Below are 72,089 nucleotides of genomic sequence, written 5' to 3'. Positions count from 1 at the left end.
GGAATATGGGTGGTCCAGGCCATGTGCATTAGCAGCTTGTGTCAGAACAAGGAAACGGGCAGCTGAGCACTTTCAGACACTCACACTTGGAGCAAAGCTGTCAAGGCTGTCTCATGTAGACATCAGAAAAAGTTCAAGACATTTTAAAAAAAATATGGAGAGTATGCGAATAAAACTGGTGACTAAAACTGCTTCTCTAACTCATGGAGGCATTTCCACTGAGTCTGCTTTTATAAGACAGATTTTGGTCCTAAAAATGCTGATGTTTTCTTCTCTGTAATAGAAGCTTAAAAATCTTACATTTACTGTAAATACCTTTACAATGATCTCTAAAATTACATGTGATATTTTCTATGCATTCATGAACACATTCATCGTACTCATAATTTAAAACACTATTTAAAATTTAACACACTATTTATCCCCCTATTCCAGGGATTTTAGAGGAGTAAAATATGAGGGAAAACAATGGGGGATAGGAGGCTAGCTAGAAAAAAAAAAGGTGGTTTCTTTGCTCTGTCATTGTGTTGTTGCTTTTTTGTTCCAAGGAAATGTTGTCATTAAGTTGCAACTATTTTCATTTCTTATATTCTTTTAATTTCTTCGAAACTTTAAGAAACTGATTTCTGTTACTTCAGGAATGACAAAAACAGAACAAATGTCTTTCCCACTATTGAAAAAAGTTATTGAGACTTAAAAAAATCTGTGTTTTAAAAAATAAAATGAATAAAGAAGGAAATATTACCTGAAATGTAAAGGGATGAATGCTAAAATAATGAAGTTAAAAAAATATATATTTAAAATGAAGATGAATTACTTCCTTTATTCTAGCTCATTTTCAGAAGTTTCCCTGGATATGTTCTCTCTATGTAAGATGCAGAACTTTTTACACAATATCAGAATCTGAACATATGCAATGATTACTTTTATTCAACTTCCAATTTTTAAGTTGAGGAGATAAGGATAATAAACTTCTTCAAACCCAAAAGAGACCTTTAATGTATTTTTTTATTAGTACTATATCTTTTAATTACTGTCTGTCTATAAGGTACTGTTTTGTCGGTTTTGGTTTTTTTTTTAATTAACAATCTCTTGTCAGGGACAAGTCTAAAGAGTCAATACATTTCATCCAAATGCAACAAGTTCTCTGATTGAAAGACAGGTCACAAAAGGAACACTGGGTTTCAGAGTAACCACAGAAGAGGAAGGCACCAACAGTGGGGGGAAAAAACTTCCATTTTGCTTAAGTCAGTCATACTTGAGACACAAATCTGTAAAAAATATGGCTCTGCTATATCTTTTCTCCCCTATCCTTCCCTTAGGTATCCTTACGGAAATAAATTCTGCTCTGCTTTGATGAGCAGAATGGTTCTGCTGTCATTTGAAAAACCAGAAAGTAAAATTGTCTTGTGTAGTACAAATCTAAATTGCACATTCTAAACAGCAAGACAGCAAAAGCAAGAGAGATCTACTGCACAGCCTGCAGGGAAGCATATAAGCCTCACAAGTTTTCTCTATCAGCACAGCGTACGGGTGTTGATTACTGCACATAAAACATTGTGCCCTCAGTTGCTTTTTAAAGCAATACTTACCAAGTCTAAATTGAAAGAGATCTTAGTATGACTTCCTCTGTATGCTAATAAAATGCATAATGTCAGGTCAAAGCATACAAACAGTAGCCTGTTACAGAGCAGACTGCAAGTTTTCCTTTTATTAATTAATGTTTTAATACTCGAAAATGTATCTAATATCCATGCATGAATGCTAATGCTTCAATACAGCAAACAGCAAAAATCTTAACAGTTTTTTTGCTGGTGTTAGCACTCAGATAGAAATGACAAAAATTAAAAATGGTCAATTTTTGGGTTAATTTTATCTGTCTTGTGGGAAAGAGAAAACTGAAAGCCTTAGCAGTGCAGTGTAAGCAAAAGAGCTTGGCTTGTTGCCGAGGTCACGGGTTGTGCTATGTGAAAACTAGAGTAAGAAGCAACACAGCATTTTAAAAGACTAGCTGTGGCAGGCAAGGAGAAGAAAACATTTATATTGAAACATTGTGAGACTATAATTCAAGGCAGCATAATTTTCATTCAGATATAATTTTATGATATTTTAAATGAACGCATTAAGGGAAGTCTTGGATTTCCCAACCCTCTTTATTTAGCTTAATTTTCTTTTTTATAGTCAGACCTCCATAAAAGATACAGGCATTTTAATTTTTTTTTCACATTTTGATTACTTTTGCACAAACTCTTGTGTTAGAGCCAAATAATGAGGTTTTTGGTCAGAATTTTGTTTGGACAGTGACTGAGTGAAGAGTCTCTAGGGTAAATTTTTTTCACAAGGATTCTCTCAGATTTCTGTGTTCACTGTTTGAGAGAGTTTGTCACAAAAGCAAACGAAGCAGCAGAACTGGCTCTGAACCCTGTGCACAAGCAGGACCTACCTGCACTTCTAATGTGGAGTCCTGCAATGTTTAACCTGGCTCCCCAACATGCTTTTTTTTGCTTTCCAGTTTTAGCAACTCGACACATTGAAGACACCTTATTAGCAATTCTTTCACTAACAATTGTTTTCTAGACCACAGTGGAGAGGCACAATACGACTACAACTTTGGTGTTTCAATACAGTTCATATCTCTGGTATGTTTAACATTACTGTATACATAGCTTTTCAATGCATTCCCAGTATTTCTTTTGTGCTCCCTGATGAATAAAAAATTAATCCCAGAAATTATGCAGGACAGAATCATACTTTGGCTTGTACAATTTGTTGCAGCACAAAGAATCACTGCAAATCCCAAAGTCTCAGCACTACTAATAAACCGATGACCTGAACAGAGCCTCATTGTGTGACCACAAGCTACAGAAGAAGTTAGAATTCATAAAGAGTTAATTACTCTGCAACAATTCAGCCACTGTGGTAGTTTTGGTGTTATTTCACAGTGCAGTTGTTTTTCATTCTAGATGACAGACAAATTTAAGAAATGTAACTTCAGAATAACCAACTCGCATGAAGTCTATAAGGATGGCAGGTCCTGGCAATACTGAATTAAAAAAATTTAAAAATACTTATTCTGTAACCGGAGGTGAGTGAGAGACCAGCTTTGGTGGGTACCTGGCCCCCAGGGTCAACCCACCACGCAAGTTTAGATGTGTTAAAATCTATAACTTTGTTAATGCTGAAACTTTTAAAAGTGTCTGCAAAAGCAATAAAGTAAGTACAGAGTACTACAACAGCTTTACAACTGCTTAAAAATTTTGTTAGGGTAATTCAGGAATTCTTTAGCACTAGAGGCAGTAGACACGTGCAAACACACTCACAGCCCATGATCTGGCTGACAGACTGGAAACCCAGCCTTCTAAATGTTAAACCAGAATACACAGGCAGCTGTCCCACCTGCCCAGCTGAACTACCAACATGATACCACGGTATTATTCCAGCTCTTCTCGACGCTTCTACAGGCAATATTATCAGATTTTTATACAGCCTCAACAGGCACAAAAAGTACTTTAGTTACACGTTAAAGCAGAATCCCTAAAACTTCTCAAGGTCAGAAACTTTAGGACAAACAGCAATTCTAAATTCTTTGTTTATAGGTCTGTTGATTTTGAAATGTTTGTAGGCTTTGCCTCTCTCTCCCTATGCCATAAAACAGGGAATAAATGCGCAGCTTTGGAACTTCTTTCATTTTTCTTTGTTTCTACTGATACGTGACACACCTGAAGTGGAAAACAAGCCTTCATATAAAATATATCCTTCCCCTATACCATAAATAACAATGTTTTCTTCGTAATTGTAAAAAAAATTGGCAGTTTTATTTATATCTTAGTATTAGACAGTTATAAAGTATTATTTCAATATTCAGAAAATTAAATAATGTCCAAGTTTCAATATAATTGTTACACTGGAATTGTCTTTGATTATCATATTCGTCTTCTTCATAGCCACATTCCAGCACTGAAATATGCTGTGGCTATGAAGTCATACTAAATCTACAGTTAGTTTTTTTGCTTGAATTGGAGTAATAATAAATAGATTTTTGAAAACATGATACAGGACCAAAAAACTACTTGCATAAAATATTTTTTCTATATATTCAGATGCATATATTAACATACTAAGAATTTAGTTTTAAAACTGAAACATGTGTTAACAGGACTTATTACGAGTATAATTAACTACTACAATCCCTTTGCAATGGTTACAGAAATCCAATCTGATCTAGTACCTTATACAGTCTGCCACATTCAGTACAAGAATATGTTTCAATGGTGAAATCATCCTAAGACCAACATCTGTAATCTTCTGGCATCAAACAGGCATACGAATGTGCCTGATGTATGGGGCTGCATTTACTCATCAACTTGAAATTGAAATATTAAAGATGTAAGTTACACATCTGACATACATTAAGGGACTGATCCAAACATCCACTGAAATGAGCTGAAAGATTTATTTCAAATTATCTGACTGAATTTTAAAAATATATCATCCTAAGAATTTTTTGAATTAATATACTAATATTCAGTGCTGACCTTGACAAGTTTACATTCAGCAAGGGCTTTAAAAGTTCAGAAAGTTTTGGAGAGTCAGGGAAGAAAATAGACCTTATCTGTTAGTGCTTTGGAACCAGAGCCTTTGAAGAGAGAAGGTGACATAAAACATTCATATCCCTATGCTGTCAGATAAAAAAAGATCACCAAATATTCTGTATATAACAGCAAAATGTTACCATTTCAAACAAATAGTTATAATCCATTTAAACAGTAACTTCTAGACAGGGAGTGGTATATAAAACACAAATTCTTCATATACTTATTATGTTTTGGAACACAAGGAAAAGAAGTAAGTACCTGGAGACATGAAATATGGCACATGTGAGACACTGATCTAGTTAACAATCACTTTTGCAGAAGCCTGGAAATTCTTTTTTGATGGGCAAAATCAGTAAGAGAATGCTGTTCCCATATATTACATTAGCTTTAACACTAAAAAAAGTGAAAAGTGCTCATTTATAGACTGGAAGACCATAATTCAGACATACTAATGCAAAAAAGAAGACAAGACAACTGAAATTTTCTGCACAGGACTGCAAGTGAGCAAGATTTATAAACATAATTAGCTAATGTTTTGGAGAGAACTTTTCCTTTCAAATTGATTCTGAATAACTTTCTTTAAAGTCATATGAGAGGATAACCCAGTTCCAACATCAGAAAGTTTCTCCAAATGTACAGATTTATTTTCTTACTTGAATACATCTGTCTGTAAGAGTTGGCATTTTGCTGATTAGCAAATCTTGAATTCCATTGCAGCCATTGGCAATACTTCTGAAGACATCAACTGAAATTTAGACAAGAAATAAAATGATTATGTCTTAGCAACCCTAACAAAAACACTACAGGGAAAGCTTGAGATCTCTTCAGTATTTTAAAACCATAGGTACCTAGATGCTCACTAAGACAAGAAATGCATTAATCTTGCCAAAAGAAAAACAGACCCATAGGGTATATATATTATTCTGAAATTTGAACAACATAATCCAAAGGATCTGTCCAAAAAGTGTGTCTTTTAATCAAGCAAGAGTAAAGTCCAATAATTTTTACAGCTGACACCATTTATGGAAGTAGTAATGAATGTCATTGTCACATTATTCTACCTTAGTTTTCGCAGCCTTATGAGGTATTCACTGCTAAAATCCAGTTTGAAGCAAGCTCTGAATGTAGTAAAGTATCTTCATTGCTTTTTTTCTAGATCCATTCCATCTGGATCCATTCCAGATCCAGATCCACACATAAAATGTGTGTTAAATTCAGAGGGGATACAAGGAAAGATCCTGTGCAATCACAATAACATTGAGCTCATTTACAGAATCCTTCATGCAGGACCACATCACCAACCCTGAATACTCTAACAGAGCAATATTCAGTGAAGTTACAAAAGGACAGATGGATTTGTTAATTCAGTTTATTCCCTTTATCACTCCAAGGAGACAACTCTACAGCTACCTAAATTCAATAGATGTCCGTTCACTCTTGGGCATACGAAGTATTTCCTTTGACATATAAATGCTGTGTAAAGGACAGTTTCCTTCTAGCTTCGTGTTCTACAGACAACTTGGATGTGAATCATTCCTCCCCAGGAATTTCCCCCCTTGATATTTGCAGGTAAAGATTTCACTGTTTCCCAAGGGTTTGAATTTGTATAATATAACAGATGATGGTTGGACTTGGTGATCTTGGAGTCTTTTCTGACCTTAACGATCCTATCATTCTATAACAGTTTTGTGCGGTTCAGACTACAGCCATGCTGTGTACCAGGAATTCATTCACAAAATGTCCATAGAAAAAAGTAGTCTGTCATACTCCCTGGGTACCAAATGAGGCCTGTGGAGAGAAGAATCCAAAGCAGGAAAATTGTAATACAAAGTATACTAGGAGGGATTCTTGCTGTGCCCCACCTCTACTACTTATCAGTGGAAACAAGGGTCAAGCCTGCTTTCCTTCCATCTTGCATTGAATTTAGAAGATTCACACCCTGGGTTTCTGGCTCTTCTTCATTTTGCAAACTTAACATTCGGGTTCTTTTTGCATTTGGCATTTTTTTTCATGGAGTAACTGACTTTAAGTTATAATCAAGGCAGACTGTCTTTTCTTTTCTGACATAATGCCCCATCTTTTAACTTATGCCCAGCTTGGCTTGCTCTTTATTTTCACGTTGGAGTGGCCTTTTAAACAGATTCTTTGTAAATTGTTTTAAATATTTTGATGTCAAATGTCTTCTCTCTCCTTAAAGGACTGTGGCACTCTTTGCATTTTTTCCCTTGTGCAGCGGGGGTGTCAGCACTAGAAGGGAAGTGGCTGGAAATGTTTGTGCAGCCAGCTAGCCAGAATATGGTGTGGCTCATGACACACACTGGCACTGTTAGCACTGTAAATAATCTGGTGTGTTTTAAGCTCAGGACAAGTGTAGCATAAATGTTTTTACTACAGTGGATCTGTAGCAGCCTGCAAATTGAGAGTGAAAACCCTACCACCAAAATAAATAGAAGAAATATTTTACCAGGAATGCATGGCAATATAAATCCCATCAACTACCTGATAGCTGCCTGTGCTCAAGGTCAGGTCTGACATGGTGCAGCTGCGGAACCTGGACCAGGCTCCTCTGAGAACAGCCATACCGTAAGAAAGAGATGAAGAAGGAAAACCTTGGGAGGCTGCAGGGCTGCAGAATAGGATTATACAGAAAGAACCATCTCGTAACCACAAGCTGCTCAGAGCATGTAGAGCTTGTTGGTGCAGTCCAGGCTCTCACAGCACCTCCAACTGAGATATGTCCGTTGGACGAAAGGGCACTGCGACTTTGGGAATGTGGTTGGTATGGGTAACACATCAGTGAGGATCTGCAGAGGGTACTGTAGATCTCACTCATCAGCAAGGATAGGTTGGATTTGCCCACCACAAATGATTGCAAAACAACCACTAACACTATATGGCAAAGGCAATACTCTTTTCTACTGCTAATGATCACTAGAAGGTAAAATGTTGGTGTGGAAAGATGGGTGCTAGTTCTCAGGACAGAATATAAAATTCAGCTGTCCAATTCTAATTTTGTACTCACTATTGGCATATGTAATGTAGGACAATATAATCCTATCTTGTTTCCTCAGCCCAAAACCTTCAGTATGTATGAAAGGGATTAGCTTGATTGTGAATATCACACAAGCAGCTGCCTGAGGGAAGCACTGGGAAATCTTTACTCTCTGCTGGTCAGGAAGCACCAATTGCTTTACCATGGCATCACCAATTCGTCCAAGCAAGAGTTTACCTAACCCTGCAACAGGCCTCTTCCTCATTGGCTCTCAAGCGCCACAACAGAATAATTATGAATCCTGGGATCTCTGTATAGCAAAGAGCAACAAAGATCCCAAGACAGGTCAGACCTGACAAAGTCTGAATCGCCTCTGGAGACCTCCCTCCCTCTCTAACGGTTACATAGATAAATTAATTTTCTAGGCACCACCTTAGTTTAGAGGCCTAAAATTAAGTGAAATTCCCATTCTCGAAAGGATAGATGGTAGGTAGCAGGTAATCAGATCATACTCCACAATCCTGAGGAACAAAAGTAGCATGTCTGTTTCTGGAATTCACTAAGGATTGCATAATGTTAACTGCAGTCTAAAGGACTTTTAATCTCTGTCTGGAAAAACACTGTTCACTTAACATAGCCATTTGATACCACAAATAGCAGAAATCTGGTGTTTTCCTCCATGCAATCCAAACCAAATTATACTGAAACAGTTAATAATACCCCTGCACAGATTGTTTAAACTTTTTTTTCACTAGAAGTGTTTTTTAACTTAATAACTGGATAATGAGTCTCGGGCATCAGGCTGAGAAAGTTCCAGTGTGAAACATGTATTCAGATAAGATTAAATAAAATTAGTCAACATTTAGATGCTATTGCAATATCATATGTATTTATCTTATCTTCCTTTATTCCCAGAATGATAAAATCTTAACCTTAATTTCTTCTCTAAAGCCCATATGGACTATCTATGAAACTTCAGGCACTCTTGAAGATAAAGTTTAGAAATATGAAATTTTGTGCACATTTTAGTAAAACAATTGCTTTCTCAACTCGCCTGAAATTGCTATGTTTAATAGATTGCCTCAAGAGTGAAGAGTTTGTCTGGAGAATCAGTGTTAGGACACATATGGAGTTTAATACTGAATTCTTTGCCCCAGATGAGCAAAAACCAACTTAAACCTTCTCCTTCAAACCAATTGTGAGGAAAGATCTTTTGAAGGTTATTGAGTCTTAGCTCCTACAAAATTCTGCAAAATAGACTTTTCCAGCATGACCTGTAAGATTATTCTATAAATGTTTTACTTTTCTTGTACATACAAATCAGAAGTTAATGGAATGATAAAATATAAATATAAAATAAAACAAAGTAAACAAGTAAAATATAAGTCCGTGTCTGCAGGAGTTTTCAGTCTAATATGTAAATGACTGACTTAGGTTTTTTCTAAATTGTATGCTAGGATACTGTGATCTGAAATGAAAGTACATCAAAACAAACATGGAGCAAACCACAGCTAAAGATCTGTCCCCGTAAATTTAGAAAAAAAATTTAGTGAAATGATAAAATGCTTGTAAGAATCTCAAAGCTCATTTAATTTAATCTTTTTACAGTTTCTTAATCCCAAAGAATAGGACTATGCAGAATTTTTATTCAGGTTTTGGCTTCTTTACTACACATCTCCTACTTTAAAATTCCATCTTTCTCCCCAGAACTGACTGTATTTGTGAAATCCATTCTGCAAGGCAGAATGCTGTCTGCAGTACAGAAGGGATTTTGAAGAAACAATATTCTATGATTCCAGTATTGGCAACGCACTCTGAGTGTAGAAACTTGAAAATCAATGTTCAGGATCGAGGAAGTACTCTCTGGGGCACAAGGGACTATCTTTTTTTTTTGTGTCCTCTCTTTGTCAAGAATCATAAAATGAATTGTGGCATCCCTTCAGATGTTTAGCACATTACATTAACGGCTTGCCTCTACATATTATTTTTCTTTTAGTTTTCCACTGTACAAAAGAAAAAGCTTATATTAACATACTCCTGAATTAGCATTTTTCTAAAAATAAATAGCAGTCCGTGTGTAACTTATAGTATTCTTCAGTTACACAAGTTTGTACTCAGGAAATGTAAACAATCAGTTCTCTTCTTCAATAAATAAAGAACATGGCTCAGACTTGCTCCCCGAGTGATGGCCCCTTTTTGTTGCTCGAATTTGACAAAATGAGAATTCTCCCAATGAAGCCAGAGCAGGAGGACTGCAGATGGTGAAAAGTGGTGAAGCCTACACATTTACCAATAGCTTTCCTGACATCTCCATTAACACTGCAGGATGTCAAGAAATGAAAGGGTCAAATTTATTTTTCCCAGTGGCTTATCCAGCTGTTGTAAACCACAGTAAGTGACAGACTGTTCCAACACATTTTGGGCCAGAATAGTTTCAGTCAGAAAATCAGCCACAAATGTCACCAAAAAAAAAAGGTCAATTTCTTTGAACACCTTCATTTTTCTAATTTAACTGGAAATACCTCTCATCAAACTGTTCTAGTTGTATCATTTCCACCTAATATGTTCATAAATGACATGCAATTGCTTTATACCCTCCTGTCTTTTCAGTTTTGTGTCTAACATCAGAAAATTTTCCTCCTGTGCTGTTCAGCTTCAGAAGCAGGACAAAGAAATCTTATACTTTCTACGTAATGCTATGAGAACATCAGTGGTGTAACAGGGTACCCTTTGAGCAAGACACAAGAGAATCTCTGTATTTTTATGAAAATATGTTGAAATTCATTAGTGAAAATATTTACCACCTGTGTCATAAGGACACGATCTTGATTACTGTGTTTTATGCAAAAAAAACCCCCTTACCTACAATTCATCCAGTGTTATCGCCAAGTATTAATATAACAGTCAAAGGAAAGACTGCCCTGCTTCGTGACAACGAACTAGAATTCCCAGTTTTCTGCCTAACTATGTTTTAACAAGCTATTTAAATGCCCTGGTCCTCAAGTTGCCACTTTACAAAATCATTCGCATAATCACCCATTTTACACATGGGCTTTCTAAATAGATGTTCAAATCCTTCGGTAATAATGGTAATAGAAGAATTCATATAAAAAGAACTCTAATACTAAAATAAAAGAAAAAAGAATAATGAAAAAACAGGGAAAATACATATTCTATAGAATATATATTCTGTTCTATAGAACATTTTTAGCATAATTTAAATATTTATACTATAGCTTCTCTACATTTTTCTAACTAAATCTGAAATATTAGCCTTTCAGAAGTTCCCTTTGGTTTAGTTCATCCAGTGAGAGGGAAAAAAACCTATCTTATTAAAATGCTTTCTGTAACTGTGATGCAATTTGATGCTCTTTTTGGTTTTAACTGTTTACTTAAGCACTTGGTTATAATCATTAAGCACTGCTCCAGAATCATGGGGAAACCCAAAATGGAGCAAGCTGTGGAATTCCTTTCAGAGCTCTCAAATACACTGGCAAGCAAGCCCACTTTCCTCTGGAAGGGAAGGACTGTGGTTTTCCCAGTCTGATGATGATCCCTTTTCTCTGAGTACTATGAGATCATGCTTTCTAGAGGCAGATCCCTACAGCTCATGATGACACTTCTGAACAAGAAGGAATGATGCTTTTGGGAAACAGAACCAATTACTGGCATTTTGAAAAAGTAACTCAGAGGTAGGTAGTTCTTAACTTTCCTCTAATCTCAGCCCTCATTTCAAACTTCACGCTGTCACTGCACAACAGTCTCAGGATGACTGTTATAAGCAAGAAACAGATACTCAGTAAAGATCAATTAGAACAAGAATGTTGCCCCACATGCCTTCATCCTTGGTTCTGAAAAGGTTTTATTAGATGCAAAGTTAAACCATGATATTATTCAGACTCCACCTCTTTATCATTTCACAGGTATTTTGTAATATGGAGAATCTACTCAGTGTATAGAGAAATGTATGTGGAGTCTTTATTGTCTTACAGTCTGGCATTTCATATTGCTTTTGGAGTATGTTTCAAGATACAGTATACATTTGAAAGTTTCTAAAATGTACCACATTCTAAAACTTCAGTTTTCTTTAGCAGTTTAGTAGGATACTAAAATAATCCAAAATATTAACTATTTTTGATTGCAGTTATAAATACTATGTCTATTTATATATTAAAGCAATATAAAATAGTAAGAAAAATTAACTTTTCAATTAAATTCCTTTTTAGGAAATCAATTGTAAATTTTTCTTTTTTTTTTCCAGCACAGAGTGTCTTTTATTTTTTTGATATCTTAGCAAAAACTGCATTTCCAAAGCTCCAGATTTTAAACCCCAACTAATCATGACATAGAATTAGTCTATTTATGGCTACAAAAAGCAAGCCTTGTTCTCATTATGCAGTAAGCACTAGCTGTTTATAGATCTGACAGTTTGCTGGAAGGGATCCAAACCTATAGTGCTATTATTCCTGAGTAAAACTTAAACAGCTGTAGTCATGTAATTCAAAACCCTGGAAGGCTGCTGCAGTACTCGTTCAGCTCCAGTATACCATGAATGCAGGATGCAGCCAGTCATATAAAGGATTCTTTGCTTCTCAGAATGAAAGAAAGACGTGAACTACAAACCTGAATGCAACCTGACATTTCCAAACAGATGAGCCTGTGACAGCTTCTTCCAGAGTCCAGGTATGGTAAACCTTTGTCTGTGAATTTTCTGCAGTGAGCTAAACTCAGATACTGTAAAGTGGGGAAGTTGCTTTGCAAAAAAAAACAAAAACAAAAAAAAACCAAAAAACCTCCCAAACCACAAAAAACAACAGAAAGAAAATTATTACAAGGACATGGTACAGAATCAAAAGAACATAAAATACCATTGTTAAAGTATTCTGAAAATTACTGTAAAGAAAAGATGTTCAATATGAAATTGAGTTATCTTCTTGCTGATGTTTGAAAATCCTTTCTGCTGCAATTTTTTCTCTGCTCCTAGTATTGCAAATTACTGGGGAATAGCACTATCATACAACATGTTTCACCATATGAAACCAGTATAATTTTAAAGTTATCTCCAATAACTGCAAAAGCATACTTTTTAAATTAATTGGAACTTTTTTGTGCATACTTTGCAAGTATGATTTTTCAGTGTAAGTTTTCTGGACTTCCTTTGCCATTAATTTTACAAGCAGTGCCTGCTGGAAATGAAAACCAGATCTCTATCAAAGAACGTTAAAAGCTTAAATGTGCAGTTAAAGCTTCTCAAGTAATATAATTATGCAGAAGAGTACTATTAAAAGAGTATGAAAAATTGAAAGAGTTACAAAAGGGAATTATCCTAAGGTGAGTCACGCAATTTTAGATTTTGATCCGTTCTTTTGGAAAACATTTCTTTATACTAAACATTAGTTAAGAGAGATCAAACTGTGTAAGTAGAAAATGTTAACCAACAGCACTCTGTAAAAGCAAGAATCTATACTCTGAATTTACTTAAGTTTCCATCTGCAGCTTTGGTTTATATCATACTGGAAACTATTCATTTTACTGAACTACATTTCTAACTGGAATAAATAACAATTGCCACAAGCACCACAAATGAAAGCATGCAGAAAATCAAAACCTAGAATTAGGACCTTCTGTTCTGGTAGACATTTAGTTGTAGGGATATAGTAATGCAGTTCTGCAAGTCAGCCAAAGCAGGCATTTTGAAGAAAGATGGGAACACCCACTGAGGAGCTGACTGCTTAAGGAGTGGCAATACTGACTTTTGGAGCTGACTTTATACTTTCAATATAGAGTGGGAAAACATGCTAACTTGAACTGAACACAAAGACAAAGAGATAGGAAGTACAAAAGAATGCTGTCAAAAAAGAATAATACAAAATATTAAGAAATTAAATATAAGATTACATTTCACGAAAAAAACCCAACAAGATGGACAATGTGCATCAGAACTAGATATTAGAAAATAAAGGCATGTGTTATTTCTGGTGTCTGTTTTTAAAAATGGAAATATTTAGTTCATATTAAGAACAGAAATAAAAGTATCCTTCTCTGTAGAAGCCTAAGCCTTTTTGCGTTTTAGGGTCATATCCCACAGAAATAAGTAGCAAAAATCAAACTTGGAGAAGCATACTTCAAGCATATCTGATAAAATAGATAATAAATTAGGACTGAATTTTATACTCTGGTAGTTCTAAGTCTTTTTAAAGTATATGTTGCTACAAGGTTGCACAACTTAAGACACAGGTAAGCCTTTCTTACTGCATATTGAAAGCTGTGATCAAAACCTTATAATATTTTTGAAAGGATGTTAATTTTCTTTATAGGTCATATTACTAATTTTTTATGATCTGGGAATTTTAACACATTCCTTCTTTTCCATTTTAAAACAATATTGAGCACACAGACTACTAAAAATTCTTGTTTTGTGTTAGAGCTAAATTCTGCAGGAGTTAAATCATACTGGTTCTTCAATTAATTTTGACATTTGCAATCTCAGGATCATTGTTTTAAAGCAATCTGACAAAATCCTCTTCTGACATTTATTCTTGATGGACAATATTCATGTCTACCAAATGCAACAGAACTTTTCAGAGGGAAATTGTAGCTGATTATTTGTGTTGGAAAATATGGAGGTTAAAATGCTTGTATGGAATAGTAGGAGTACACTCCACTAGCTCCTTGTTCCAATAAAGGATGTCTGACATACCACAGCAACCTTCACGTGCACTATTATAAATGCAATACTGCCACCTCTAAGCACTTTGTATTAGTTACCATATACAGAGGACTTGTGCTGAGCTAATGCTTTTGAGATGATGTAAAATGTTTATGAAATCTGTCTGCTATCAAAATCTTCACAGGACAGCAACTTTCTGTACCTCCACATAATTTCAGAAACAATGAGCTTTGCTTTTTTGTCCAAAAATTGTCAATACCAACAGTGGAATCTTATGGTTTTAAATCAGAACCATCATGTGTGACTGGGAGAGTTTCTTATTAACAAGGTACAAATTAATTGCAAAAGGTATTTTAATAGTGGATAATTTTTCTTTGGTATGTGCTATTTACACATCAAAAGAAATGATGTTCCAAACTTCAGCATAAATATATGGAAATTTAAAAATACCAGGCAACATGGAGAAAACAGAGATTATAATAAGGATAATACTAATGAGGAGATGAGTGGTAAGATTGGAGACATAAAATACAAAACTTTGCCAAAACAAATGTTAGTTATATGAGGATATGGTGTTACAGACTAAGAAAAACAAAAGTCAAAATGTATAATGCAAATGCCAAAGAAAAACATGTTTCTGAGCTTTGTGGGGATGCTGTTGAAAGAGACATTTGTTTTCCTCATAGAAAAGGGAAACAATGTACAGTTATCTTTAAATCTATATCCATCTTTGTGATGGCTGCTGTCATGGACCAGCACATCTCTTGTCCTCCATGGCAGCTTTTAATGCAGCAATTCTACCAGCCAGGCAGACTTCAGGTCTCAAGGGATACATTTAAAAACAGGAATGGCAGACTTCTGTACGATTCTCTGCTTTCAGCTCACTGATCTTCCAAATAAGAGTTTGGAATAAATCCTTCTTTTGCAGTTGTCACACGAGGCCTTGGCTCACACAATACACCTATCCACAATCCTCTGTTTCAAAAACAAATTATTAAGAACTTATCTAACTTGCAAACTTCTTGCATCATCAGTGAGGAACTGGACATGGACAAGAAATTTTTGGGTAGCATGTTCTTTTAAAAACTTTTGTAAACTCTGTGCAATATATAGGGGACTCTACCATATATTTTTAAATATACTAAAAAGATAAAAGAACTGCTATCTAAGTGAAATGTATGGGACATTTCTTTAATTTTTCATAGCAGACAGAATCCTGCAAATCACTTAAAAAGAGTATTCCTGTTACATATGCCTCTAAATTTCCTACAAGATTAAAACAAATACACTTTCGTATTTCTGATTAATTTTACCTTGACAAAAGTCATAGGACTATTCCATTAGTATTATCTCTATACAACAGACTTAAATAGAGAAGAGCTCTGCAGCCTTCTGGTGTCTCATCAATTCATCCTGACTAATGAAAAAAATCCAGAAGTATATTAAAATTATATTTGTATTTGTATTAATTTATCTTACATTTTTATGCAGAGTTTCAAGGGAACAAAGCCATGATTAAATATTTTTAAATCATCATAATAATTTTTATACATCTCAGCCATTTTCTTTGGAATCCTCAGAGTGCAATACTGAGAGACATCTGATGCTACTCTTACTCACTTGAAGTATGGTCATTTTATCATTTTAATTCGAGGATACATACACTATACAGACCTATAGAGCATGAAAACTTTTCATATGATTGAAAGTTAGCACATGTTTACACATTTTGGTAAATCAAGATTACTCTTAGCCAATCTAAAACCACTGGTGAATTTTATCCATGAGCTCTGGCGCATTTCTCTAACCCGTAATATAATTTACATAATTCTTCCTGTTTAGTTCTAACTTCTAGGTGGAATGTTAGATTTGAGTAATTATAGTGCTTCTACATTTTATTGACCTGCAGAAGAGGTTCTACCTATAGTGTTCTATATATCGTTCCATTATTATATAATGGGAACAAATCTCCTAGTATGAAGAACATTTCACAGTAAATGTCAATATAATAGAAAGGCAAAAAGTCAGCACTTGTACATGAAAACGTAGTAGTTGAGTGCATACCTTTTGCCATATTGTGGTCACCTTGTCACTATTTCAGTTATCAGGCAAAAGGACAATCCAGATAGCTGGTAATTCAATACCAATCAACTAACTCTAAAGAGGACAGTTTGTGCTTTTGAAATATATTCCTGTAACGAAGGATTTGAGAGAGGAGATATCAGTGAAAATAGGTATGCTGATGGAAGATAACCATAACCTGAAGAGGACTGAAGGCACGGGCAGTGATGAGAAAGCACTGGGGGGAATAGCACGATGAGGGAAAACTCCAAAACCTTCCACATGAAAGCAGCACAACCGAGGGTCTGTCCCAGGTGTCTGAACACAAACACTTGCTGCACAGGAATCAACCAGCAGGGACCAAAGTCCACACACAGATGCAGAGCTGTGATTTCATTGGGACTCCAGAGTTGCAAAGGGGTAGCACGCACAAGCGGAGGGGTACAGAACATTGTACAGAACAATGGTTCCAGAACATTTAGGAATGACAGCCCAGAAAGGTGAGGATGGGTTGCACTCTATGCAAAGTTATGCCTGAACACATGGAGCTTTGCCTTGGAATGGATGACAAGCCAATCAAGATCTTATTTTAAGGATTAGAGGCTAGATCTGTGAGGGTTACATTGTGGTAGGTATCTGCTACAAATTGCTTGATTAAGTAAAGAAGGCAGATGAAACCTTTGGGTAGCTGAAAGAAGCCTTACTATTGCTTATCCTGGTTACTCATGAGAGACTTTAACCACTGTGACACCTGCTGGAAGAACAATATGGCTGGGCATGAAAAATTCAGGCACTTCCACAGTATGTTGAAGACAATTTCTTGATCCAGCTGACTGACAAGTGGTCTAGGAAATACGTTTTTCAAGGGGTGAAGGAACGTGAAGAACTAGACTGGCTTTGTTACTGTGACCATGAAAAAGAGAAGTTCAAAATCCTGAGAGAAGAAAACTGGACAAACCATAGCAGAAAAAAACCCTGAACTTGATAGCAGATTTTGGCTTGTTTAGGGATCTGCTTAACAGGATCTCATGGAATACAGCCCTGGAGGGCTGTGGAATAATGGATAGCGTTAAAAAGGGGTTACTTTTTTGCCTCAGTTTTTACTGCTGAGGCTTGTCTGAAGGCTTCCCAGGTGCCTCGCTTGGAGCCTATGAGGAGAGTCTCTGGGAATGAAGCAATACCCATGGTAGAAGAAGTTAATGTCAGGGAGCACCTGAGGAAACAGAGTGAGACAGGGTGCACCCAGGAGCTGAGAAAGCTGGTTCTTGTCACTGAGAGGCCTCACTCAGTTCTGAAAGTTCACGACAATCAGAGGAGATTCCTAATGACTGGAAGATAGGAAATGTCTTCCATTTTCAGGAAATGGAAGATCCAAGAAATTACAGGCCAGTCGGCTCCACCTGAGTCCCTGGGAATGTTATGCAGCAAATCCTCCTTGAAGGCCTGTCCAAGAACATGAGGGATTAAAAAGTCACAGCAAGCAGCCAGTGTGAATCTACCAAGGGCAAAGAATTCCTCACTAAGATGGTAGTTTTCTACGATGGAATTACTGGATCTACAGATAAGGGGATAAAAGCATCTATTGTGCATCTTGACTTCAGAAAGGCCTTCAGGACAGGCCATAGTATCCTTTATAGCCAAATTGGTAAAATAAAGACTGGGTAAATGGACTTCAAGATGAGTGAAACTTTGTCTTGACTGTGAGCCCAAAGGGTTGTCACCAATAGTGCTAAAGTCCCACTGGTGTCCTGTGGAAACTGGCATCCCTCAAGAGTCAGTATGGAGGCCAGGACTGTTAAATGTCCTTATAAATGGTTTGGATGGTAGGAACAGAGTACATTCTCAGCAAATTCACAAATTATTCCAAACTGGGGGATCTGTTAATACACTGGAGGCTAGAACTGCTATTCTGAGAGATTCAGTCTGGAAAAATGGGCTGACAGAAACCTCATTCAGTTCAACAAAGGCAAACACTAAGTCCTACAGCTGGGATGGAATAAGCCCACGCAGTCCAGTACAGTCCAGACACTGGACAGAAAGCAGGAACGTACAATCAACATGACCCTGGAGAGGCACACAACCTCTAAATATTACACTGCAATTATAACATCATATAGCAAGTATTATGTTATGTAGCAAGCTGATTCTACAGTGTTACTCAAAGGACTTCATAGTAATTCTTTATCCATTCCTTGTAGCTGCTATAGCAAAGAATTTTACATAATCTGTGAAAATTATGAGAACAAGACACTTGGCAATAAATAGGACAGAGAAGATACATGTAAAGCAGAGTATTATAAATTAGAATCTCATGATTCTTCTGCAGCTCTTGCCTCTCTAACTTGACTATGATAAGCCATTTTTGCATCAAGTACATAAGCTGTAGTTCATCTGTGGTAATTTTTAAAACCTTGTGTGTAAATACTGTCATGTTTCTTGGCTAGAACCTTGCACGTACACTTCACTACAAAGACAACTAAACTATACCAAATTGTTTGTTTATATACCTAACACTAGAATAGCCTATAAATGGATGTATACATCATCTGTCTATTAAGAACTATAATTTCTTAACAAAATATTAATTGTATCTTTAGATTGATTTTATTACTAGAAAAATTTGCACATATCGGTGTCTTTTCTAAGAAATTGTTAATTAAGGCAGAGTGAAATATTGTTTTTCCATCAGAGACAGTAATGAAAAAAACATTAAAGAGAATTAATGGAAGCAAGATAAAACTGAAAATGTTAAACTGGAAAAAAATGGACAAATACATAATGGTGATTGCATTCTTAGACACCTTTTAAAAGCTCCCAAAAATATCAAGAAATTTAGTGAGATGTCTTTAGAGCTCAAGTGTACTGCTGAAGGAAGGAATAAAGGAACCTGAAAACAATATAGTATTAAAATGCATTATGAACAACTCCAAGCTCATAATAACAAAACCCTCCTCCCAAACTGGTGAAGTTTTGAAGCCTGTTTATTAAAATTAATTGAAATGGAATATATGATTTTCCCTGGTACCGTATAAAACCAAAGAGAACTTCACTGATTATCTTTGAATCCTACTAAATTCCATTTTCAAAGTACTTGAGAACACAAGTCTTTATTTTTTATCAGGAACATTTGTGTACCCAAATAACCACAGCACTAGGAAAAAATCTTCCCTCTTGGTATAAATTAGAGTTCATAGGAAAAGTCTATAGCCTTTACATTTAACCCCTGGAATTCAGAGATATTCAAGAGTTGCAAATTCCTACATTCACCTAAAAAAACCCACGAAACCAAAAAAAAAAAAACCAAACCCACATTATATTAAAGGTGAACAGCTCAAATTCTCAGCATATGACATAAGTGTATGAATTCCTCATACACATTCAGTCCATCTAGGCCAATATCCTGAACTCATGGTCACAGTAGATTACTGAGTTGGAGTAAACTGACTTGAGAAAATGACTTGAAAACAAGTCCACACTCAAGTGCAGACTAAAACTGTGAGTTTGACAGTCACTGGATGACTTTCCCTGGTCTGGCTGTGTATGTGTTCCAGTTGTTTAGCACCAAGAAAGTTGGAATATATCAGCTTCAAACTCCTCTTTCAAACCCAACTTCCAAGATTAACTTAAATGTAAAGAAGATCCAACCTGATGCCGTTTTCCTGAATACATGAGAACCTCCTGACAAAGATAATTTAGAAATTGGTCCATATAGTTTCCCATGTTTTATCAATTAGACCTAGTAGACCAGAGACAGCAAAAACAAAGAAACAAACTAACTAACAAAGATAGGACATTAAATCTTCAAAGTATTTGTGAAGCTCTGAGTAATGTGATGATTGAGTACTTGACTGAATGCTGCATATTATGTACAAGCCTCCATGAAAATGCCCATTTCATCTGTTCTAATGTTTTACTTTTCTTCCAACACAGGGATCCCACATACCCCAGCTGTGCCTCCTCAGATCTGTACAACACTGATTCAGACTATTCAAAAATTTCAACTGTTCCAGCTGTCACAGAAAATAACTGGGGCCAGCTGAATGTCAGGATGCAACTAATTACTATTGTAGTACTACTTTTTCTTTGTAAGGCATCTGACTGTAGAAGGACAAGGAACAGGAGTTTGAAAAACAATGAAAGGGAAAACATCTTAAGGAGAGCATCTAGCACTGTTAAGCGCAATGCCCAAGGTCTAACATGTGATATTTACACTCACCTTCATGAGAAATACTTAGATTGTCAGGAGAGAAAATTGATTTTTGTGGGACCTGATTGGCCAGAGGATATAAAACACATGCTGCTAGCAAGAAACAGGATTCGCAAATTGAAGAATAATATGTTTTCCAAGTATAAAGCACTGAAAAGTCTAGATTTACAACAGAATGATATATCAAAAATTGAGAGCGAGGCTTTTTTTGGTTTGAATAAACTTACCACACTTTTACTTCAGCATAACCAAATTAAGAGTTTATCTGAAGAGATTTTTATTTATACACCCAGTCTAAACTACCTACGCCTTTATGATAATCCCTGGCATTGCAACTGTGAACTAGAAACCCTTGTTACAATGCTACAGGTTCCAACAAACAGAAATTTGGGAAATTATGCCAAGTGTTTGCATCCAATAGAACTGAAAAATCAAAAGCTAAAGGAGATAAAAGCTGATCAGCTATGTAGTGAAGAGGACAGGCAGGACCCCAGAAACATAAAACGGGAGAAGCCCGAACCTGTCAAACCAGAATTTGATTCCTCTTTGTGCCACATGTATGTGTTTCCTGTACCAACTCTGAACTGCAAAAGAAAAGGTTTGTATCTATCATTATAACTGAATTAATGATTTTAATATTCTTGTTCCCTTACTACATTTATTTACATACTATGTACTGCAAATGAATATAGTACTAGTACTCGCTTTACTTAAATTGATACTTTCAATTGTTTTTCTCTCATAATTAGTACCAATTAGTAGGAATTCTTTCTGCATTTTATCTCCGCTCTGCAGCCCCAATTCCACAGATATTCCTTAGTGCTCTAGTATAAGATAGCTAACAAAAAGCAACCAGAATAAACCTAAGAATATTGCTTAAGTTACTGAAGGACTAGCACCTTAGTAGTCTGATTTACAGCTATAAACATACTCATCAGACAAATTAAAGCTGTGCTGAAACTGCTGAACTGATAGAGAAAAGCACAGGGAGTCTTTTCTTCTTTCCAGTGTACAAGCACAAAAATAGCAATAACTTCGACAGAAGTGAACTGTGAAGCAGGGCTGGGGCAGCCAGCTGTGCTTGCAATGCCCAAAGGAACCTGATTGCAAGGGAAAGCCATTGCATCCTCACATTTGCTGTGCAAGATTTCTTCTACTAAGTGAAGAAATTGTGTGCTTGTGTTCACAAAGAAATACCTCCCCTGTGTTCTTCTTCCCAACACGCAGCAAACAATGCAAAGTTGAAGGGCCTTCAAGAAATGTTTTTCAGACACTTGGATCCATTCCATTCCTAAATCCTTCTCAGGCTCCTAAAAGCCACAGTTAAGCCTTAAGAGTAAACCAGATGGGATATATATCAACACAAAAGTGCACATTTATCTGTGCTTTATATTTCCCATATTTTATCCCATGATGAAACAAAGCAAACAACAAAACAATTCAGAAGAGAATCATTCTTTAACATAACAATTCTGAAATAAGAAGCATTACTGGAAGCAGCCAGCATTGTGAGGATATTTTCCCAACTTTTTCAAAGCTTACCCTGCAATACCAGATCACCGCAGTATGTTTTGAACAATTAAACTTCGATTTGCTTTAAGAGTGACTTAATTTCATGTAAAAACCTCAGTGTGCCCTTACTCTTGCACCTTAATGCCAGGAACAAGCTGGAGGAGATAATCAGGAATTCACAATTTCAGTATTTGACTACCGTTAAAAATGGTCCATGGTTTTTTCTTTTTTCCGTGCTGTTGAATTCCTTTCTTCTCCCTATGGCTCACTTTCCTCTTTGTTTTACCATGCAGCTGCTACATCTTTTTTGTTAATGATTTTCCTGCTTTACTGGCTAACATTTAATAATTTTTTAATGTTCACCTACCTTATATTTCTTTGTAGGTAGGATCTTAATTATTAGATTAAAGAGTATGGTCTTAATTATCCTTCATAGGATCTTAATTATATCATTATTACTTTATGTCTTCAGTAAACTGTGCCATTGAACAAAAACCAGGCATATATTATAATCTTAATATAAGAAAAGATTGACTTTACAGCTCTCCCCATTTAGTGGTATCAAAGAGATGAGCTGAATATATGAATATACTCAAAAACTTTTGGCACAAAAAATATTATTATTTTTTCTCTAAGTTCATAGAAACATTTGATGTAGTCTGATCTTTGTGGGAGTTTCACAGGGGTTTAGGGTATTTAAAAAATGGTTTATTGTCTTTGGTCCTAATAATGGAGAAATAAAATTACTTCAGACTCTACATGAGTGTACTAGAGGGTACAGGGACTCCCTCCTTCAGGTCAAGAACTAAATATATCAGTCCAGAATTTCCTGAATGTTTAGCATGGACACAGTGAGTATGTTCCAATATTTTTTAGGAAGTACCAGATCTACTGTGCATATGTTTAACAGCTGGATGCAGATATCCCATGGATATTTGGCATTTCTGAACATATGGTAATCTTTGATGAAAGCATTGTACTTACTGTCTTTGTATATGATTACTGTACAGCAGATGCACAATTTCATTGGCATTTTCATCAGAAATTGGAGTATAATGCACACAAAATCCCAGGAAAACACAAAAATTTCTCTAAATCTGCATGGACAAGATTTCAGAGTAGAAAAAATGGTGCATCCGTTGCCAAACCAGTAAGATGACATGAAAAGCTGCAATCCATTATTGTTTTACTACGGAGTGGATGCAAAGACAAGCAGTGTACCAGAGTATGAATATCTCTAAAGTGGTATGACAACAGGTCAGGAGCTTTCAGTTTATGACAGAAAGCTTATGAAAGAATCATCTTAAAAATACATTTAACCATGTGTATGTTCTCTTTTTTGAATTATTTGCTTATATCTCATCACATCAGTGATATGCCAGACCTTTCAGTACTCCAGAATGAAATACCCTATGCCCTTGATTCTGTTTTACAAATAAAAAGAAATAAAAACATTTGGAAGCAAAAGCAATTTCTGTTTGCTTTTCTGCAAAGAATTTGTATTTACAAGAACAGTTGAAAAAACTCTGCTTTCTAGTACTGCCAAGTCCTCCAAGTCTCTAAATTTAAGCATTATTTGCCTTCATTTGGTGACAAATAGGCCCTGAAACTTTGACATCTGCACAAGCAGGAAGTCATCCAACCACAGCAGGCTGGAGTAATTATAATATTTATGTATTTATAATACCAAAGCTCTGCTTATAATCAGATAAAAGAAAGGAAGACTCTGATATGTTGCTTTAGTCTCAAAATTACCTGATTCATCAGACATCTCCAGAACTTCAGAAGTACTGCAACCACACAAATTTCAGTACAGATCAGAAACTACTTGCTTTCATTCAAAGATGGTGAAATAAGAGATACTGCTCATTTTTCTCTAATGACAGTGCAGAATTAGAACTCTCATTGAGTAAATATAATCCTAGAGATTTGGTTTATTAACATTACCCTGAGAGGATTCAAACCACAGTCTGCACTTCTCAAGCATGTGCCCTGACTACTGGACTAGGAGCTATTCTTCTGGAACTCTTTTGCAAGGAACACTGTAAGGATATGAACACAGATGACTAAGAGGTCCACGGCTACTTTGGCTACAAATGATACAATTAGGATAGAGAAGTAGACAGAATGCCACTATGCTGCCTGGATGGATTTTTATATCGTTACTCTGGTTTCTTTTCTTTAAATGAGCAAACCCTTCACACACAATTTTTGTTAGTATAGTATCGTCAGTATCTACTCTATCCCTATGTGAATGGTCTAGTTCTACTAAAATAAAGATATAAAACACAGAAAGAGCCTTTACCTTGCCTTCACTATAAGAGAACAATTTCCACATGTAAACAAAAATTAAATTTAGAAGTTGAAAAAAATCTGGTGACACTAGTAGAGGGAATAAAAGGGAAAGAAAACACAAAACAATGCTCGACTGACAAAACTCTGTCTGGCATGCAACTGTGATAACTATGCAGTAAGAATAATCTAAAGCTGATAAAAGCTATGTCTTTTTCATTTTCTAAGATTTAAAGAAAGTTCCAGGTAACATACCTCCAGATATAGCTAAACTTGATTTGTCCAACAACAAAATAAGACAACTACGAGCCAAAGAGTTTGAAGATGCCAGTGAACTGAAGATATTAAACCTAAACAGCAATGGAATAGCTTACATTGATCCTGGTAAGAATAATTTTAAATATTCATTAAAAAGTGATTTCTATTTTATTAATTATAAACTTTGATCATGTCTCTATCAGATATAAACATGGGGGGAAACAGATTTTAAAATCTAGAGGCCAAAAAAAAGTAATAACTGGGTAATTATGAAAATGTTTTCCTGTAGTAGATAATGCATGTTTTTCCCATCAGAGATATGCATGTTTTTTTCTAAGCTATCTTCATAAGGTACCAATAACTATTTTTCTATTGACTAGCTGCTTTCTCAGGCCTCAACAACTTAGAGGAGCTGGATCTATCAAACAACAGCTTGCAGAATTTTGAATATGGAGTACTGGAAGATCTTTACTTTCTGAAAGTACTGTGGCTGAGAGAGAATCCTTGGAGATGTGATTACAACATTCATTATCTTTTTTACTGGCTGAAGCATCACTACAATGTTCACTACAATGGCCTAGAATGCAAAATGCCTGAGGAATATAAAGGATGGTCTGTTGGAAAATATGTTCGAAGTTATTATGAGGAGTGCCCAAAAGACAAGCTTCCCATTTATCCAGAAACTTTTGATCTGGACAAAGATGATGAAGAATGGGAGCGACACAAAGAGCAAACAGTTCAAACAGTAAAGAAGCATGGTGTAATTGTCACTGTGATAGGCTAATAAGGGAACTCTTTTTTTTTAGTACATTTAAATATCTGATACTCTGAAAAAGAAAAACATGCTGTTTACATTTTTTGCTAATTATACTGATTGTTTGTAAGACTATCTGCCTTCAAAGTTTTTTGTGTATTGCAGATAATAACTACAGAATGGCATTAGTTATCCAGCATCCTTAATCCAGTAATTGTTTCTGACGATTTGTTCTGGACACTCTTGTGAAACATTTTTGGTAAATATTTGAAACTATGCAGCAGAAATCGATAGACAAAAATGTACATAATGTGATGGGGAGGAGCTATCCTATGTATGAACACATCTTATGTGTTCACACAGAAATAGCTGCAGGATTGTGACCAAGACACCTTTTTCTCTAATGTATTGACAGTTCTTTGTATCTATCAGTTTCCTGAAATATTCCCAGAAAGCATTTCTAAGATTTTTGTATTGACTTCCTCTTGTTTCATTGTATACCAAAAAAACCAAACTGAAGACTAACCTTAAATACAATTCTAGAAAAACAGGAATGGCAGTTGTTATACTGATTAAGATTCAAACACAGAATGTGGGTTCTACTTGCTGATTTACTAGTGTTCCTGCTCAGTCTTGAGTGAATAACTCAGCCTCTTCTGCACCTGAGTTGCCTTAAAGCCATGAGTAGCCAAGGCATGGTTGGTTCCCAAACTCCAGTTCCACATGTTCATAAGTGCCTTGTTTGGTTTTTGAGGTAGGCAGAGCTGAAATCTTTCTAGGAAGAATTTTAGGTTGTCATATCAGTTTGACACAGATTACACGACATCACTTCCAGGTGACAAGGATCATGTGAAGGATGCTATGGTCTGCATCCAACACTCCCGTGCCCATCCAAACTGAACGTAAGTATGCTTTTGAGAGCTCACTAGAAGTGAGGACATTCTCAAAGTTCACCCTTTCCTCAGCTCATTTGTAAAATGCACGTTTCAGCACCTCCTTATCACACAACTGTCTATGTGAATACACATTAAAACCTGTGGTTACTCTAATACTACAATAATGGAGCTGTACAAACGTCTCAGCTAGGTAGATGATATCTCTGAAGATAAAATTCCTTCCTACATAATATACTTAGGACAGTAAGAAATGCATAAGTGCAGGGTAGATATTCAGGGCCAAAACTTTAAATTTCTCTTGGCTTTAAATTTACCTTGGAAGAAGTTCTGGAAAACTCCAGGGAGAAAATTTGCTCCTTTAAAGATGTGCAGACAATTGCAGTGCTTGTGCATTCCTCTGGTGCTTTTACCACAAGCCCAAAAGGTCACACATTTTGTTTTTCAAGTGCAATACAAAGTACTCAGTGCTTTTGTGCTAACATAAAATAAAAGAACAACATAAAGGAAAAATTCAGGAGTTATTATGGGTGGTAGGAATTCCAAAGAATCTCAAAGCAAACGCATCCTATTATTAACTGCATTCCTTCATGTCCCCCTTTATTCAGATTAAGAATATATTTAATGGTGCTTTACTGATAAAACTGAATAATTTAGCCATTTCTTCCACAACATCTTTCAAAAACTTTATAGCAAAAATACAACAGTATCTGACTCATCCCTGTTCCTGGAAATATCTTAAGTATTATCTCAACTATTAAAGGTTAATCCTGAAAAGATGGAACAGAGAGGAAAATCCCATTTGGCCAGCTATATTCACTACATGGGGTATATTCTGGAAACTTGAAAGTGCTGAAAGTAAAAAAAAAAATCTGGCACAAGCAGTAGCGGGCATTAAGTGAAGTAGTCTTCCTCCTCTCAGATTCTGAAGGATTATCTCAGTAGAGAAGTACTGGGATTGATTGAAAAGGACAGACAATGAAACCACAGCAGAACATCTGTTATTGGCAGCGCAGTCAATGGAGAAAAGCTGAGTAGGAAAGAATTTATAAACCATAATAAGTTAATTTCTGCAAAGAGTCAGTATTAGGAAAAAAAATACTATCTTAAGCTAGGCTAAAGTCTGGGTAAAAAAGGCAATGTAGGAGAGGAATACAGGATAAAATCTGTGTGAGAGACCTGTGATCTCTGTGGTCAGCAAAAGGTACCAACTGGAAAAGCAGTGGAGTAAGACAGAGGACCAAAAGCAGTGGCCTAATTGCTGTTGTTCAAAGGCCCTAATCCCCAAACAGATCATGAATGACCCTCTTGGGACCAAGGCTAAAACCTGTGGTACACAGTGACAAATAGGACAATCGTTCCGTAGAAGCCAGAGTCAGGGGAGGGGTGTGATCATTCAGGGTTCCCAGACACTGGCACCAGAAAGTGCTGCATCTGCTGAAGGTTCAAGGGGGATAATGAGCTGAACATCCTGCCTGTATCTAACAGCACAAGATATTTGGTGACACTATTAAGCATGAAATCTGTGAGGGAGGGACATATCAACAAGGAACATTGTTCAACAACTACCCTGCAAATAAAAGTTTCCATGTGGGCTTGTGAAATCAGTATCAGCTCCAAAGCTCCATGCAAGAGTAGATCTGATTAAGCATCTGGAAATCAACAAATGGAAAGACTTCTAGCAGTGAATAGAAAAATGGCCTGAAGTTTTGAATGCTGGAATTCTCCTTGGTACTATTTTCCTTAGATGGCCTCTGGAGCTTTCAAGGAATAGCTGGAAGTTCTGTTCTTTTAACTACAATGCACTATAATTTTATTCCTTACTGTTTAAAAAAAAATTGCACCTTTCAGTTTTTTCAATGATACAAGAGAATTGTTATGAAATACATATAGAACTATTCACTTATAATTAAAAAAAGGTGCGTGTGCTTGGTTGGAGCTCTCCTTGAAAACCCAGCTGGAATCTGTTAGGGTTTTTTGCATGTTGGCATTTGCAGATACCCACACTGAGGATGTGGCAGAATAGACAGTAATTGCAACTGCAGGTAATATAAGAACACAAAAATGGAAATATGAGATTGGGGCAAGGGTAATATAGGTTAGCATGTTCTCCTGACAATGACTAGTAGTAAATTCCTTGAGAAAAGATTGTATGAACAGGAAAAGCATATAGGAGTTAGGAAGATGATGCAGAAGGAGGGAACACAAGGAAATAGACAATAATATATTTAAAAAACACATATATGGGAGAAATTACTAACAATTGATAAAAGGTTCAGCATTATGGGGTTAACTGCTATTTCTCTGAGCTTCTTAAAAATGTACTGTAAAGTACACCCTCCATCAAATACCACATTCACAAACCACAGTTAATGTTGACATCTCTATGTTTCTGTACTATTCACTAAAGACCCAGAAGCACTTCCATGTTTAAAAGAAAATCATGGGCATTCTTCTTCCTTTATATGCTCTTTGAGTCTCTCCTTTCAGAAATCTTTTGTTTGATTCCCTTTCTTTCTCTGTCCATATCCAGGAAACAATTGCATGATAGAATTGCATGAAGACAATTGCCTTGCCTTCCTGACATGCAGTACATGTACCCAGAGTGCTGTCCTAAGGGATAAACCACAGTGTGCCTCTCTCTCTCGATGCCTATGGATTTTTGGATTTTTAGCTTTTCATAGATTTTAAAGTAGCTGTATTATATCCCTCACCCTTTAGCACAGTAGTTTACACATTTTCCTAACACTGTTACCCCATTCCACATCATTCCCTCAAAATTCTGTTAGCTTGTTTAGACTTCCCTCAAGGTAGGCCTTCATTCCATTTAAGAACATCTGCACCCTGGCCTGGACAACAAGATACCACCCAGGCACAGCAACCTTCAAGCCCAGATCTTTGGAGAAGCTCCAAGGACTGGATGTGCTGTGATGAGGAGGATGAGGAAGAGGGTGTCCCAGAGCCCCTTGCTGCAATTTCCAGAGGAGCGTGCCAGGGGGAGGTGCTGGAGGGTGGATAAACCTGGGATTGGATGGGTTAACACCTTAAATTGTGGAACCCCCTGGATGCAAGAGGCATATCATGTGTATTCCTGTGGGCCTCAGGCCTGGAATTAAAGGACCCACCCACTTTATCTTATCTTATACACTAAGTTGGCTCGGAGTCTTGTTTTCTGCTGTCTCTTAAGGCAACACTCTACACAGCCACATGAAACACAGAAAAGATTATTTTGCACCATATTTTGCCATGACAGAGTGCAGGAAAAAAGAATAGATCCATCAACACTATGACCACTACTGGAACTAAAACACTTCAAAAGCTTCTGAGGAAATTTTAGCTCCTGCACTATGAATAAAGGCAACAGCATTTCGATGAAGTTCCCAGTCACACAAAGAAGGCAAACGATTCTCTAAGATCACTGAGTAGGCGGAGAAATACCACAGACAGCTGAGCTATAATCCATGCATCTCATATAGTGATTCTACTTTGGCACAGTAACACACTGATTTGCCAAAAAGTCTGAGCTGGAATCATATTAACATTCACATGCAGATATTAGACAATGACTATTATTTCATGAATACACCACAGTTAGAGTACACAAAAACAATTTTTAAAAATTGCAGATAATTAATTTACAAAAAAAAATTAATATGATTAGCCAGCTGAACATACCTAAACCACAGTTAATATAACTGATGCTTTAACACTAACAATAAATCTGTGTTGCCAAAACCTGTGCAATTTTGGATTCACTTGAAAAGATGAGGTCAGAACTGTAGCTTGGGGAAGTTCAAATGGAAAGGTTCATCACATCTGCAGCCTATAATTGAACAGACAGTTCAACTCAGTTTGTTAGCTGAAAAAATGTCAAAAAAAGAGAATATCAGTATGATTTTCAATCACTAAAAAAAGATAGAAAAATAGTTTTGCAGCAATCTTAAACTATACACAAGAGCTTCAAAAGAATGGCACAAGTAGGCTGTATGATAAATATCAGTGAGTTTTGACATAAAAACATATGCAATTAATCTAAATAGAAATAGTGCACTGATTTATATGTGTTCCATGCTTAAAAAGAATTACTGTGTATCTTCAAAGTTAAAGGAAACAGTTTTATAAATAATGTTTTCTAAAAGCCCCTGTAAACTGTCACATTTGACTCATCACAATTTGCTTAAAATAGCACTGAGTAGATGCAAGTGGACATAATCTCGATTTTGAGCCTACAGAAAACATTAATTATCAACAAAAATTGGAAATATGTACACAAATTGAATTTAGTGTCTTTGATATGTGAGAGAAATGGAAATGGATGGCAACCAACATACTGATGTTCAAATAGATATAATCAACACTAGATATGAATCAGTTAAATAATTTGACAGAAAAGGCAGTTAGTGTATAAAATTCTATCACAACTGTTCTTTACATGTTTTTAGCTCTAAACACAATAAATGTTACTATGATTTTAGTTTTGTACAAAAATACATAAGGAGAACAAGATCACAGAAGGATTTAACATTTCTAAGTACATCACTCATAAAGGATGTGATGTGGTTGGGTATGATTTATTTTTGGCTTGCTTTCTTTATTAGCTGTCAAAGTTCTTTATGATATTGGATTAAATTCTGTCACTAAACAACAATGCTGATATAATTGAGAATGTTATTTTATCCTGTGATTTAAAAGCCAAGACCATGATCAAATATACTTTTTATTCTTGGCCAATTGTTCTTTTTCGTCACCAATCTAGAGAGCAAATTGTTCTCACCCATAATTACAGTCACTTTCTAAAACAAAAAAAAAACCACACTGAAATTGTTATAGGCTGCATCAACAATTTCAATCGTGTTTTCAATCTGTTTAAATAATACTTGCATTATAGTCTCAAAACATCAAAATACACTTTTTCATTTCAAATATAAAAAAAAAATTTCCTTTTCTTTTTTATGCATTTTCATTCAATTAAAGTGTAGGCTAGAAAAGAGTCAATCAGCAACATTCCCCTGCTACAGAAATACTGAAGTAAAACTGTGCCAGGAACCAAAAACATTTCTTGCTATCTTGCCTACCTGTAGGAGAAGAGTTTTTTTCTCATGAAAACACTACCTCGATGTTTTCCTGCTCTTCATGATAAAATGGCTGAATAACAGTCAGGATACAGGTGATTCCTAACGAATCAATACACCTTCACAGTTAGCACTGAACCTCTCACACTGATTATAGAGGCTTTTGGTTTTCCTGCCTACTTCTCTGCTTAGTGGAGCATACAACCACATTGAAAAAAAGATTACTGACCTGAAACTATTGCAAAATTCTGTCACAAAGGGAATTAACCGCTGATCACACAGTCACATGTACTTCCACACATAGTATCAGGAAGGACTGAGATGATTTTTTACATCCAGAGGGACTCTGTTTTGGCAGCAGAATCAAGTACCAATTATTTGTGCTAAAACTTGAACACCACCAGGTTGAACATGAGCCTGCAATGTGCCCTTGCCACAAAGAAGGTGGGTGGTGTCCTGGGCTGCATTAGGAGGAGTCTTGCCAAGAGACCTAGAAAGGTGATCTTTCCCCTCAGCACTAGTGAGGCCACACTTGGGGTACTGTGTCCAATTCTGGGCTTCCCAGTACATGAGAGGCATGGACATAGTGGAGAGAGTCCAACAGGGAGCAAAAATATGACTAAGGAGTTGGAGAGCATTTCCTGTAAGGAAAGGCTGAGAGAGCCTGTTCAGTCAGAGAAGGCTCAGGGGGCTTGTACCAAATACATGGTGGATGGGTGCAAAGATGGAGCCAGGCTCTTCCCGTGGGGCCAAGTGACAGAGGAGACAAAAGACAATGGGCACACACTGAAAACACAGAAGATGCCATCTAAACACCAGGGAACACTTTTATACCATGAGGGTGACTGAGCACAGGTTGGAGTTGCTGTCTTTGGAAGATATTCAAAAGCTGTCTGGCCACGGTCCTGGGCAACCAATTCTAGGCGTGCCTGCTTGAGCCAGGGGCTGGACCAGATGCCTCCAGAGATCCCTGCCAACCCCAACCATTCTGTGATTCTGTGGTAATTATCAGGAGAGTTGGATTCTGTCATTCTCTTCTATTAAAGCACATGTTTGCAATCCAATCTTATTTGTCATATGACAGCATTTCACACATAATATAAACCATTCCATGGCATTCTAGCAATGTTCAGTCATATGGATATGGCTGGGCCTGAAGACTGGAATGAAGGAAGGAGGGCTGCATTTAAAGTAGTTTTACAGATCTCATACATCACTTCATTATGGCTGGACATACAGAGAAAAATATAGGCAACAAAATGAGACAATGGAGAAGCATGGAGGGAAGACAGTATGAAGAGAGGATTACAATTAAAAAGAAAAAGAAGTTATATTTATTGATACTTTAAAGCTAGTCCAGTGAAGAGAATAGCAACTTCAAAGATTCACACATAACACATATGGAAGACATTTCTGCATAATATTTACTACATGTTTATATACTAAAATGTCCCATGTCCATAACCATTTGCAGTACTGAATTACTAATTCATATGCAGAAATATAAATATCTGATATGTAACACTTAAAATGTACAGTTCTAAGTATGAAGAAGAAACTAGAAAGAATACAGTTAATAAAATCCCATGTCATTTTTCCTAAAGCAACTTTTATATAAGAAAAGTTTTATGCTTCTAATGTAATTACTTTTGTAACAGTACAATAATACATCAATGGCAACAGTTTAAACTTGGTATGGCAACTGACTGATAGCAAAAATACAAAAAAACTTTATAATTTTATTCCATATCCTGTCACTGAAGAGATTTTTTTCTTAATAATATACATTTTCAAAGAATTTTCACTTAAGAGATGTATGTTAATAGTAAGATGTCAGCATGAAAACAGAAAAATTCCACTGTGGTTTATAGAAGAGTATTCCCATATTAGCTATGCAACCTTCCATACAATAATGTACACAATAAAACCTGGTTTTCATTATAGCAGTATATTTAGTATGATTTGAAATATGCTCCAGAAAAATGATTGCATGCTCTGCACAGGGGTCACTCAAACTGTACAATTTTGAGTCAAATAGAGGCTTTGAGACTCAAATGAGTGTTGTACACAGAAGCAATACACGTAAAGCCTTTCTAAAAGTAAAGAAATAATTGCTAATTTTGTTTCACTTCTGGAAATCAAGATAGCTAAGAAGCAAAGAGAGAGTGACTACCTGTCTAAGTGTAGAGTGCATGGATTACTGAAGTGTAGATTACATTGGTCATACCAAAATATACTTCATAGTAAATGAGTCACTAAAAATTGTTAGAATCAAAAAGGGGTGTTCTTTAAGAGAAACTTTTTATTCTGATTTATATTCTGTGCAGTTCTAATGAAATGAACTGAACTGAAAAACATTGTCAACTAGAACCCACTTCTATCACAGAGATCGAGCTCAATTAAACAAAACACGCACAAATCAAGAGTATTCTACTGAGATTTAAAACGATTTTCTGCTTCAACCTATAGAAACTATCAAAAGGCCATAATTCATTAGCAAGAAAAGGACAAATCAGGTAGGGAAATAGCTAATAATGTGTCTTTTCCCACTAGCATTTAAGCACATAGGTAATACATTCAGGTAATTTGCCCGCTCCCAAAATATGCTGCTGTCCAACAAGCTGTCTCTGTTCATTTCATATAAACTACTCAAAACAACTTAAAAAATCAGGTTTTCTAGCTTTATGTTCTTATTCTGGAATCTTGGGAGCTTGCTATAGCCATACTCATTTTAAAGATATTTAGGTGGTTCAGAATGCAGTTGGGGACTTACAAAGACCTTTTAAGGTGCAGAAATGTGTAGGCCCTCTTCAATAGCAATTCTTCCTGTACATCCCTTCATCCATGATCATTAAAGTTTGATCCATCACAGACTTCTCTAATCAAAAGTCTGTTTAATTTGGACATGTGCATTACTTCCTTAACTTCAAAACTCAACCTAATTTAAAACTCAGTGTCAAGACCACAGCAGCCACCTCTAATATACAGCAATCATTTTCTGTCAATAACTCAACATCAGAGTACTGTGGTACCAATGACTTTTTTAGGAAACTATAATTTCCAAAGCAAATGGTTTCCAGCTGGCCCTGAGGACAGATCTTGTCCAGCCGTAAATACAAACTGGCAGATATTTTTTTCTGCACAAGAGAAGAACAGAAAGCTGCAACAAATGATAGCATACTAATAATTATATTTACTAAATACCCTGTGATTTTGAAATGAACCACCATGAAATACAATCCACAGTACCAGAGACGATAAAAGATCCCTATCATAGGTTCTAGAACTTTGAGAAGTCCAGGCATGCTTTATTTTCCACAGTCTTGCTCAGAGTAAACACGGATTCGGCCTGGAGGAGACAACACCCAGTAACAATCCCCTGTGGAAGGAGTAGCTACATACTGGATTCACCAAAAAGAGAACATTAAGATTCACAGAGGGAGAGAAAGGAAGAGCAAAAGGAAGAGAGAAAGTAACAGAAAACAGAAGAGAGAAAGAGCTCTGCCTTTCTGCAGCAGATGGTTAGGTGCTCAGCTAGAGCAAACCTCTGGTCAGTCTTCTAAACAGGAGAGCTCTTTCTGCAATTCCCATATTGAATAAATTAGTGACAGCTCAAGAAACAGAAACCAGGTGACAGCCACACAGATTCGTAATTCTCTCTGGATCAAGGGAGCTGCAATCTTTTCAAATTCAAAATGGAAGTATTTCATTAGGCTTTCTGCTTTTCTGTAATAATTTTTGTTCCCTCTGTACTTTACACATAAATAAAGCCATTTTTTTCTAGCTTGCCCCAAAGCTCCACAGACCTAGCTTCCAGCCCACAAATGTATTAATTTGCATGATTTATCACACAAGACAAAATACTTGCAAAAATACTTCCAGCACAGCTGGCTCAGCCTGTTCTCTTTTTGTGTGTCCTGAAGGAGACCCTGGAGAAGGCACTCCCCAGCCCTGAATGCTTCCATGTACCCCTCCCCAAACCCCTGCACTATTGCTGTTGTCTTCTGGTTGATACGAGTTCCTAACCCTCTGTATCTTAAAAATTCATTTGCTCTTTATTAGTAATGTGAGTTCTTCTGACCCATTAGGCTTATTATGAATTATAGTCATTGATGGTTTGATTCTGCATTTTAAAATTAATCCATGCCATCTCATCTGCCCCATATTATCAAGATATCCAGAAAATACTGGCAGGGGATTCATGCACTGCCTGAACTTCAAGCTGGAGGCCTCTCTGGTCTAGCCTTGCCCAAGATATCCCAGGGCACGCTGAATTACACCAGATACCTATCTTTTAGGTGACTTTTTGCACCAAAAATGTCTACAGAATTGTACACAATACAAACATACACAATTAAAAAATGACTCAGTTATATGCATTCTAATCTAATTATGGAAGTCAAACCAATCATTGCAACTGCTATTAAGAATGAAAACAATTTAAGACTACTATTCCCTAAGAATGCCCTGATACTCACCAGAAACAGGACATCTTTAGTGAACTCAATCTAGTCAGACTAAAATTTTAAGTATTTTAAGATACCAGCCTGTCTTCTGACTTTTTTGTTTTGATCTTTACTCCACCTCCACCTCCCATCATGCATTCCCTCTACCTGAAGCTAGGACTACAAGTCTGTGATCCCTCGTGTTTTATCCCTATCACTGTACTCTTCATTTCCCAGAAAAAGCATCCCAACTCATTTCACCCTGTATTTCTGACATACATACACTCCATTTCCCTAACACCTCCCAAGCCAGTTTTGCATTAGCATCACTGCTCAGTCTTCAGAGGAGAGTACCAGCACCATCTGTCCTAGCAAAGAATACAGGGACCTGCCTCTCCTGGCACTCATGACAACAAGTTACCACAGCTCAACTAATGAATGGCATCCTGCAAAAAGAGAGCTACAAAAATTATTGGACAAAGCATATTTAATTTATACATCATAATTTTCTATTATATAATATGTATTTTTTGCTATGCAGAGCAGCTACATAGACTTACGTGTCTTTTTTTCCTTGTGAATCTGCACCCACATGTTCCACTGCTGCATAATAACTCTTAATATTTGGACATAATAATGGTCTTATGCTAGAGCCATCTTCCACTTTGGCTTTTTTCTTTTTCTCCTAAAAATGTAAGTGGATCTTCTGGATGTGCAACAAATACATCACAAAGCAGCACCTGCAAAAAGAAACTGCAAATTAACACCTTTGTATTAACAGTAAAGTAGCATCTAGTTATGAAACTAGTTAAAATAAGCAGAAATTTACCAGCATCTTTTAAAATACTGCAAAAGAGATGTATTTCTTTTTATCACTTGCCTTCCCTTTCATTCAATTTTTTTATCATATTTCAATTGCTAGACTTCAAAGCACTGGTTTTAGGATAGTAAAAAAATATGTGGCATTTCTTTAACAATTCCTACTAAGAATTTCATTGCTTTTAACATGCACTAAAGAAAAAATACATAGAAGATTAGATAATTTTATTTACTTAATGAAAACCAGAATATAATACAAGTTTAATACTGTGTAGTAAAGAGTATGTTGAATGGGAAGCTGGGCAAAAATTGAACCAGCATGGAAAACAAAATGCAGCTTAAAAATATTTGCTTTTCAGGGTTATCATACAACTTTGCATTATCTTTTAGTAATAATTCAAAATAACCAACGAACCATTTTTCTCATTTGTCCTTTAGCTGTCTTCAGCTAAAGAACATGGATCATTTACTTTTGAACTTCAAGCTCACATACAGCAAGAAAATCCAAAGTATATTGATTGCTTAAAGTATATGGACAAACTGCAGTTATTTAAGTGAATATTTAAAGGAAACTATAAGCTGGAAGTTCTTGTGCCTGGTAAAAATTTCAAAACATGACATGCAATACTACCACCCTTTCAAGACATGGCCTCTTGCTATTACTAAATTAATTTGGAGCATGTGCTTGAATCCTTTTCAGGAAGCATGGTGGGAGGACAGAAGTTGTGGATGCCCCGCTACTGGAAGTGTTCAAAATCAGGCTGGATGGGACTTTGAGCAAACTGATGGAGTGAAAGGTGTTCCTGCCCACAGCGAGGTGGTTGGACTAGATGATCTTTGAAGGTTTCTTCCAACCCAAACCATTCTATGATTCTATGTACCTATGTTAAGACCAATATGAAAAGGTGAAGAAAATTCTTCATTTGTGCACAGACAAAGCGAAAGGCCACTGTCTTCAGTTCAGACACCTTGAATATTTACAATACTGACCAACACACTGATTCCAGCTTTAGCATCTCTTCAATGTTCTCAACAAAAATGTAATTTGCAAGGTATATCTTGATGGTTGACTACATTAAGAAAATATTATAAATCCATCCCTTATCATTGTAGTTCTTGACATGTAATATCTTTTTAAATAATGGACAGCTAAATGGCTTTCATCACAAATTTTCCTATAGACAGATTTCCCAAAGCCAATCCCAGTGTTGGTCAGCTACTCCCTCTGCTGGATTAAGCCACGACGTGTCTGCCATACCTATGCCATTTTTTTATTCAAGGGTTTTTTGCCTTTATTTTCCTTCTTTTTCAAACAAACACAGACAACTTCTTCTCCTTCTGAAAGGTTTCCAACACAAGAAATCCAAACTATACAGCCATATACTGGATTGCAATTCCTCCGTTTAACATTTTAGAATATTAATTACTTGATTAAGGAAGGAATTTTAACACCTGATCTTGCAATCCTCATTCAGGTACTCTTCAGTGTTGCTTGGACAACATGTAAAATTTTGAACAGCTATATCCATTATGCCAAACAATTATGCCTGTACAAGTCTGGCTATTTCTATCAGACTTCTACAAGGCTCTCAACGATGTGAAGGAGTCCATCATCAGTATTTCTCACCCATTCTTCTTCCTACCACTTTAGCCATTTACACACTTCATGGCAAAATTAATTTGGATCACACAGCAGAAAATAAAAAACTCTGCATCCATATTTAATTCTAACATTTTAAGAATACGTCTACTTACAACAGTGAAGGTTGTCTTACACAGAGTGTTTGCAGGATTACAGTTTGCCTGACTTTTAATGAATACTGTTTAAAAGTAGCTTTGGAGGAGAACTGAAAGCAGGAAGGAAATGCTCAGATGCAGTAGGGAATCCTAAATTATTTGGATAAGATTACTTGGACTCCAATTGTGTTTGGACCATGTCCAAACCACAACCTCCTCATAAAAAGACTTAAGCAAATGGCCATCTTAGAACTCTATATCCTTAATTTTGAGAATATGTGTATAAATGTTCAAGGGTCTCATCTTGGCTTTGATGTTCCTTAATACAAGGATCAGTATCATCTCATTTACGTTCACACCATGCATACTGTAACTTCCTAAAGAAATTAAAATATAATAAAATTAAACGAGAAACATGGCTGGATATCAGCAAGCACCAACCTCTAAGAAACAAGAAAAAAAAAAGATTAAAAAATCTTACACAGCGTAATTTTTAATTGGTTCTTTCTTTTAAGAATCTCACTTAAATCTTATCCTTAACTCTTTCATTTTTAGTTCATTAACTTAATGCCACTGCTGCTGTAATGCTGTGTATAGCTATAATAGCTATAATGCTGTATATAGCTATACTAGCTATAACTTTTGCTTGGAAAGGTAGACATGAGCTATTTTTGAAGTGCTGAATCAAGAACTACACCTCATACAGACATATATTTTGTTTTTCTGTGCTTAAAAAACAAAGAATTATCTAGAGACAGACTCTCAGGAGAGGTACTCGGTCTGCATGGTAGTACTGCTCTCTAATTATTCGAATTGGCTCAAGATTTCTTTATTAATGTTTCCATGGAAATCTTGGCTGTAATAGCTGCTTGCAAATGAGGTCTATTTTGGTAACTTAAAAGTATCAGGATGTCTCTTAATCTTGTACTTGTGCATTGTGCTTTTCTTTGTTTGAAGGAAACTGAAAAACAGCTGCTGCAGATTTGGAAACAGGCAGAGATGAACGTGTCAAATGAGGAGGAAACCAACAGAATACAGAGAATCACGTTAAGAATCCCAAGGGCAAATCCATCAACTCTGTTTCCCCCACAGTCCTTCATGTTGTGCCAGTTTCTAACATTTCATGGAAGGTTATTGTTGGCACTCCTGTGCCAACAAAAATACCTAATCCACCAGTACCTGAAGCGTGGTCCAGCCCCACCTTTATCTTTGACAGGCCATCAAAAACCACGGATTGCACCCACAGCACTCAAAGAGGAGGGAATTATCTGCTCGAAACCTAGAGGTGCTTCTGTAATTAACACTGAAGAACTTAAGCGTATCAAGGAAGGTGCCAATGCAGTTCACTGGGTTTGCCTTAATTTCAATCCTCGTTTAATACGTTTAAACACGTACTAAAAAGCAGAACAGCCTTGCTCCATCTTGTTTCTATTTTTACAGTTCTCATAAATTGTTCGAGTCAGGCTACTGACAAAAGCAGCAGAACAAAAACACGCCCTAGGCCAGCAGAGGGTGGTGCTAAGGGGTGTGAGATGCCCTGGCCAGCGCTGAGGGGCACAACGAGGACTCTGCTGAGGGGCCAAGGGGACCTTCCATGGGGACGGCGGGGCGGGCGCCTCCCTCCCACGGATGCTACCGGGGGAGTTTGTGGTCCCACCGGCTCCACGGGGGACCAGGCTGGACAACCAGCGGGTGGTGGGGTCCAGAGGCGGCGGAGGTCGCTGACTGCCCCACCTCTGGGGACGATGTACCCCCGCGGGGGCTGCCATGGCGCAGGACCGCCCTTGCCTCGGGCCTGCCTGGGGGCGCGGGTGATTCCTTCCTCTGAAACAAAAACTGCATCGCAGCGTTGTGAGGGCCGAGCCTCCCCCGGTCCCGCACGCGGAGCTGCCGGCTCAGCATCCCCCCGGCCGCCCGGGGGAAGAGAGGGGCAGATCCGGGGCACATCGCCGGCGGAGCGGCGCCGGATGGGGCGGTGTCTTCCGCGGGCGGCGCAGCCGCGGCCGGGGCGATGGGGGAGCCGCGGGGCGCGGCGCTGAGGGCGGCGGCGGCCGCGCTGCTCGGGGCCGGCGCCTGCTACTGCCTGTGGCGGCTGACGGCGGGCGGGCGGCGGGCGGGGGCCGTGCGGGGGCCGCCGGCAGGTGAGGGGCAGGTGAGGGGCAGGGCGGGGCAGGGCAGGCGGTGTCCCCCCCCCCGCGGTGTGCGGTGAGGGCGGCGGAGGCTCCGCGGGCCCGGGGGGTTCCCAGCCCGCGGCCGCTGCTCGGGGGCGGATCCGCGCCCTGCGGGAGGCGGTGCCTCAGTGCTGCTCGCCGGCCCTCCGAGAGCAGTGCGGCGCTTTGGAGGACTCTGGAGCGTAGCTTATTTTTAGAAAAGTCTAATTTGTGTTGGTTTTTGTTTGGTTGTTTTTTTGGTGGTTTTGTTTTGGTTTTTTTTTTCAAGTCCCCTAAAGCGTGCGTCTGATCACTGTATTTACTTAATGGGCTGATTTGCTCTTATGTTATTAAAGTTATTTGTGTTCCCCCTATAAATCAAAGTGTTTAGACGAGGATGAGGGTGAAAACCGATCTTGTTTTTGAAGTGAGCTCTTGGATTATCATCATTAACTTTGACCTTTTTTTTTTTTTTAAACCCCCAAAGAATACTGTGGTGTTTGCCTGGTGAGATGGTGGCAGCAGGTGGAATTTGAAGGACCGGTTAGCTTCTCAGGAGACATCTCAAGCCAGCTATGACTAGTCCAGCAGTCATAGATCGGGTCTCCAGGCTCTTCAGCTTAGCTAAATAGTTCTGCCTCCTACTGGGTGAAAATGGCCTTTGATGGCATTTGTGTCATCCTTTTATGAAAGCCAGGTGCTCCATAACATCTTCCTGACTCAGAAACAGCCCTCCTCAGTTGTTTAAGTGATGCCATGACCAGCAGTATTCTTAACATTGCGGCTGTTACTTTGTAATGCAGAAAGAATCGTATCCTGCTGAATACACCACCTAAGGAGTCTTTCTGCTGTGCCTTTTGCAATCGGACATGTCTATCTCGTATTGGCCTCATAAGTCACCAGCGTGCCTGTAACAAACGTGGATAGTGCCTTCCTAAATCTTCGTTCGCGAAGCCTAGCCATGATGATGATGATGATGATGATGATGTTACTTTGTCAAAGGACCTTAGGACCTTAGCAAAATTGTCATTATTATAATTTCTTGAAGTAGTAGTCTGCAAATCAGAAGTTTTGTTTTCCTACAGTGCCCAGACAGCTTTCCACATTTCATTTCATAAGCCACTAGGAAAACAAAACCCCAAACATGTTTAGTGAATATTCCTAATAATTTTTAATGGGAGGTTTGCTGTTCATTAACCAGAGAGTAACGTACCTCAGGCTCTAATTGTGCGCTCCTTTTATTCTCTACTTTGAAAAGAGGTAATTAGAGGACTCAGTGAAAAAGGATGGAAAGCTTGCTGTTGTAAAACACAGTCTTTTTACCATGACATTCTGCTTGGGTACAATCAAACCTAGAAAAATGTGTCCTGCAACTGAGAGCTAAATTTCAGCTTTGTAAAAAACACTAAGGGTAACTAAGTGAAATGTCTCAAACTTGGTATCAAGTATTTAATTTTTGAACACTGACAGACAGCAGTCCTCCAGTGTCAACCCATGGCATGGATGCAGATGCTCTACAGAAACTGATTCATTTGCTCCAGGCCACAGATGATCCATTAATTCAAGAGCAAGCTTTAATCACTCTCAGCAACAGTGCTGCCTTCTCTGTAAATCAAGTAAGTATTGTTCTGTAGAAAACAACATGTCCAATGCCAGCCAGTCTGGCAGATGAGAGGTGCTGTTTTGCTGAAGTGACACAGGACAGAAAGCTATGATAGCTTGTGCTCTAAAATCCATTTTATGTCTATGCCTTAATTTCTGCTAGCCCAAATAATATAATTTACCAGCTTCACAGAATTCATCAAAGCGTAATGTTTGGACAACCTAAAGTCCTTACAGAGTTCTCTATTTGAAAGTGCTGTAAATATACTTTTTTTTTGCTTACAGTTATGTAATGTTAGTGAAAGGGTTGAATTGGAGGTTAACTGCTTTCAGTTTCACATCTGCAATTTACTGAGATAAACTAATTTTTTATTCTCACAAAGTTTTATGCTGTTTATATATTAGTAATTTTCCAACTATCCAGGTATCTTCCAATCAACTGGACATAGGATGCAGAAAAACTTTGAGCTGGATGCAGATTTTCATGTCTTTGTAAAAGTTTAACCTCCGAGGTCCCACTCTTATTTTTTTTTTTATTTTGTATGGTACTTATGACAGCTGTTTCTTTTGGCTTCTCAAAACTGTTTTCTTAATATAAATCTGATAGAACAGATTGTAACTGAAGCCCAAGGCCCATAGGCCCATTCTTCATTTTCTTGAAAACAGTATATTTTTTTTCAGTGACAGTTAGAGTCTAAGTGAGAAAGATTAAAATAGTAATCAAATCAAGTGTAATGGAAATGAAAAAGTTTCAGAACTTCTATCATAATATGAAGCTGCATCTTGAAATTCTGTTCTGTTCAGTCAAGACTTTTAGGTACTGTGACCTGGCTCAGCTGTTCTATAAAGTCATTATGCAATAACTTTCTTTGATTCTTTATAATCTAAAATGCTTTAAGCATGCTTTGCAGGCCAGATTTTAAAAGTAAAGGCGTTGTGCCATTGTCTAATAACATCAAATAATACTTTGTCCCTAAGCAGGACCATTCTTAATTTCAGGGGAGGCAATAAAACAGTATCTGCCAACCGTCTCTCTTTAAACAGACCACCAGTCTGTTCTGGAAGTCTTCATTCACACATATAATTTTTGTTAAAATGGAAACTTTGAGAAAAGCCTTCAGCATTTAAAGTTTTAAAAACTGTATTAAATATCTTTTATATTTCAGGATATAATCCGAAGTTTGGATGGCCTTTCTGTTATTGGAGGGATGCTCTCTGATTGCGTTCCCAAAGTTAAAGAAAAAGCACTAAATGCGCTTAATAATTTGAGTATGAATATTAAAAATCAGGAAAAGATACAGGTAAGTTTCTTAAAAGGAAAAAACAAAGTAACCAAGGCACAGGAGATAGTACAGGACTTTCAGCATGTTTGTTAAAGACAAGCCAGGATGCCAAAATGTTTTGATGAGAGGCATACGAGTCAGCAGATTGGATGATCTGTGCATCCCAAGAGTGAAAAGATAACTTTGAAATTAATTCCTTCACTGGCACTTACTTTTATTTTAAAAGACAGGAAACTAGGCAGCTTGTGTTCAGCTTTCACCAAATGTTATTAAACAGAGATTGTGCTGCTAAGTTTATAGTGGAATTATGTGAGGCAAGATCAAACAGATCCCAAGAACAGCAGCAGTGGTTGTTTAATACAATGGATTGCAGGCTGAACTTGGCAGGACTCAGGCAAGGGAGAAGAAAACAGTAATTGAGCCCCTGGGTTTGTGTGAGACCAATTTTTCAGGTGATATTTTCATCTTTAAAGAACGGTGTGTATACATGAATGCCAAGTTCCACTGGTAAATACAGTGGATGCCATGGAAATAAAGGGACTAAGCATCAAGAAAAAACCCTACTTTTTGTCATTATCAGATTAATCAATAGATCAAGAAGTGTCCAGGCAGAGAGCTGAGGTAGATTTAAGACTTTCACTGGTTTTTTTTCAGTAGCTTGATAAAAAGGCAGCGTGATTGTATGTGGCAGTTTGCAGGATCTTTAGCAATGGACAGCTTTTATTCCATACATTTTACAGACATAGTGCTTGCCAATATTTGTATAGGTAGAAAATAACTCCTTTGGTAAAGGCAAAGTAACTTTTTTCTTAGTTAGGACTCCGAGACTTATTGTATATTGTCATCCAAAAGAAAATTTAGTAAAAATAGTTGTTAATGTCAGTTGTCATCACTGTTCCTGCAGAGTGCTCCAGTAAATGAGCCACATGATTGGAAGAAAGGATTTCATTCCAAGGCTTGTCCTTAGCTTGTTCTCAACATTGAAGATATTAGTCGCTATAAGTGATTTTCTTTAAATAACTCCTTAAAGCAACTGTGCCACTTCTGAGATGGAGTGAAAGCAATTTAGGTTTTCAGAGCAATTTATGCTTCAGAAAGGTTAGTGGGCTCTGTCTGCTTCTGTCGTGCCAACAGAATGTTTGAATGTATTTAAACCTAAAAACTACTTGTTTATAAGATCCTTCACCATGCTATATATTCAGCCAGCAAAGTTCAGGAGGTATTTATGCAACTGTAGCTAGGCCACAGATACTATTTGTGAACAGAAAATATGCTTGTTTCAAAAACTGTCTTTTCTGCATCTCCTTCCCCTTTTCCCCAGGTATATATTACACAAGTTTGTAGGATCGTTGAGTCAGCTCCCCTCAACTCTGATCTGCAGCTAGCTGGACTCAGGCTGTTGACAAATATGTCTGTTACCAATGACTACCATCAAAAGATGATAAACTCAATTCCATGCTTTCTTCATTTGCTTTCAGAAGGAACTGAAAGGACACAGGTACTGAGAGGTGTTATTGTTACAAGCCATTTATGAAGCTGCTTTACTTGCCTCCTTTTTTACTGTTTTTGTAAAAGAGTTGAGACTGTGCTAAGGAAAACCAAAACCAAATATTCATGAATGATAGCAGATACAGATTTTGTGCACTAAAATATGGATCTGTATTACTTCCACAATATAAATTCAAAAAGGGGGGGGGAAGGGAATCTTGGTAGTGGAACCATTGGGCTTGAGCTCTACTAAAGCAGTGCAGGATGCAGGGTGTCCTGTGCCTTTGCTATAACAACTCCAGAATTCTCTCCTGCTCTCAACATTGCTACTGCACCACAGAGCAAAGAGAATCTGCATGTGAAAGGGTTCACTGATGCATGAATCTCTAGGGAAACATGCTGAGCAGTGATCCTAAGTTATGGACTTCTGTTCCCTTATGCCTATTACACCTCTTGCAACCTTCGTGACTGCAGTGGGAAATTGTGCTTACTTGTGAATTACTGTAATATTGAAACAAGAGCTTCAGTCAGGGACCAAACAGCATTTATTCAAGATGTTATGGTACCATCAGTGTACGTGGTTGCTCTCTCAGATCAAAATCAGTTTTCCGAAACAGATTTCCACTAAACATAGCACACCTATTTTACTGAAGTACAATAAGGAACTTGGCCTTTCCCCAGTGTTTAAAGACTAGTGTCACAAGGTCCAAGAAAGTACAAAGGTACATTTGTATATGCTTCTTATCATTTTAAATATAGCACTTAACCATCCTCTCTGTATTTTAAAAGTATTCTGCAGTTTGCCTACTGGGAGTTGTCTATAGATCTTGCCTTATTTTGATGTTAAAGTCAAACTGAATTTGCTTCTAACAGGTCTATACCTTGGTTTTCCCCTATATCATAGAAGTGCACAACTCAAGGTGTTAGTTGACCCATTCTACCTTTTCCTGTACAAGTCAACACTGACATTATTGATGCCTATTACTGCTGTACTTACTGTTTTGGAGCTTGTAATGAACTTGTATGCTCCTCATTTCAGATTCAAGTTTTGAAAGTACTTGTGAACTTATCTACAAACCCAGCCATAACAAGACATCTTCTCAGAGCTCAAGTAAGGTTCTTGCTGCTTCATTTTATTTTTAGAATATATACACGTGTACCTGTTTAGATATGTGCATGCACTAGAAGAATTTTAATGTATTGGAAATATATATGCAATTCCAGAGTAAAATTCTAGGCAGTACTTGGGTAAAAGCAGTAGTTAGAAGTGCACATTCTTTCACAGGCTGCCTTTCTTCCAGAGGGTAATGGAATACAGATGCGGCACTTGCAGAGAGGCAGGCACAGGGCCCTACGGCCTTGGAGACAGTGGGTTGTACTTCTGGTGCACCATTCCTGATAATCAATGATAACATGCAGAAGCCTTTCCACTAAAGGGGTAGTACCAAGAACTTCAGTTTGTAATATGTATAAGGAACCCAAAACCTGAAGACCAGGAGCAGACATCAAATAGAACCAGTAGTGTAAATGATCCTTCTCAATAGGTGTTTCTACAGCCAATATACTGTACCAAAACCAACCAAATTCCACTGAAATCCCCACCCCTTTACTCAAATGCAGTCATAAAATTATTGTCTCTAAGTGAACTTTCCCTGTGCATCTACTTACATCTTCATGGAGAACTCTGGGACATTTGCTGTGCTGGCCTTGACACACAGGTTTGTTTCGGTTTCATTCCCTCACACAAAACCAAAGAGTCAGAGTTGGAATGCTGCTGCATCCTCTTCCCCAGAGTAACTTTCTTAAAACATGTAGTGGCCTTTATTTGTGAGCTATCTGCCATCAGCAGAGCTAGTCTAGATATTACTGTCTTTTCATTATCCAAACAAGATCAGGGTAGCTAAATATTCAGTTCTGTTAAAAGTGCATCCTCTTCTCATTTATCAGAAGTGCTAACATAAAAATATTCAGATCACTGCAGAGAGCAAAATCAACATTACTGAGAAGGAAAGCAGACCCTCTCTTCCAAATGGGAATTTTCCAGCCAGCCACATTTTGGAGATTGAAAATACAAAGTATTTATTAGGATGTTGATGCACAAGCCAGTCTTTTCTAAAGAGGAAGTATGTGCATACTGTGCAAGTTTCTGATGTGCTTTCACAACATACAAAGTTCTGAGATTTCAGACAGTTTCTGGTTTAGGTGCAAATTTTTTTTTCATTTTCTAAAGTTAGATTTGGTTACATGTACTTACTGCTGGTGATTAAGTATGGAATATTTCTTGAATGTCCTAGGTGCCATCATTGCTATTACTTTTTGACAACTCTATAAACAGAGATATTCTGCTCAGAGCCCTGGCATTTGCAGCAAACTTGAAAAAGAACATGAACAATGAAGATGGCACCGTAACTGAGGACCAATACAGTGAAGACTCAATTTTCTTTACACTCTGCAGGGACTCTGCCCCATTTGCTCAGAAACTGGCGTTTTTGCTGCATCACCCCGATATAGAAGTGAAAGAGCAAGTTGTGAGAATATTAACACAATAATGTTGTTTTCTAAAAACAGACTGACCTGATGAAAATATTTAATCTTGGGAATGCTATGCTAAAAAAACCTGCAACAAGCAAACAATAAAACAACAATGACAAATAAACCCTGAATACTACCATATTACTAGGCACAAATCAGTTAGTGCAAAAGAGTATTTAATATAGAGAGCATAACAGATTTTTTTTTACAAGCAAGAGAAAAGCAATAGCTTAATTAACTACAGTGCAGTTAACCACAACTGTGGAAAGTTTCTACACTTGAACAAAAATTGGAAAGATTTTATTTTGCTTTAAAATCATCACTTTAAGGAAAGCAGACATATTTTTAAAAATATTTTATTAAGAGTCAAACATTATCTGCAACTTCAATTTAGTATTCTCGTCTTTATAAAAAAGTCTACGAAGCAGTATCATACACATTTTTACAAAAGCTTCCTATTCTGTAGCAGCCCTTGAGCCTGCTTTCCTTGGAGAACTTTACTCCTTTTTTCTGCAACTGGAACATCATTGGAATAAGTGCTTTTGCTGAATTAGCCTCCATAAAGTTTAAGTCATCAATTGAGCATTAATTCAAAATGAAGTGGAATACATACAAACATCACTGTAAAAGAACCTGAATGGAGTTTCATTGATGAACAGAAAACATACTGGAAAAGACTTCTCAAACCAGACTGCTAAAAAACTTCCTAACACTTGTATTATAGAGAAAGTAAAAAAAGCATCGGTTTTCCACTTTGTACCATTTTTAAGAGAACTGTGTCACCTAAACTGTTACCAGGTGCTTCATCTAACTTAATATACCCACTCTGCTCTTAATAAAACATTCCTATCTTCTCTTTCTGTAATACAATAGATGTTATTTTCAGAAGGTGACTTTGCAATTAGCTAAAACTGCAAGAAAAAGATGACCTTGAAACTGCAACATATGTATGCCCTGATCAATACAGGGGTAAAGCTACATGTATCTAATTTAACCACATAGGTAGTTTTAACTCACCAGGAATACAGTCAAGGCAGAAATAGAAGTTGGCATGATTCCCAGTCAGAACTTTGACAATTGCTGCATTGACAGTGAACTTCCCTTTCTCCTTCCCACTGCTCCTAAAACACTGTACAGTTTTTAATAAGCAAGTTACATTACAATCACTTAATGTTTTGCCACTTTTTGTAGACTTAATGTGTTCTGCTGCTGAATTTAACAAACAAAAATAAAAGCTAGGCCAGACACTAAGAATTTACCAATCCCACTCTCCTCTCCTGATGAGACCTTAAGATTAGACTGTTCTAGGTATAGCTGATGTGTATGTTTACTTTAGCTGAGTAACAGAGATGTCTAGATGTCCCTTTTCATGTTCTCCAACTTAAAAAGAAGTTTTTTAAATATCTTTTTGGTAGAGTTGACCTTTTATCCTTTGCTTTGACAGCTGACAGAAACAAGTGACATTTTCTAAAAATACACAAAAAGTTGTTACAGTGTTTTCTCAGTTGTCTTTTTCTGGTCTAGAAAGACCTATTTTTAAACGCTTTCTTCATAGAACAATGCTGTTGAGATGTTCTAAAATCATGCAAGACTCTCCAAAGTGCCTTCATGCAAGGATGTCTAATTTTTTTATTCCCTACCCCCCACCCTGGATGGAATCTTATCAACACCAAGCAAAACGTAACAGTCACCATTCTACCTAAAAATGTTGTGAATTAATAGATTCAAAACAAAATATGTCTCTGATCTGTGTAAGTCACTATTTCTCTACTATGTGGCTGCTTATCTGGGTATTCTATATTTTAGTTTCACTCTTTCTAAAGGACATAATTTTCCAGAATAATCTATTGATGATTTTGCAAACAGGAAAAAAACCCAACCTACAACAAAACCAGCCTTAATTTTAACCTTGTCCTCCAAAGAAGTCGAAAATTCCTGCAGCTTGGTGTCCTCCACAAAATTATGAACATGTAATATGCATTATATGACTCAAATTGTAATCGAAGCTGTTGTGTAAATAAAAGGCTCAATAGAGACTTCATCTGAAATAGCCTCCCAAAATCAACACTGAACAACAGAGTAGTTTTAAACCCCTTTTTGAACAAATTCTGGTGAATACATCTACATGACACTAGAATTACCTTTTTAAATAAAGAAATCTTCATGTTTGTCAAAGATGAACCCCACCAAAGCAAATAAGCTGCTTTTTCCTACATATAATTGTAATCTCTATTCCAGAACCCTTCCTCAGCATGAACTTGGACTAACTCATCTTTGCTTCCTTTTGCTGTTCTTTGTTGATATGAAGATCTATAAGACTTAAAATATTTATATTGGGAAGTCCTAAAAGAGATAACTGTCTACAGTTAAAAGATTACTTCAGATTGTTCATAGCATGAAATCTCATTAGCTGGTTTTAATTAGTTGCCAGAAGTTCATGTCTTCAAATAATGTGTCTTCTTTAAAAATTGTTTTTATCTTCATGGAATAAAATGTAATGCACAGCAAGAGGAAAAAAAAAAATAAACACCCAACCAATAAACATATCCCATAGACCAAAACAAATCATAAACAAAAACCAATTTGCCAATGAATTATGAAGGAGAATAACAACCCTTTTTATTGGCAACAATAGGCTTTAATTCTGTAAATTAGCACGGCAATTTGATACAGACACATTTAGCCAAGTTTTATAATACTGAACAATGTTGTAATCTCTCATTCAACTTTAAAATTATAGGGAAGCTATAAGAAAAAATACCACAGCCCTTGCTTCAGACTTTTCACTTAAAAAGAAAAAAAAAAAACAACTTAGAAAAAGGCTGAGTCAATGCAGAGACAAGCGCCATTAAGGGATTGTTCCATTTCATGCGCTTCATTTGACACATTCGACCTAACTTAAAACATCGACCAAACAATGAAAGTGTGCAGATAACTCTGGCCAGCAGTTAGTTTTACACATCCATGGTGCAATATTAAATTATCTCTCTCTTTAAAAGGCACATTTCTTTGATCACTGTAAAATTCAGTTTTTGTGGTTCATCGATATTTGAAAACGAAGAAGCACTCAGTAAAACAATTGTACTGTGCTTGTGCTTTAACAACACAGCTGTAATGGAAGACTCCACCCCACAAAACATACAGTGAAGCTATCAAGGTACAGGGCAGAACCTGAAGACTAACAAGTGGGAGATGACAGTCTAACAATGATTAATTCAAGTCAGCCATTAATCCTAAGCATATGTCCTGTGCTGAGGTTATTATTGCTGTTGCAGGTAAAATGAAGAGTGTAAAAATAAAAATTTTTATCAGTGGTACACATCAGAGTTGAAACTGCAAGTTAATCCCAGACAACACCTTTTATATTAATCAGTTTTAGATGACCTCTCAAAATTTATAAATGATATAACTAGTAAATTTGTCATGAAATTGGTATGCAAGCTTTAGTGCTGAGACTGAAAAACTTACCATGAAATTGGTATGCAAGTTTTAGTTCTAAAACCTGGCACCTAGAAATCCAATTCAATCTAAAAAATGCACTGTGTAAATACATCATATTAGTATTTGTACTTTTAATTGCTAGTTCAGATCAAACTGGGCTTACAAGGAACTGCTACGGTTTCAGTTTTCAAACATGTCATTTGTACCCAGGTCCCGTGATTCTCCATGGTTTAAGAGGAAGAAGTCATCTTTTTTCAAGCCGTATCTTTCAAGAGCTTCATTCAGTTTAGCCGGAGGATCTAAGTAATACTGGAAAAAATGAGAATAATATGAGGGAAAAGATACCACTGCAACATTTTGGGGGCAGAAATCCCTGCTTTAAAAATGGGGGGAGAAGGAGGATGAGGATATTTGTCAAAACGTTTGGGTTCATTTTAAGTTTTTAAATGCTAAGAATGCTGATTTATAGCCGCAGAGTAACTAGCAAGGCACAGCCCGTCCTCCACAGTTCGGTCGCCTTCAGTGTATTAACAGATCCCTTCGGAGGAAGCGCTGTCCGGCCAGCAGCTGGCGCTTTCTCTCGCTCAGTAAACCCAAGGTGTCAGCGGTCCTGTCTGAACTCTCGGGTGCTGCCACTGCGGCCCCCTCAAGTTACCGCGTTGTATTTGCTACATTTCAGAAAAGGCACCATCAGGGAGAAATCACCTACTTTTTGCGCTTCTAAAGACACAGTAACATTTGTACCGTGGGCACTAGTGACACGGTTTATTGGAAACACTGTGGACAGGAAAGGTTCTGTCCAAGCGCCCTCGCTAGGTTCCCTGCCTGGCAACTCTTTGCTCTGCCAGGGAGGAGGTGCACAAAGAGCTGGAAGGGACAGAACATATGACATATCAGGTGATCGCAGTATCAGGAAGGAATCAGAAGATAAAGCGGTGTAACTGATACAAGGACAAAGTTGAAAAATGGCTACCAGACAGTATGAAAGCAGAAGTAGGTACTTCCCATTCACTGCATTTTTAGTTGCTGTGAAAGTACCTGGGTAACCTTCTTATTAGAACTGTGGACTTAAAGAGGGGAAGGAGGGAATAATAAAAAAAAAAAATTAAAAAAAAAAAATCAGTAACTCAATTTTTCATATCCTTGCTGATATTTAACTCTGAATCAAGTATTAAAAATACTGTTCAATTTATTTACTAGACAGGTATGATTATAAATACCATACTGACCTACAGGCATGAAGTTCTTACTATCTCCACGTGATGCACTGCTGAGTCTGCTTTTATTACTGTATATGTGTCCCCACCTATTATGATCCTCAGCTATTGGATATCAGAAATCCTCCACATTTGTTTCACTAACTCTGTACTTTCTTAACAGTGGAAGTATTTTATGTAACTAGTTATGAAAAGCTAAGCATTGTTTTGAACAACAGTATGTGGAGTAACAACTTGTCACTCTTACAAAGTTCACAATTGAAGTTTACGTTTACAGATATGTAGGTTTAATTGCACAAGCAAAGCTTCACTAATGACTATGTAGTACTTGAAAATCTGAACTCACGTAATAGTGTTGCAATTTACCTCATTTGCTAAAGCAAAGGTCCCCCAATGAATTGCTACTGACTTCTTTGCTTGAACATCAATATGGATTCTTACTGCTTCTTCAGGATCCACATGCTGGTATTTCATAAACCACCTACCAAAACAGAAAGTAACATTTTTTTGTGTCACCTAATCAAGTGCAAGATTTCTTCTTTACTGTCATTGGGTAAGTTGCAAAGAGAAAAAAAAAATATATATAGTCACCTAATCAAAAAAATCATAAGCATGTAGACCTCAACAACATACAGAACACTCAGAAGCAAGAAACTAACATATACCAACATGCCCATGAAACAGCTGTTCATGTATTGCACTCCCCTTTTCAAAGGGTTTTTTCTTACCTATATTTTCAATAGTATAAGGACATATTACTGGTGCCTTGAGGCATTAAGGCCAAAAATTTAAATCCATCCCTGAAAAAATTTCATGCTAGCAGCACACACCAAGGAGTGTGTGCTTCAGAAATAGCTCAAGGGAATGGTGGTAAGGGAGAAGGGAGAACCTGACACTTCTTGAAAGATACCAAATTTTTACCTTTGTGTTCAGTCTTATCTTCTTTTCCCAGCCCATACACATTTCCCTTCCAGCATTATAAGAGCACTATCATCTAGAAGTTTAGATAACCCATCATAAGTAGGATAGAGATGCCTAAACAAACAGATCTTTCACACATTATAAGTGAGTCATCTCTATCTCCAGATAAGTTGCAAAACCAGCATAAAGCCTGAAGCAAGAGAAAAATGCAGCAAATGGCATGCATCTGAATGGGCTGGATTAAACTATGCTGTTTTGGGACAAAAAAAAAAAATCACAGAGCAATTCCAGATTTTTACTCAACATCTTTCATGGAGGAAAGACTGCCAATTCATCCCAGCTGTGCTTAACATGGAAGGAAAAACTCTCCAAAAACATCACACATACACAGACAGGCATCCTGGACATTTCAGTTCCATCTTCTAATTGCCTGCTTTTTTCTTTTTTTTCATTCAGCAACATCCCTTGGCCTCAGCAATTTCTTTCTTTTGCCTCTATATTCAATTGTATATTCTTAATAAAGCACACCTACAATTTTAACTTCTGAGCGTATTTTTTGCCATCAGTAAATAATTTCATTTACGTATTTTGATCAAACTTTGATTTTCATACCTTGGCTCATAAGCTCCAATGGGGATGGCTGCAAGATCGAAAGGTCCAAACCTTTTACCTATCTGTTCAAAAGCTAAACAATATCCGGTATCTCCTGCAAAGAAAAACCTATTCCAAGGACCCAAGACAGACCAGCTGCCCCAGAGAACCTTGTTATCATCTCTCACAGTCCTTTTGCACCAGTGTTGCGAAGGGGTGAAGACAAAAGTCACGGCATCATGACCAGGGACACAGTTCTCTTCCCACCAGTCCAGTTCAATGACATTCTCACAGCCACATCTCTGCATCCACTGCAGGAGCCCCAGTGGCACAAACCAGCGCAGCTCACTCCCAAAGCGTTCGTTCAGACTCGTCACAGTGTTGTAGTCCAAGTGATCGTAGTGGGTGTGGCTGATCAACACTGCATCTATTTTGGGGAGCTGTGCCACTGTGCACGGAGGCCTTCGGAAGCGCTTGGGACCCACCAGCTGACTGGGGGATGCTCGCTGGCTGAAGATTGGGTCAGTAAGAAGTACAAGTTCGTCCATTTCCACCATAACTGTGGCATGTCCCAGCCATGTGACTCGCATACCAGCTCCTGTCTTCCCAGCAAGTTCTGGCTTTTGAACAAAGTAAGGTTCCAACACTGGAAGCTCTTTATCGAGTTCCTAGCAAAAAAGAGCACAATATGCGTGAGAAATTTCAGAATGTGCTTGGCCACGGAACAAAAACTGCATACAAGGCACAAATCAATACAGTCAAGACTTGTACTTTGATTATGTTTTATGCAATCAGAGAACTGCAGCACAAAATAGATGCCTTTTTAATGGCCATTTTCCCAGCTACTGCCTCCTAATTTCATTTTAGGTTTTTGCAATATTTACGCTTCTCTGTTGAGAGAGAATATCCTATCAGACCTACTGAGAGAGTCTGAGAACATTGCAGTGAAAGCACTGCAAGGCACTAACAGCATCCTGAGAAGGGCTTTGCAATATAAACACACAGTGTCTTAACAAATGCTGAAGTTTAGCTTGTGCAACTAAATGATGCATCCTCCAAGTCCTAGCACAAATAAGTCACAGATGAAAGAGAATGCCATGTTCCCAACAGCACTCCACAAAAGCTCTGTTAGCCTTTATCAGACCCTCTCTCTCTCCCCATTAGGTCCAGTAGCAGCACATGGAGGTTAACCTCACCTGGCTAATGTCACCTTTTACAATTCCATCTTCCCATGCTGCCAATAATTCAGTGAACATTCATAAAACACAAAATCATTTTTAAGGAAAACCTTGAGATACTTAGCTATGCTGCTTCTGATGGTTTACGGAAGCCTTTAAAGTAATTAAAGTTTAATTATTACTGAATAAATCACTATACTGATCTCCCTGCATGTTCAGGACGCAGCCCAGTGACTGACTTGAAATCAGCCTAAATCCATTCTCCTGTGTAACATTCTCCTCTCTTGTTCCAGCATGAACAATTATGCAGTCTCCACTCAAGTCTGACAGGTCAGAGAACTGATCTGGCTGAACACTAATGCAGAGGAGAAAAACAGACAGCTTTCATCTCAGTTGGTTCAGATTTGGCTCTGTGTGTAGCCTCAAGTTGGCACAAAGGAGGCCATGGCTGTACATCACCAATTGAAACCCATCGCCCAACCACCACCCATTCTCTCATTCTGGAACAGAGTTACTCTCTTCACTGCAGTTTGGTTGAGATGTTTATGCATAAGTTTTATGTGTAATAACAACAGTTTTCCTATTAAAAACCCTAAAGAGTCTTCTCAGAATTTCTGATCATCACCAGCTTGCCCACAATGTGGCTATGGCTCTCCTCCCAAACAGTTCTGAACTCCTCATGTTGCTTTAGAACAATTTTTGTGGGTTAGGCAGCTTCTACAGACTGTTGACGCTCCTTTCCCTGGTAATCACAGATGTCCCAGCACTTCTGGTTCCTAGTCAAGTTCTCCCTGTGATGGTTGCTGCTCTTATGCTCTAAGCCTAGCACAGATTAGCACTATCAGTGAGTTTAGACAGAGCTGACCTTGTGCTCTCTTAAAGTCCAGCTGATGCTGTGACAGTTTAGGACTCCAGGAGTTGCCTTGCTAAAACAGTCTTGACACCTTCAGGGGAGTTACTTTCTCCACAATATTTTATTGATTTGAAAGGCATATGTTGGGAAAAACAAAGCACACACATCTCCACTCCCCTGCAATTCTACTGTAAATAATAAAATATTCATGAAATTGCTTTTTCTGAGAGCTAATGGACGAGACATGTCTACTGAAAAAGTTTCATTACTGTCTACAGGAATGAGAAATACATAACATTCTCTAAAGCTGAATATAAGGTTAGTACAATACAACCACTAAATCATACAAGAAAAGTAGTGGGCTTAGACTGAGATAAATGGCTGCTTCTCCAAGAAAGAAGCATCACTTTCTTATCTCTGTTTCATTCTAAGCACATGGGAATGACACTGGCCACAGAAATTTGAACCACAGAGAGTGTTATATTTTGACACTTCAATTTAAAAAAAAAAAGTGGAAGATGCACAAAACTAACCCAATACTCAAAAATGGAAATTCGGAAAAACCAACTAATTAAATGGGGTTAAGCCAACAAATCAGAATATATCAAAGAAATTAAACTCAGATGCGGAATTTAGTAATTAATCGTCATAATGCAATTTAGGTCAGTAAGTACATTTTTTATGGAAAATATTCTTTTTACGTAGCAGGTTTTAGAGTTAGACTATTTTCTGAGAACTAAATTAATTCACCTTATTTTTGCTGACATTTGATACAAGTTAGTTTTTAAAATTAGCATCATGGAATATTAATAAACAATACTACATGGATGAAGAACTGGCCAATTAGCAGACATGAACAGTTAGTTCTTAACTAGGACTCAAACATATTGTACTAGTTTTGACTGGGATAGAGTTAATTTTCTTCCAGTATCTCCTATGGTGCTATGTTTTGGATTTGTGCTGAAAACAGTGTTGAGAGCAGACTGATGTTTTACTATTGCTGAACAGCATTTACACAGCAGCAAAGCCAGTTGACTGGGGGTGCACAAGAAGCTAGAAGGGACAACTGACCCCAGCTCAGAGAGATATCCCAGACCATAGGACATTGCACTCAGCAATAAAATCTGGGGGAAGAAGGAGTGAGGGGGACATTCAGACTGATGGCATTTGTCTTCGCAACTAACTGTTAGATGGGACACAGCCCTGCTTTTCTGGGGATGGCTGAACACCTGCCTGCCACGGGAAGTGAATTAATTTCTCACTTGGCTTGTACATGCAGTTTTTACCTATTAAACTGTCTTTATCTCAACCCACAAGTTCTTTCATTTTTGCCCTTCCAATTCCTCTGGGGTGCAAGTGGTGTGGGGGGGTGTAAGTGAGCAGCTGACTGGGGCTTGGCTGCCTACTGGGGTAAAACCACAACACCCCTGCACTATTAACTACCTGCTGGGGTAGGCACCCAGAACATCTCTACACTATCAATAAAGGCTTTACAGGGATGTCACTAGGATTGATGCTATTAAGTATTTCAAATGGTTCATTAAAGGTAGAACTAATTGCTATAAAAGGCATTTATAAAGGTCACACAGACAGGAAGATTGATAAACAGAGAGGAACACAGTTCGAATGACTGCTTTCTTGGCCTATTCACATGAAATTCTGTGAACAAAAGTTTAAGACCAAGAACACAAAGGCAGTGTAACTTGCAGATCTCATACAGAGCTTGTGCTTTCCAGGCCTCTGTTCCAAATCAATGATTCCTCAGAGGATGAGATCAAAAATCAGGCAGGTTGTCGAGCTACCATAGTAAATCACACCAGGAAATAGCCAAAAAACTTAATTTTCAGTGCATGGGGCTTGTGTTTGGGGTTGTTTGGGGTTTTTTTGGTATTTTACAAAAGTGCACTAAAATCACCTTTTAAAGCAATAAGGACTCGTTACTCAACTCATAAGATTTCATACTAAAACACAAGTCCTATTAGCAGTATACTTCACATGAAATTCTTAAAACTTACACAACAAGATAAAACAACATAATGAATAAAATACAGAATATTAGGGAACTTTTAACCTGCTATAGTTCACTTTGTTTTATGTCAGACTAACCAGAAACATAGCAATACTAGAAGAATTATAACAGATCTTTGAAACATGGCATTAATGTCAAATCAGCTACTGACAGAAGCAAAGTGTGCTTAATACTGTCTTATCTTCATCACTGAAGTAATACAGAAACTCTTCTTGCTGTGTCCCTTCCCCCTCCCACGTTCTTCTTTCCTTCCTAATGCAAAGCAAGAAGAAACACATGACAGGCTTTGGTAAGACTAGCTGATTAGCTTAGGATTTTTGGTGCTTAGTGCATACTGGAATACCACGGGATTTTTGCAGAAATGAGAACAATCTAAATTGTTGATCCACCAACTAATAATCAAAGAACCTCCAATAGCACTGAACAAAGTTATTAATAAAACCTGTAATGAAAATACAAGAAGTCTGTGCATTCTGGATAATGATATAGGCTCGTTCTGAAGGCATGATTATAATATATATAGCTTTTCCACAGTGAAGTACAAGTATATATCCTGGATAATATGCTTTTTTTTTACATATGCAAACTACTTGGTACAGATAAACTGAACCTGCACAGCATAGGAACTCAACGTGGAAACTGAAGCAGGAGTCTGCTCGAAGGACATACCATCTAGCAGTGCTAAATAAAGTTTGGAGCCCTTAGTTTGAATTTCAAACAAGCTCAGATGTGCTTTACGGGCTGATTTAGGTGTGGAACAAAACTGGTTGGAACAAGCATCAAAATGGCTGAGGACTCCAGAAGTGCATTTCATTGATCCCTATCAAGGGATCTTCCTATTTCTGATTTACTGAGCTCCTGAATAATAGCAGGGACTTAATTAAAAACTGACATATGCAAACAATAAAATTAGTCCAAAATTAATCTCATCTGGGTCAGAGACAGTTTTTCAACTGGTGCTTTGCAGATTTCTTTGTGATCATCCTTTATTGTAAGGACAAACTGTAAATTAAAGGGAAGTGCTGCAGTTCTCCAGTGCCATCAGAGTGCTGTGTGTCCTGCACTCCATAGTACACCTCAGCATTGCCTTCTGGGGGTGTCAGTCACAAACCAGGTTTCTGGCTGGTGCTGGGAAGACACGAAGCCTTGTAGGGCAGAGGTCAATGCAACTGAGAATGTCAAGGTGTGAATTTTATGTAAAAGTTGCCGGCACTCTCTAGAAAGTTGTACACACTGAGGAACTGCTCTCACCATTACAAGGTGCAGATCATCAAATTTTAAAAAAGTAAAGCGCTGAAGGGATCCCAAGACCGACACAGGTTTGCTGTGCTTGTTTCTGAAGTCAAATTATTTGTTGTTATTATTATTATAGAACAATAACAGCCAAGATTATTTCTTCCTTAAATATGTTCCATGCCACATATCCTTAAAGACATCCCCAAACCTCTGACCATCGTGTGCTAATGAGTAACACAGCTTTTCTGTCCATAAAACTGATTGAATTCCTTCCTTCACAGGTAACTCACATAAGATAAAATTGAAAGCTCTTTACTAAATACTGACTGAGATTTATAGCCTACGCATACCTTCTTAAAAGCATTAACATCTGCCTGTTAACAAATGCTGTCTCTGGTTGTGCACCTTTCAGCACAGCTTTTCTGAAGTGCAGCCAACACATCAGAAATACACTAAGAAGTAATCCTGTCAAAACTGTAGTCATCTTCAGACTTCCTGTGGCCACAAAGAGAACCATGGCTTTCCAGTATCCATTACTCTTCATGGAAAAGAAGCTTCTCTCAGAGGTCGCTTCTCCTGTCTCCTTCTTTATACACAATATCTGACAAAAGCAACACACCAAGAACAAATAACGATGTTTCACAGTAAACTGGCAGTGTACTTTAAGTGTTTCAGTACAAATATTTCCTAAGGTTAGTTTTAACATATGCAATTTTTTCTCCTGGTGTACTGAAACAGAAAAAACAGAGATTTGCCAACACTTTCATAGGTAAGTGACAGCAACTACTTATTAAATTTTCATGAAAAAGGTGTAATGTATGTATTAAATGGCAGTCTGGAATAAAAAGGCAAAACTTTTAAAATTAGATATGCCACAGCTATTTCATGCAACAAGGATCATGTTATGCTTCCTAAGGCAACACCTACTAGAAAGGAAAGGCCGTAACTATGGTTTATGACTGAGCTAGGAGGCCTTTTTTGTTGTTTTTAGAAATATAAACTGAGCTGGATAAATCAAAGGCAGCGGAACTAACAGAAAGGAGACAAAAATTAAAGAGGTAGAAAGTATTAACCCATCTTTTGAAAATAATGAAGTGATAATAAAATCAGAAAAGTAAAATTTAGAAAAATCTCCAAAAGATGCCTGTCCTATTTTATTGATTAGAGCAGAGGTAAAAGCAGCCAAAATCATGAAAAGAAAACATGCAAGTATTTACCTCTGAGCCTGGCACATTGCTGTTATTTTTTTCCATGAGGGACCATTTCAAAACATTCGGCAAGGTTGGCGATTTCCACGTTGGCCATGGGTTGGCAAATCTCCCATCTTTGCCTCTCTTTGATTTAGTTACATCCTCTTCTAACCTGTAGTCCAGCCTGAAGCTTTTCCTGAAGGTCCTGGAAGAATCACTGCTCCCGGAACCACGGCCTGAGTTCTGACGTTTCTTCACTGCTTCTTTAGGGTACTGGTTACACGCAGTTGAAGGCTGCTCTTCATCTGTGTTCTTATCCATATCTTTTTCAGAAGAACTAAAATAAATTTTTAATTAATCAATATTTTCTTGGACTAGCATCAACATTCGTAAGACTGAGTGTTCTCACACACATTAGAAACAAGCCTCTCGTTTTATGATCTACTCTATTTTTTTAATCAACAAAATATGCCTTTAAAACAGTCACTATTACACAGAAGCCTTCAAAAACATGCTGTGGCAAGCAGACATGAGATCTCTTTGTAGTTCAGGCTGAATTTTACTCCCTGGAATGCACAGCTTCAGATACTTACACTATTATCTACCAACTGCAAAAGGGAGGGGGAAGGGTTCCTTAATTTACATTTTGGAAGAATAGTAATTCCTACTGAAACTTATGACATTCAGTGCCTGATGTAACACGATCCTGCAAGTCTGTCCAGGAGACACTGGAACTATACAGTACCTTGGGATTTGCCAATATAGTGGCTTTATTTTGTAGTAAGAGCAGCAGCCTCATGTAGCATTACCAACACTTTACTTATACCAACAAGAGGCACATACATGCAGGAAAGTCAGAACACAAAAGATATTTGGCACTATTTCCTATTTTGTCTAAAACAAAGGAAAACCTTATTGTAGGTAAATGTAACAATTTCAAATACAATTCTGATACACATTTAACTGAACTGACTGGTGAAAGGCCACGGGAAATTGAAACATCTCAAATGAGGGCTGCAATGTTTATTCTTAATTCCATCGTGAAATATAAAAAAAGTAAGAAAATAACTGAGAAAAGCTTATTTCTATGAAGTCACAATTCTGGCACATTCCTTAGAAAACTGTGAACTCAGTAGTCAGAATCTCTTATTCCAAACTGCACTTAAGTGTTGCAGAGTTTAGGAATATAATCTCACTGTATCCAAGGTAGAAAAAACAAATATCCCTATCTTATTTTAAAAGTTGCTGAAGCAAGTCAGTTGAAACTAAATGCTTCAATTTCTCTATTTACTTTCAACTGAAATGTGGAAAGTAAATACAATGCTCTGACAGGCTTAAAAAAAAACCAAACAAAAACCCCACAAAACTCAACAAAACAAAACAATAAAACAAACAAACAAAACCAAAAAACAGTTGCTGTTTTAAAGAGTGCACAGCTTTCCAGTACTTACAAACTCTACCTGGTAAAAACTAGAAGATGATCAGTAGTTGAAGAGACAGCACGATTTACGGCTGCGGTGCAGGAATAATTTTTAATAAAAAATTGTGATGTTTGTCCTGTGGAAAGCTCTCCACCACGTTTTAGTCTATCTACGGTTTCACTAATTCAGATACTCAAACTGCAGCTGTATACTCAGAAGCACTGGGCTGATGTATCAAAGCCAGTCCACTCAAACAACGTTGTCAGAGAACAGAATTAAAGCCCACAGTTTTCTCAGGAATCACATAACTCACTGTGCCCTCCACAAGCTCATAATTACAAGGAAAATGAAATATATTGTTCACTACAACTTTTTCAGCTACGATATTCCACACATGTAAGAAGCGTTACCAAATTGAACCCAAATGCATTTACTGGTGATGCTCCAACTTCAAATGCAGTCTGTTCCTGCTGTTTCAGCAGCAACTGAACTGCAACACTAAGTACAGCTGCAGTTGCAAAGATATGACAATTGATAAATACGGTGAAATTTTCTTAACAAAATTACCATTATTTCACCATACAGCAGAGATAAAATATTAACACATCAAAATTCACTTCTGATAAAGAAGCACAAACAACATTCAGAAAACACTGCTGACAGAATTTTTGATACCCCTGGTCATAATCTTGTTTTACGTAATTGCTTTGTACTTCAGTTTCCCTGCAGTTTTACTGAAACTACTCTATTTATGTATTTTCTATATAGTATTAAGATACCACATATATATATATATCATATATATATATAGCATTAAGATACCACATCTGCATCATAATTTAAATGTAACTGTTTATAGTTTAAGGCTTTTTTTCCTCTATTCCACTAAACATGTACTGGAATCAGCCTCCAAAGAAACTGACACTCAACTTGCTCTATAGCATTTTAATCAGATCTAAATGGTATTAAAAAGAATCAGTGCCACAAAAAGGCAGACAGAATACCTCAAAAAATTCTAATGGATATTTTAACTGTTACTTTAACTAAAGAGGGTTGGGTTTGGGTATTTTGTTTGGCATTCCTCAAAGAACATTCTCAATGCCAAGTCAGCTTATTAATTTAGCAAAGCACGCAGACATAGCATAAAACATCCACTCTTCCAGAAAGCATCATGAAAACAAATCACAGAAGTTTAATCATGTAGGTACTTAATTCCAGGAAATTCATCTGTTAACATCTCAGATGTTTGATTTTTTAAATATATATAACTACTGTAATTATTGTTGCTACAAGACATTTTATATTAGAGACCGGAGTGCCTAAGGTTTTATTTTTAAGCTTCTGTTTATCTATTCATTTATCTCTAAAATAAGTGAATTCTACTTTTGCTTAAATTTTCATAAAAACCTTTGATCTTATTCTGAAAGTATAAACCTCTAGGGGAAGCAGGGATCAACCATGCTGATTAAACAAAGACAATGCCAAAGCATTTAAGGCTCTGCAGGTATCTATGTGTCTGCCAACATATTTTCCACATGATGCACATACATTACTTTCATTAGTATTCCATAAGCCACTCGAGGGATAAAAGACCTCAGTGCTCACAGAATACTTTAAAACTTTTACATGTATAAGAAAGGGACACATTTACAAACAATTAACTAGACGTATCCCTGATGAACTGTAGATTCCTTTGAAGTATCAATCTTGCCAGTTCATTTCTGTTTAGTTTAAACTGGTAAAATATATCCTAGAATATTCATGACATACAGTAAAAGAAATCTAAGTTTTCTTATTAAAAAAAACATAGATGATAATTTCTTGAAAACCAGAAGTCATTAGCTTAAAATAAAACTCAACCAACTCTTAGTCCAAGGAGACTCTTACACTTCTGCAAAAAGAAGCCTCTACAGATAAGGAGATCTGGCAGGTACATTTTAAATATTAGAAAATATGCAATCAGAAATTATTTTTCTGCCAGCTTTCCTAAATTCTCCTCCCCCAAAAACAATAGTTTGGCACTTGAGAAACTAATTCAAGAACTTGAATGGCAGCAAAAATTATGAGCTGTAGAAACAACAAAATCAAACTAGAATAGAGTCGCGTTCACTTGGGAGGGACAGAGGGAAGAGGTCACATCCTTGGTGAATATTTATTGTTACACAAAGTTCTACAAGAAATCTTCTATTTTCCATACTTTTAAAAAGAAAGAAAAACTCCTGTTCTACTTAGAGGCATTAAACTGCTTTCCTAACAAATGGAGCCCATCCTTCAGGATGAGGCGACTTACCCCCAACCAAGGGCAAATGGATTGACATCATTTGTAAGAGGGGCTCAGGCAAGACACAAGGCCACCACCCTCTCTGTGCTTAGAGATTCTTTGCTCTTTCAACTGAATTCAGAAAAGAAAATGGACCAAGACATACAAACTCCTAAAGGAGACCCTTAGTCATGCCAAATCCACAAGGCCAGGAGATTTTCTAGACACAAACAGCACCACAGGCTGATGAATCGGACAAAGCCCAACATGAATCAAAATGCAGAGCTCACATAACTGGTTTTCCAGTTATGTTTTCCAAACACCAAGGCACCCCTGGTAATCCACAAAGCAAAAGAGAAGTTGTAGATCAGGCAGGACATGGCATGGAAAACCCATGTCTCATGCCCCACTAAACCAGCTTACACCTGAAAACAGGATATATTACTTAGGACAACAGGTCTGGGGTAAAATGGTTATTTCAGCATTTCTGATATAACTGAAAACTTGGATACAAATATTTTAGCCCCGAGCCTTCTGTTTATTTAGAAAAATAATAAAAATTTAACTAAACATTTTAATACTTTCTGTTCCAAGAGAAAGTTGGAAACGGCACAATAACATTACAAGAAGCACTCTGCCATTGAAATTTTTCTTTTCAAATGGTCTTCTGAACAGAGCAGAGCTTCAAGCCAAATTACTTGAACTTTATTTGAATACAAAATGCATCGGTATAAAATCTATAGTGTTTTCACCTTTTCCATCCATTCTCCTCTAGCATCTGCTACTCCATAAATGAAATGGATGTAGTTTCCCCTGTTAACTGTATAGCCAAGCACAGACATGCTACTAAGCATGAAGTCTGCCAAAACAGATTTATCATTCTTTTCTACACAGAAATGTGGTCCTTATTTAATAAATTCATAAGCCAGAAAGTCAAAGAGTTACTATGAAGCTCTGATTTACTGGAATCCAACAATATCCCCAAAACTTTACAATTGCCTTGCAAACATTCCATAGCTTTTCAAATATCTTTATTTTTTTGGCATTTTTGAAGCAAAAGGCTTGGTTCATTTTTTAATCACTGTCTCTCTGTGTAGACCACATCCAGAACTGAGCTGCACTACACATCACCTAAAGGGAACAGCACACAATTCCCAGCAAACTCACACCACTGTAGCCTTACCACCACAAGACTGAGCTTTCTGCAAGCCATATACAGCTACACAACTCAGAAATTTTCTTTCAATATACATATTTTTACTAACTGCAAAAAACCCATGCATTTTGGTTTGAAACAAAAAGAATTATTTCAGCTAAAAGGAAAGCTATTTGCAAACACTAGGGAGCATGTAAGTAATTGGCTCCCGCAAGCTCTACTATCAAATGACTGCCAGCTAAGTTTTGGCTGTGCTTTTATTTTTCCTTCAGGTCTGAAATTGGCTGCTTTAATTAATGAACAGTTTGAAACTGGAAAATTCTGAATGCATTTAAACTTTTACTGTGCAGTACTTCAGGCTGTTCCATCATACCACTGCAGATTTTGCAAAGCAAGAAGCTTTCTGCAAACTGTACACTGCTACACATCTTGGAAGTTTTCTTTCACTATGCTTATTTTTTATGGCTGCAACAGCAGTTGCATCATCAATTATTCCAGTTGCTCTTGGTTTTAAGATTTCACACAAATAAGATCTCTCAAGCTTGCAACTAGCTGATCTGTAAATACTTTTATTATTTGAAATTTCACATTAAAAATCCCTAGCAAGAATAAGCATTGCCAAAAATTTCATTCAACAGATCTGAAAGTATACTGATTCTACAGTGACCTTGTATACCGTTCAAGAAAGATTAATAACAGTGTTGATAACAAAAAAAAAGAATAGCTCTCTCCATAAACAGCCCCAAGAATAAGAAGGAATCTTTCTTAATTATTCTTATCTAGTTTTGAGGATCAACAGTAAAACAAAGCAAAGTTTTATTTAGACATCATGAAGGGAAAAAAAATTAGTTACCAAAAAACCAAATGTGAAGCATCCACCCATGATCATCTGCTGTTAGGCTTATTCTTACAGCAGCTGTAGTACTTAAGCAGCCACTACCGTGAGCCAATCCATTTCTGCCCTCATTACCCCCCCAGACCTGCCAAAACAAACACTTTTGTACACACGGTGAATTTACCTAAGAAACTAATCTAGATGATAGTCACTTCTTACCTTACCATCCCTTGAGAAGCACTTAATTTTCACCTGCATCACTGTGCAACCACGCAAGTGTTTATACCAACAAACTGGCTAGGACAGGGAAGGGTGAGAACAGGTATACACTGTTGTAAACAAAAACTACTTATGCCAGTGCTGGTATTAAAAAACTAATTAATTAAATACTCTCCATTTATACTCTCCAGTGTAGCTCAGTTACATACTCCGCCAAGTGAGGTTCAACAATTCCACCTACCCTTAATATGCTTCATTTTCAATCTAATTCCTATCCAAGGTTTCATTCACATTCAGTACTGATGCTGCTGAGAGTCCCTGGCTGCCTCCTCAGACAGTCATGTTCAATATTATAACCGAGCAAATTCAATAGCTACCTACCACCTACAAGGCAGCCCACTCCCGTTACTGCACATTCCACCTCTGCTTTGCTGCTATTCATTAGGGCAACCAAACCAACAGAAAGTTATTCATGCCTATCAGCTACACCCTTACATGCCTCTGGATACAAATGCAAATAGGCTTTAAAGTCAGGCCCATCAGTAGTCCCTAGAGCCAGTTATTTCTCAACCCTGGGTTAAATCTGACCAGCTATAGGCATTGTATAAACTGCATAAAGATGTCTCTTCCTCGATCTGGGACAACACATAACTATTCTCCCTTTGCTTTCAGGTGCCTCAGCTGATTGTCCCTGCCCAATACGATCATTTTGTAGTCCCCAAACATGTTTATGGACTGTATTTAATATGACAGAAGTTTTCTGTTACATGCACATTCTGTCTAGGTTACGATCCCTGATATGACAGTAGCTGTCCATGGGGGGACACGGTTTAACAGAGTTGACAGATCTAGGAGCCAATTTCTTTAGCAATACAGTCCTATTACAATAAGTTATTTTCCTCTTTACCCTCATCTTTTACTGCAGTCTTGAATAAAAGAATCCAAAAGTTGGCATGTGGCCATCACATTTAAAAGAGCAGCCTAGGCTATCATTATGATTAAGGCAGTGTAATTCCATGCTATTGCTGAAGCAGCCACCAAAGGGAAGGCAGAGTCAAATTTCCCTACACCAGAACGGAAATTGCTTTCCTTTGCTCTCCCTAAACAACTAATTTCATATGACTACTTAATGTACAGGGAAGAATGCTGAAAGCACAAGAACTGGAATGAAAGTTTTCTTACCTGCTCTGCAGGACTCAGGCTGACACACACAGAAGCCAGGCTTGTGTATTACAGCTGTGATGGTGTGCAAGACAATAGACCATAAATGAAACAGACAATTTTTAAATCAACGGTAAAATAAGTGAAGATGGCACATGCACACAGCTGCCCAGGTAAGCCACGGATTCCAACAATAACTATAATCTCTATGGATGGCCCTTCACACTTATATAGAATTTCAATAATGCTTTTCTAAAAGAGCAAACACGAAACTCCTACCAGCCCAGCTACAAACCAGTCCCCAGCTTAGGCGTTCTGGCACCAGCTCCACTCCTGTAACTATTTATGCAAATGAGTAGCTCATTACCTTCAACTGGTTTACTGATGTGACTACAGTTAATGACACAAGCACAGCTTGCCAGGATGGGGTTTACTGTTAGAAAAAACTGCCAAACTTTGAAGTCGAGCATTAAAAAACCCACTTTAGCCCCTCCTGTGTGGTAACAGCCTATTGGGTTTGGTACTTTAAGTTACTATGCTCTTGAAGCTGTTAGCACAGGTTTTTCTTAACTAAAATAAAGTTTTTAAAATATTACGAGCTCGCACTCCATCCTAAGGCTAAAGGTTTTCCATCTAACATCTTAATGTCAATTAGATATGACTAAAACCAAGTACTATTACATGTAATGAAATTAAGGCTCCACTTGAACATGCAATGGGATAAAACTGATTTCCTTTGTAGCACGTGGTCGGTGTAAGAACTGTTTCCGTGAAAGTGCACAGAAATCACGTTAAGACTTTGATCCAGAGGATCTACACGGCAAAGCAGGATCTGAAGTCCATTTATCATCAACTCTGGAACTTTTATGTCTGCAACTGTGTAATTGTTATCTCCACCTCATTTACTAAGCCTTTTAATTTTCTTTTTCCTTTTCCTTCATGCCAGGAAGGAACAAACTCCTATGCAAACTTTCTCTAGACTCACACCAAGAATAAGCCTTTAAAACATTATAAAACCTCAGTTGTCCAGGAAGTGCAGCAACACCCAAGCACTAAACTCAATTTTATTCTCAAGTTAATAGACAGTCTTACAATTTTGTTTATATTCATTTAAATGCTTGTCTATTTGATTCCCTCTTTTGAGTTCAAAGTCCAAGCACATAAGGCCCAATGTAATTTCTCTGCAACATGGAAATACTTTCCCAAATTCTTTCTAAATCTACTTAAATTTCAACATAAACTCTACTTTTGCTTGTCCCAACAACATTCTCTCTCCCTCTGCCTGTGTATGTATCTACAAGCACCCCATGGATATATATATTTTACAGAACTACTTATAATATTGGAATTCAAATTTATTGAAATCCAAGCAAATAATTTCTAAGTCAGCTAAGATAAAGAAATTATAAATTTTTCTCGGTGGAAATATATACTATTCTTGAATGCAACTGTTCAAAGACCATCTTTCTCATGAGTTAAGCCAAAAGGTCATCAGCCTTTCCAAATAATAAAAGTTTTGAATATTCAAAACTTCATACTGGAAAGCCAGAAAACACACAGCACTCTTATAGTTCTTCAACTGAAACACACCCATTAAAAAAGAAATTCCAAGAGGCAGTACACTAGACACAGCAAAACATCGATAGTCAAGGAAACTGGAAATGTCACAATATGCTTATGCTTTTCACTACAACACTTCTTCCTTATAAAGAGCCTTCAACTCCATCCCCACAACTTTAGATTACACTGTCTCTTCATGTACTCTAAATGAAAGGCGAAGCGCTTTGGTTGTTAGTCAACAACAAAAGTGTTAATATGAGAAGTTGTTTGGTTTGGTTTGTTGGTTCCTTTTTTTTTTTTACCCTTATGGCAGAGTCAAGGCATAGTTCCAGCACAAATGTGAGCCATCTACTAATTTTCAAGGCACCATCCTAAATATGTAGGTGTTTTAAGGAGACAAAGTGTTTCACGTAAACACAACTGCATAGGCACACATAAACAACTTATTATTGACACAATCTCATTACAGGAAACAGGTAAACCTCACTGGTTTCAGTGAGGTTCAACCCTCAGTCCACAGCATGGGAGATTTCTGCCTTAACAAATGACCTATTTCCAAATATTTTGAGCAATAAAACCTGAAATGTTATGACAAACCTTACTTACCAGACAGTAGCACTACCAGCTCCAACCCTGGTAACAGGTCTTAGAGAAGAAGTAACTTCTGATACAGTTTTTACCACCTGATTTTTCACTCACACATCATCTTACCAAATCTTGTTTTTCACAGTAGGAACACAATGGCAGCAGTGTTGTGTCACTTGGCAATGCCCATTCTCTTTCTTGAACTGCTTCATAAGGTTTATCTGCTTGGGCACAGTTGTTGGCTATTCAAACCCTTCCTTGCACAGCTGCTAAACACCAAGATGTTACATGCAAAGAGCACATAATATGCACCTTCTTTCCTAGATTTTCTAAGAATGTTCAAACCCAGTGCAACATATGGTTTACACAAAAATCCTTTTTACTCAAATCTGCATTTAGATACAAGATGATCAAGTGATTTTCCATGGTCCTGGCTCTCAGAATATTAGAAGTAGGATTCTGATTACCTAGCCAACACACAGCAAGCTATAAAGTTAAAGCAATTGACTGGAAAATAATGCAAGTGAAATCAGTAAGGGATTTGTAGATGTGACAAAAAGTGAAACTAATTTCACAGCAGGTGAAAGGACACTAATTAATATGGCAGCATTTCTGTTTTTCTCATCACAGACAAAATAATTGCTTTGCTATCTGCTGAAAAAAACCCTTAAAAGCTATTTTTGAATGAAGATTTAGCCATTTTTGTTCAATCTTGAGAGTATAAAGGCTGAGAAAATAGCAGATTTCTCCTGAGGTTTTTTTTCAAATCTACTTAGTTAATGCAAGTGAAGAAAAATAATAATGGTTGCTTCCTCCTAAAAAGGTTGCACATATCTTTTGATTTGGGCCAAGCTGAAGTCAAATTAACTGTGTTTATATTTCAACTGTTTCACTGTCATCTCTTTCTTCTTCCTCTCCTGAACACATCCTCTTCCATCACAACAACTGAACCAAGACAGGGCTTTCCAATCTCCAGGCATTAAAAATTGCCATTACTTTCTATAATAGGCATTTCAATTTCAGATGATTTGGGCCATTTTTAAAGCAACTGTTGCAATAATTCTTGAATTAAGAAGAAAAAAAAAATCTTATTCTTGTCTTTCCCAAATTCTTACCTACAAAATGAATTAGACTTCCTTCTTTCTTGACTGATACAGCTGCTACCATGAATTTAAAAAATACATTAGTCTTTTCAAGGGTCTTTTGCCGGAAAACAGAAGTGATTTCCCTGTCACTCCCTTTAATTTTGATGCTACTTTAGTTGGTGCAGTTTGAAAATGAAAGAAAAAATATTTAAGCACAAACAGTACTTTTCTTTAAAACTGAAAACTTGCTTCATAATCGCCATTTAACAAATATAAGAAATCATAATCGTCACTAGAAGAACCATTTCTGCATAAGTCCAATATGAACTTCACTGCCTGCCGTCAAGACATACAAACGCTTTCCCCAAATCCTTACTAGAGATAATTGACGATCATTGAGATTATTTGACGGCACTAATTACATTAAATGACTTCGTTAACATCTTCCACTTCGCACTATGCAACGCGAACCCTCTCTCTCTCTCCCCCCCCCCCCCCCCCCCGCCCTTGCGATAAACATCTGTCCGTGCCTCCTCTCCGAATGAAAACATCCAGCAAACCGCCGATACCATGAAGCGGATTTCTGGTAAGCGATTATATAACTTGTTTCTTTCGGAGCGCTGCTGCAGCATGTGTTACTGTCAATTGACGGAAACCGAAAGCTCGCCGCTGGGAGGTGGGGGACGAACGCAATACTTTTTCTTCGCTCACCGGTGCGAAAGGATGGGGGCCACCCGTCCAAGCTGGTGCCCGTCGGCGTCTGTGCCCAGCCAGGACGGCGCGGCAGGGGCTGGGCAGAGGCACACGCCGAGCTCCGGGGCCGCCGGGCTGTGCCGCTGCTGCTGCCCGGCCGGGAGAAGGGCTCGCTGGCCCCGCGCACCCACCCACCAACTTTTGCGGCTCTGCCCCGCTCCCCCCGCCTCCCGCAGGGGCTCAGCCCGATCCCGCCCACACTCACCGGCGGGACCCCGGTACCGTGTGTGTCTCTGGCGAGCCCCGCTGCTGCGCTCGGAGCAGGTGCTCCGCTCCTCCCGGCCGCCTGCGGGGCTCTGACGGCGGCAAGTCGAGCAGTGGCTCCCCTCCGGACGGGCACGGGGCGGGAGGCGCCGCTCGGCTCGGTCCGGTCCCTCCCTGCCCACAGCAAGGCGCGGGGGCAGCGACCCCCGCCCCCGGAGCGCTGCTGCTGCTCGAGCGCCGCTCGAGCGCCGCTCACCTCCCCGGCTGCTGCTGCCGCCCCTGAGGAGTCTCGTCCCCCTTCTTCTCCTCCTCCTCCTCCTCCTCCTCCATAGTGCCGCTCCACCCCTTGCACGGCGGCGGCTCCGCGGCTCTCCAGCAGGAGCTGCTGAACGGCTGCGGCGTCCCACCTGACCAGCCCGCCGCCGACGGCAGCGCGGCGAGCTGCAGGAACCAGCTCCACAGCGTCCTGCGCCTCACCATGGCCGGCAGGGCTGCACAGCGCCCAGCCCCTACTGTGGCGGGCAGAGGCTCCACACAGCCCGGCCCCTCGCCGTGGAGAGGCGCCGTTCCCGGGCCCGGCCCGGCAGCGCCTTCACAAGATGGCGGTGGGGGGGCTCGCGCTGAGGTGTCCCAGAGCCACGGCGGGACAGTGTGAGGGCTGCCGGCTCGTCCCGCCGCTGCAGGCCGGGCTGCTGGTCGGCACCGGAAAAGGGAAGCGTTCCGCTGTGCTCCTGGCCGGCTCCGGTGGTTGGTAAACGCTGCCCGCAGTCCCGTTTATGTTGCGGTGAAAAGTTTCCTGGTCTCGGTTTCCTCAACAGCCCTGGGCAGTGCC

General features: G+C 37.8%; 3 protein-coding genes across 6 annotated transcripts; 2 read left to right on the top strand and 1 right to left on the bottom strand.

Moving 5' to 3' along the window:
• The first annotated feature begins 12,103 nt into the window (after positions 1 to 12,103).
• On the top strand, positions 12,104 to 25,895 carry LRRC17 (leucine rich repeat containing 17). Of its 2 annotated transcripts, XM_027741763.2 has the most exons (4): positions 12,104 to 12,270; positions 20,249 to 21,123; positions 24,558 to 24,713; positions 24,968 to 25,895. In XM_027741763.2, exons 2-4 carry the CDS (start codon positions 20,367 to 20,369, stop codon positions 25,369 to 25,371), a joined length of 1,317 nt encoding a protein of 438 aa, XP_027597564.2. In that variant the 5' UTR covers positions 12,104 to 12,270; positions 20,249 to 20,366; the 3' UTR covers positions 25,372 to 25,895. The 2 variants fall into 2 exon arrangements, with proteins under 2 accessions (XP_027597564.2, XP_039243274.1); XM_039387340.1 differs by lacking the exon at positions 12,104 to 12,270 and having other exon boundaries at positions 19,449 to 21,123.
• A 14,048-nt stretch (positions 25,896 to 39,943) lies between these two features.
• Positions 39,944 to 56,872, top strand: ARMC10 (armadillo repeat containing 10). Its single transcript, XM_027741756.2, has 6 exons — positions 39,944 to 40,448; positions 41,928 to 42,073; positions 43,226 to 43,360; positions 44,664 to 44,840; positions 45,870 to 45,941; positions 47,125 to 56,872. The coding sequence occupies exons 1-6, from the start codon at positions 40,319 to 40,321 to the stop codon at positions 47,377 to 47,379; spliced, it is 915 nt and encodes a 304-aa protein (XP_027597557.2). The 5' UTR covers positions 39,944 to 40,318; the 3' UTR covers positions 47,380 to 56,872.
• On the bottom strand, positions 47,703 to 71,814 carry NAPEPLD (N-acyl phosphatidylethanolamine phospholipase D). 3 transcript variants are annotated; one of them, XM_027741752.2, is made up of 5 exons: positions 71,514 to 71,814; positions 60,046 to 60,355; positions 53,554 to 54,200; positions 52,387 to 52,501; positions 47,703 to 51,112 (listed from the first exon to the last, which is right to left on the bottom strand). In XM_027741752.2, exons 1-5 carry the CDS (start codon positions 71,735 to 71,737, stop codon positions 50,984 to 50,986), a joined length of 1,425 nt encoding a protein of 474 aa, XP_027597553.1. In that variant the 5' UTR covers positions 71,738 to 71,814; the 3' UTR covers positions 47,703 to 50,983. The 3 variants fall into 3 exon arrangements, with proteins under 3 accessions (XP_027597553.1, XP_027597555.1, XP_027597556.1); XM_027741754.2 differs by lacking the exon at positions 71,514 to 71,814 and adding an exon at positions 71,259 to 71,494; XM_027741755.2 differs by lacking the exon at positions 71,514 to 71,814 and adding an exon at positions 71,012 to 71,243.
• Between the last annotated feature and the right edge of the window lie 275 nt (positions 71,815 to 72,089).

The sequence above is a fragment of the Pipra filicauda genome, unplaced genomic scaffold (assembly GCF_003945595.2).
Source record: "Pipra filicauda isolate LSUMZ 115617 unplaced genomic scaffold, ASM394559v2 scaffold555_size307855_pilon, whole genome shotgun sequence".
NCBI classification, from domain to species: Eukaryota; Metazoa; Chordata; class Aves; order Passeriformes; family Pipridae; genus Pipra; species Pipra filicauda.
The sequence above is the reverse complement of the archived record's forward strand: the minus strand, read 5'-3'. Positions and strand labels throughout refer to the sequence as shown.

Excerpts from the sequence above, each read along its gene's own strand:
- NAPEPLD (XM_027741752.2), bottom strand. The coding sequence starts at position 71,737 with ATGGTGAGGCGCAGGACGCTGTGGAGCTGGTTCCTGCAGCTCGCCGCG. Across the intron at positions 60,356-71,513 it reads CGGCAGCAGCAGCCGGGGAG|TTCTTCTGAAAAAGATATGG; the intron begins GTGAGCGGCGCT and ends AATTTATTTTAG. Across the intron at positions 51,113-52,386 it reads CCTTTGCTTTAGCAAATGAG|TATTACTTAGATCCTCCGGC; the intron begins GTAAATTGCAAC and ends CATTTTTTCCAG.
- ARMC10 (XM_027741756.2), top strand. The coding sequence starts at position 40,319 with ATGGGGGAGCCGCGGGGCGCGGCGCTGAGGGCGGCGGCGGCCGCGCTG. Across the intron at positions 40,449-41,927 it reads CGTGCGGGGGCCGCCGGCAG|ACAGCAGTCCTCCAGTGTCA; the intron begins GTGAGGGGCAGG and ends GAACACTGACAG. Across the intron at positions 44,841-45,869 it reads AAGGAACTGAAAGGACACAG|ATTCAAGTTTTGAAAGTACT; the intron begins GTACTGAGAGGT and ends TCCTCATTTCAG.
- LRRC17 (XM_039387340.1), top strand. The coding sequence starts at position 20,037 with ATGTTTTATCAATTAGACCTAGTAGACCAGAGACAGCAAAAACAAAGA. Across the intron at positions 21,124-24,557 it reads TCTGAACTGCAAAAGAAAAG|ATTTAAAGAAAGTTCCAGGT; the intron begins GTTTGTATCTAT and ends TCATTTTCTAAG. Across the intron at positions 24,714-24,967 it reads AATAGCTTACATTGATCCTG|CTGCTTTCTCAGGCCTCAAC; the intron begins GTAAGAATAATT and ends TCTATTGACTAG.